Source organism: Mirounga angustirostris, unplaced genomic scaffold, assembly GCF_029215605.1.
Source record: "Mirounga angustirostris isolate CCGP_5_RB_7025 unplaced genomic scaffold, mMirAng1.0.hap1 SCAF_8, whole genome shotgun sequence".
Classification (NCBI taxonomy): Eukaryota; Metazoa; Chordata; class Mammalia; order Carnivora; family Phocidae; genus Mirounga; species Mirounga angustirostris.
Genome location: NW_026991716.1, coordinates 6,351,170 through 6,423,258, shown reverse-complemented (window position 1 = coordinate 6,423,258; position 72,089 = coordinate 6,351,170). Strand labels below are relative to the sequence as shown.

The 72,089-nt window shown below is 38.3% G+C and overlaps 1 protein-coding gene across 1 annotated transcript; it reads right to left on the bottom strand.

Moving 5' to 3' along the window:
- Positions 1-33,303: 33,303 nt before the first annotated feature.
- PRL (prolactin) lies at positions 33,304-40,788 on the bottom strand. The gene is made up of 5 exons (XM_045866299.3): positions 40,761-40,788; positions 40,226-40,407; positions 38,265-38,372; positions 35,873-36,052; positions 33,304-33,640 (listed from the first exon to the last, which is right to left on the bottom strand). Exons 1-5 carry the CDS (start codon positions 40,786-40,788, stop codon positions 33,449-33,451), a joined length of 690 nt encoding a protein of 229 aa, XP_045722255.1. The 3' UTR covers positions 33,304-33,448.
- Between the last annotated feature and the right edge of the window lie 31,301 nt (positions 40,789-72,089).

Below are 72,089 nucleotides of genomic sequence, written 5' to 3'. Positions count from 1 at the left end.
ACATCCCACCAACCTCTTCCCATTTGTATCCCGTAGGGTCATTCTCCACAGTCCTCCTGACAAGACACTGCATATCTCTTGCTGCACAGCACCCCCTCAGTGAGTGTGACCCCCAACATTTTGACTCCTTTTGTATAAGTGCTGCACGCCAACTGATTGCACCACTGGAGCTCCATTCTTGACTCCTTTATTTATTTAATATTTTTTTTATTATGTTAAATTAGCCAACATGTAATACATTCTGAATTTCTGATGTAGTGTTCAACGATTCATTAGTTGCATATAACACCCAGTGTTCATCACCACACGTGCCCTCCTTAATACCCATCATCCCATCCCCCCACCCCCCTCCCTTCTGTAACCCTCAGTTTGTTTCCCGGAGTCCAGAGTCTCTCATGGTTTGTCTCCATCTCTGATTTCTTCCCCTTCAGTTTTCCCTCCCTTCCCCTGTGGTCCTCCATGCTATTCCTTATGTTCCACATATGAGTGAAACCATATGATAATTGTCTTTCTCTGCTTGACTTATTTCACTTAGCATAATCCCCTCCAGCTCCATCCACGTCTATGCAAATGGTGGGTATTCATCCCTTCTGATGGCTGAGTAATATCCTGTTGTATATATGAACCACATCTTCTTTATCCATTCATCTGTTGAAGGGCATCTTGGCTCCTTCCACAGGTTGGCTGTTGTGGACATTGCTGCTATGAACATTGGGGTGTATGTGGCCCTTCTTTTCACTACATCTGTATCTTTGGGGTAAATACCTAGTAGTGCAATTGCTGGGTTGTAGGGTAGCTGCATTTTTAACGTCTTGAGAAACTTCCATACCATTTTTCAGAGTGGCTGTACCAGCTTGCATTCCCACCAACAGTGTAATAGGGTTCCCCTTTTCATTGTTGACTCCTTTTGTCCTCTCATTCACCAGCATTGTTTCACCTGCAACTGGGAGAGGTTGGTCATTCATTCATTCATTGATTCACTCATTCATTCCTACTGCTTAATACCCATGGACCATCTCTGGTTTAGGCAATCCAGCTAACTTCTCTGCCATGCTGTGTGTGGTAAGACCAACTTTTCCAATATGGTCTTTATTCAGCCTTGAGGAGGGCACCACTTCCAAGTTTGTTCCTTCTTAAATATTCTCCCTCAAACTTACATTTTAAAAAAAATTTTCCTTACAACTTTATCGTTGTCCTCATTAGTTAATTATTCTTTTTTCAGAGTTATGCCAACTTTATTTATGAAGGACTCTTAGATTAGTCATACCATGCTATGCATTCATATAGAATACAGGGACCCTGCAGGGCTACCAGGAAAAGAGCTCACAACACTCAATCATCAATTTTTCTTTCTATCAAAACTTCTCTGTTCAAGCGACTGTGTGTTTTCTGTACCGATTAGATGTGGATTGATACATTGCTTATAAAAACAAATTTGTGGGTACCTGGGTGGCTCAGTTGGTTAAGCATCTGCCTTTGGCTCAGATCATGATCCCAGAGATATGGGATCCAGCCCCTCATTGGGCTCCCTGCTCAGCGGGGAGTCTGCTTCTCCCTCTGCTCCTCCCCTCACTCATGCTTGCACGCTCTCTCTCTCTTTGAAATAAATAAATAAAATCTTTAAAAAAACCCAAATTTGTAACTGACATACAATAAAGTGAGTATATTTCAAGTATATAATTTAATACATTTTGACATATGCATATATATGCTCCTAATATACAATCAACATAATAAATATTAGCTCCAAACATTTCTTAATGTCAAATGATATTTTTAGGGATCACAGAAAGAGAAGCTGAGCCAGGGATATATTTAGTTTGGGTTCATTGGTATTTGTTTATGTGATTCATAGTTGCTTTCAAGTATCATCAAATCAGTGCTGGTCATCTTGCTTTAGGAATGACTTCTGGGATTACTTCTGCTGCCTACTGTTGTCACTTGCTTCTCCATGGGAAATCTCAAAGCCATGGGAACATATGCTATGGCATTGAGCATGGACCTGTGTGGCCATTGGAGGAAAAATACGGTTTACAATATATAAATCTATAGACCCAGGACGTTGTCTGCACAAAATTGTTCTAAATTCTATGCTCATGTGTACAAAGACCTGACAGAAGTTTTCCCAAGTTATCAACAAAACTTTAAGATACTGATAAAGCAAAAATAAAAAAAGTAAATTACCGATAATGCATCAAAAAGCAAAAAGAGTCATTTCTAAAATATTAATAAGAAGAAAATAAAATGGGGGCACCTGGGTGGCTCAGTCGTAAAGCATCTACCTTCAGCTCAGGTCATGATCCCAGGGTCCTGGGATCAAGCCCCACATCGGACTCCCTGCTCCACGGGAAGCCTGCTTCTCCCTCTCCCACTACGCCCTGCCTATGTTCCCTCCCTCGCTGTCTCTCTCTCTCTGTCAAATAAATAAAAATTAAAAAAAAAAAAGTTATAAACCATGTTCAAGTAGAGACTAACTTAGCTCTCTAGCATCTTTACAAAAGAGAGAATCAAAGAAGTTGAGGCCAGAAAATGTAGGCAAATCTTATCGCAGTGTTGGTCTGACAGGTTATTTGTAAAAATGTGTTTTCCTAGAGTTTGTAATGTTTGTGGTATTTGTCAGCTTTTACATTCTGAAATCTGTGGCAGTTGATTTTTTTCATTCCAAATATTTATGTTTATGCCTAATTTTGTATCCACAATCTTGTATTTTTCTCTTAAAGTGGGACCCCCTAGAATGTATAAGCTTTGAGTCCCACACGAACTGGATCTGTCCCTGCCTCGAACATTGTTTTACTTGAACATGTCCTAGCAAGTGAATTACCCAGTGTATGATAATTGTTTATGATATTAGGGACTACGTAGGGATTTTGAATATAAATACTGACGATGATGATGGTCCCAGGGTTGGCCATGGTGAATATGATAGTGGTGACAGTAATGAGTGGCTGTTTCTTTCATTCACAGATCAAGCTAAATCCATTACCACCCTTTGTAGATTTTTCTGACATATCAAAGATTGCTTCTTGTTTGCTCAAAATTGCACCTACTGCAATTTAAACTTACTTCACTTTGATCTATCTTCATTGCACAATGAGAACCTCTGGTCAGCATTTACTGTATATTTCTTGATGTGGTTGAGGTCTATGATAACTATATTTTATCAACCCAAAATCAGAGCACGGAGCTTTTCCCTGGTTTATACATTTAGGGCATTATACCATGTGGTATTTCATGAAAGTGTCTGGTTAACTTATATTTGCTTATATGCTTCAAAAATTGCCCTTATTATAGAAAGTGTGTGAGAATTGAGTATATATTTTGAGTACATACTTCACACACATATAAAAGTACATGAAAATTGTAGTGGAAAATTGGGGACAATGTTATTTAGAGTAGTATTTGTCTAGTCTTCAGTAATTATGTTTTCAGGTGTGTTTTTTTGTTTAAGGGTTAGCATTGAAGTACATAGCTTCAGACATATTTTAGGCTCAAGACAAAGATTAGAAATTCTCTTGTATATTATGCCTTGAGAATTATTCAGCACAGCTAAGTCAATTCCTAACTGTGCTTTCATCATATTTTATTTATGGCAATGTATTGTTTTTAGATGTCTATAATTTGCTTTTATTCTTCCCGTGTATCTTCCTAGTTTGAATAGATTCCTTCTTTTCTCTCCTTTGTCAGTTTTTTCAATCAGATTGCTCAATGCCAAGACAAAGAGCTCTTTGATCATGGGCTAGAAAAAAGGGTTAAAGGATGGTTTAGAACCAATTCAAGAAAGAATGATCCTGTTCCCACTTGGAGGAGGACAGAGGAGCTGAAACCGATGGGGCTGTGGAGCTTGGAGAGGAAATTGTGAGTACTTGCTCTTGATTGAGTATCATTATCCTCCTGTTGTCTAGGAAGATGATTGTTATAATTAGCGACAAATGTCATGGGCAACTATAATATACGTTTCCCTGTAACAACTGATAGTTTACCTTTCTCAGTGCCTCCTTCTACCTAGCCACCATGTCACTCTCCTTTTCCCACCCCCTATAACAATAAAATATAGAATAAAATATATTTGTCTTATGGCATTATATATCGATGTACACTTATTATAGCAATAATGTGACTGAATTTTTTAGAAGTCACTGAGTGGCCACTCACCCAAATTTTAGGCTCTTGTATAGTTAAAATTCCTACAAGGAGAAATGAGAAGCCATTAGTTTACATAATAGGCACACAGGAGGGGTTGGTAGAGATATCTGGGGACTATTTCTCATTAATTTTCTTTCTTTTTTTTTTTTAGAGATTTTATTTATTTATTTGAGAGAGAGAGACAGTGAAGGGGATAGGGGGAGGCAGAGGCAGAGGGAGAAGCAGACTCCCTGCTGAGCAGAAAGCCCTCTGCGACCTCGATCCCAGGACCCTGGGATCATGACCTAAGCTGAAGGCAGACGCTCAACTGACTGAACCACCCAGGCGCCCCTCATTAATTTTATTTCTGAGTGCAGGAGAAAGGGATGTAATTTATGGTGTTGCACAGTGCCTTTTAAATAGAATTTTAATATCCTTTGGGTTTTATTTGTAGTGTATTTTTTTCAATTTCATTTTGAATTTATTATGGTAATCCAGTAGAATAGTATGTAACTCTTGAGCGAAATTTAAAAAACAGAGTGCAAAGCATAATAGTTTAAAAAGTATCATATAATTGTGAAGAATATTGAACTAGCATGTACCTGTGCTATGTATTTACTATTTGAGAGTCATAGTCATTGAATTGCCTTTAAATAAAAGTAGCTCAAGGGCTCTTTCAAAATGTGTCACTATCGGTACTTCATACTATATCTAGGTGAATAAGTCCCAGTGCATATTTTTAAATAAAACAGATTGTTATATTTAGAATAGTCATGAAATGAAAAGTCAGGGAATAAATAAATAGCTGATAAATCTAGGGCAAAGATAAAGGCGCCCCAAACTGAGGAGGGATGTGAATCGTGTCTTACGATGGTCTGTTTTCATCTGAGTGTAGCTTCTGCCCCAGCATTTTGCACTAGTCCCCCATTACCTGCAGATTTGCTTTCTGCAATTTAAGTTACTGGTGGTCAACCATGATCTGGAAGCAGATGAGCCTCCCCCTGACTTACTATCAGAAGGTCAATAGCACCATATTCTAGGTCATGGTGCCTACGCCATTCACCTAACTTCATCTCCTCATGTAGGCATTTTATCATCTCACATCATCCCAAGGAAAGAGTGCAGTACAATATGATACTTTGAGAGAGAGAGAGAGAGATCACATTCACTTAACTTTTATTACAGCATATTATCACTGTTCTATTTTATTAGTTACCACTGTTACTTGCCCTAATTTATAAATGAAACTTGATCATAGGTATGTATGTAGAGGAGAAAGAGTGTCTGTAGGGTTGGGTACTCTCTGCAGTTTCAGGCATCCACTGGGGGTCTTGGAACATATGGGGGAATGGGGACTACCGTACTTGCTTTACTACCACAGTTCTAGGATGAATAGTCAACATCTTACATCTACGTGTCTCCTTCATATCCTTATGACCTAAATTCATTCTGTATATTTTCACTGAGACTGTTCTAGAATATTATTAATATATTGTTTTAACCGTATACAGTGGCCTTTGCTCAGTGTCCATTCTCCATAGCATCTCTGTAGATTTCAACATTTTTGACCATTCCCTGCTTCTCAAAACAGTCGGCTCTTGTGACATTGATTCTGGGTTGTCTTCTCTCCCCTGGACTGCCTTGTCTCGCTACTCTTTTTCCCACTTTTCTAAATGTGCATGTTCTGTTACTCCTATTTCCAGAACATCTGCTCTTTTCCTCCTTCCTTGGGGAGTATCTATCTTCTAGGCCTCAACTATCCTTTCTCTGTGGACAAAGCTAAGACAACAAACATCTTTTCCATCTCTGTAGTTGTTTTCTTGAATCTCCTGGAGTCCAGGGAAATGAGAGAGAACTAAAAAGATTAAGGATGTTTTTGTGAGTTTGGAAGACTATCTAGTTGTAGATTTGGAACTACAGAAATAATTGGAACAATGGAGATTCAGTTGGTAGAAACCAAACCAAAGCTGGAGTTTTTCATTTTTACTCTCATTTGAAAGAAGATTCTTTTCAATATACATTTTTATCTTTCATTCTTAATTTTGGAGTTGGTTCTGAGATTGCTGCATAGCTTTTCACTAAAGGTCAATAAAACATGTACTATATCCAACTATTTTGAAGTAACTAGTTCAGGTACTAGGCAGAGGTACATAGTTTTTCAGGTGACAGAAAAATTCATTTACTATTTATACTGAAATTTATATTAGGGGCACTGGAACAAATCCTTTATTTCCTCACCTTACTGATTTTGCTCATTTTGATTACAGTAAAATATAATAATACTTTTCATTTATAAAGTGCTTTTAAGCTGTATACTGAGAGTGCCTGGATCTCAGGTCACGCTCAAGGTGTATCTTTATATGTCAGTTGCTAAGTTTGCTTTCTGAGGCCTGACGAATGTATTTGTATAGGTTCATTTTCCTGATTATTGGAACCACAAAGACCAAATACAGTCTATATGTTCCAATTATATAGGGTTGCCCAATAAAGTCTTGATTTTTTTTTTTTTTTACCATATTGTTCTTGTACCAGGGTAGGATTTATTTATTTAATTATTTTTAAAGATTTTATTTTTAAGTAGTCTCTACACCCAAGGTGGGGCTCGAACTCATAACCCTGAGACCAAGACTCACACACTCTACTGACTGAGCCAGCAGGTGCCCCAAGGATTTAGAACAAAGAAACAAACAACAGGAAAAACAAAACTTTAGTGTGAGCATTGGAAACTAGGCCCCAGTTTGGGTTTTCATGTCCTGAGTGAAATGTGACTGTAAGACAATGAAACTGTTCTTTACATGTGATTGCGGAATTAGTCTCATAATCTTAAACTCCCACCCTGACTATTCTTGTCACCATAAAAAATGCAAAAGAATACTCTTGGCTGCTTAAAGCTTGGTTTTACTAATGAAGAAAATATTTCTGTGCCACCTCTTCACCATTGGAAGGCATCATGTACAAAAGCTCTGCAGTTGCTTCTTAGAAGTTACAGCATATTTGTTTTAACAGGTTAATCTTCTCCCTCAATTTCATTTTGTTCACATTTGCTTCCTTTTGCTCCCCTATTTCCATCTTTTCCATGTTGTTTGGGTAATGATTGTCCAGCAATATGTCTGGACTCTGGATAATTCAATAGGTTCAAACAAAATGGCGTTGATTTTTTTTTTTTAAAGATTTTATTTATTTATTTGACAGAGAGAGACACAGCGAGAGAGGGAACACAAGCAGGGGGAGTGGGAGAGGGAGACGCAGGCTTCCCGGCGAGCAGGGAGCCCGATGCGGGGCTCGATCCCAGGACCCTGGGATCATGACCTGAGCCGAAAGCAGATGCTCAACGACTGAGCCACCCAGGTGCCCCTAATATAGCATTCATTAAGGAAAACTGTTGAATCCACATGTGCCTGCCACTCTGTCTCTTAGGTTTGTGAGCCTTTGGTTGTTTATTTTGCCCTTTTATTTTTTTTAAAGACTTTGTTTATTTGAGAGAAAGAGAGAGAGTGAGTGAATGGGGGAGGGGCTGAGGGAGAGGGACAGAGAGAATCTTAAGCAGACTCCACACTGAGTGTGGAGCCCCATGTGAGGCTCAATCTCACGACCCTGAGATCATGACCTGAACTGAAATCAAGAGTTGGATGCTTAACTGACTGAGCCTCCTGGGCACCCCTATTTTGCTTTTTGAATTTGGAGAACAGTTCCACAAAAAAGATTTTCTTCTTTCTTTTGTTAAGAAGATTTTATTTATTTATTTGACAGAGAGAGACACAGCAAGAGAGGGAACACAAGCAGGGGGAGTGGGAGAGGGAGAAGCAGGCTTCCCGCCGAGCAGGGAGCCCGATGCGGGGCTCGATCCCAGGACCCTGGGATCATGACCCGAGCTGAAGGCAGACGCTTAATGACTGAGCCACCCAGGTGCCCCGATTTTCTTAAGTCATTTTCTGAAGTGGAAATATCTACATATGGCCTTCAACATGTATGGAAACTGTATTTGATAGTGAAGAAAAACTTTGGATGGAAGTTAAAAATATCTTAAAGTGATGTTGAAGGTACTATCTAACTAGACAAAATCATTAATGTTATCAACTATTTGCTATAAAAGCATTAAAAATACAAAATTGATGTTATAGTAAACACTTTGGAAAAATTGCTATACTGGAAATTTTGAGATGGAAGTTTAAGGAAGTTATTTGAATATTTTTATTTGACCTGTTCCTATTAAATACTTATAGTCCAAGTGTGAATAAATTAGAGAACTGAGTTACCAAATATTGGAAGACTTAAAAAATATCACCATATTCATATCCCTGTTAAATTCATTCTGTGTTCTAATGGCTGCCAAAACATACAGTAATATTATGATAAATCTATTGAGGGTAATTTTGGGATATAGTAGTTGGAGAAAATGATTTCTGTATGACAGACAAAAAAATTAAGAAATTAAGAGTAAATAAAATGATTAGAATGCTTAGTTATGTTCTATGTGTACGAAAATTTAGACTTTCTCTGATAGAGTTTTAGGTAAAACAACAATAAACAATCCATACACGTACCAAAAAAGCCAACACATTAAGGGAAATCAATTTAATTTTATTTTTAAAATTTATGGGTATTTGGGAGTTATGCTGTCTTCAGTTCTATTTCAAAGTAATATAAATGTAAATCCACAATGTATTTATTTTCTTGCCCTCCAGATCTTCCACTGATTAGATTATTAGTTATCTGATTAAAAAAGTACACCAGATTTTGTGGGGTTTTTTTTAAGTTTTATTAAGTAATCTCTATACCCAATATGGGGCTTGAACTCTTGACCCCGAGATCAAGAGTGGCATGCTTCTCCAGCTGAGCCAGCCAGGCGCCCCTTGTTGTTGTTGTTGTTGTTGTTTAAATAAAGCAGACTACTTAATCCCATATTGTATATAGAGAAAACAGGCAAGCGAAGTCTATTCCACTATTGTAGATTTAAAGCAGACTTAAAACACACCAAGAAAATATAGCAAAACATCACTCAAAGTAAATTAAATTAAAAACAATTTAAACTTTAAATGATAAACAATGACAAAAATATTATATGCATATTATAAAAACCTACACACTTGCTATAAATAGACCAAAAAGTTGGCAGTAAACTTTTTAACAATTAACTGAAAAATTGTAACCTGGACAATTCCATAGTTCACCAAGTTTATGTTTAAAAATAGACCAGTTGTTCAAGAGGTACAATTGTTTTGTGTACTAATCCCAGAAAGGAATTTTTTTGCCAGGTTCCTCATTAAGAGAATAATATAAAGAACTGTGTCCTCTGTGAGATTCCTACAGAAGAGTTTAGGGGGTCTGTTTTGAAAAATTATATATTAAATATTTAAGAATTACTATAATATATTTACATTAATATATTGTATGTGGATTTATATATGAGTACAGAAATTGAACATTAATATTAAATATTAAACTGCATATTATGTTTTCAAAGAGTATTACAACAAAGCAGAGAATAGAGAGGTACCTTATTTTCTTCGGAAGTTCACGGTGTAAGTACTGTGAGCCGACAATGCCTTGAATACACATCTGGCCACATCATTTTTTTTTTTTTTAAAGATTTTATTTACTTATTTGAGAGAGAAAATGCACAAGCATGAGCAGGGGAGAGACAGAGGGAGAAGCAGACTCCCCGCTGAACGGGGAGTCCGATGGCGGGCTCATGACCTGAGCTGAAGGAAGATGCTTAACTGACTGAGCCACCTGGGCGCCCCTGGCCACATCATTTCTTGCCAAGCAGAGGGGCTCAGGTGTACCCACTCTAAAACAAAAGTCATCATTTTTTGAAAACTATCCATGTCATACAACTGGCTTATAACTTTAAAAATAGTTTATTTTTAAGTAATCTCTACACCCAACATGGGGCTCAAATTCAAAACCCCGAGATCAAGAGTTGCATGCTCTACTGAGTGAGCCAGCCAGGCACCCCTTATAATTTTTGATCATATGCAGTACATGAACTTATTTAGTTCTCTAGGTATATATTTTGCAATCAATTCTCCTCTACTGTACAGAGAATGACCTGCTATTCAAGATGAACCATTTTGGAGGTGCTTTCCTGAGACTTAAAAGAAAAAAATGCCAAAAGACATGCATAATTGATTTGCCTGTGTGTATAATTTTCAGGTTCATTTGTTTCAACCATGTACCTCCTGCTGGTGAACTTTGGGGAGCTGTTGGTCTCTTCATCTGTATTTTCAAAATTGTATCCTGAGCAGCTTCTTGACTTTTCCCTTAGGGACTGAGAGGCTCTCTATTCACTGTATGTGCTGTTGGGCCGACACCTCAACTTTCCTACAAGAATGATAGTCCATCCCAATTTAGACCTATTGTTCCAAGCTGAGGCACAACGCAGGATACCAGCATTCCAGGTAACTCTCAGGGAATGCTACCTTAAGGTCCCTGCTGCTCCAGTTCTGTGGAAAGCTCACTTGAACAAAAAATATTTATTTATTTTATTTTATTATTATTTTTTAATTAACATATAATGTATTGTTTGTTTTAGGGGTACAAGTCTTTGATTCATCAGTCTTATACAATTCACAGCGCTCACCAGAGCACATACCCTCCCCAATTCCATCACCCAGCCACCCCATCCCTCCCACCCCCCCTCCCCTCCAGCAACCCTCAGTTTGTTTCCTGAGATTAAGAGTCTCTTATGGTTTGTCTCCCTCTCTGGTTTCATCTTGTTTCATTTTTCCCTCCCTTCCCCTATAATCCTCTGCCTTGTTTCTCAAATTCCTCATATCAGTGAGATTATATGATACTTGTCTTTCTCTGATTGACTTATTTCGCTTAGCGTAATACCCTCTAGTTCCATCCACGTCGTTGCAAATGGCAAGATTTCCATTTTTTGTTGGCTGCATAATATTCCATTGTATATATATACCAATCTTCTTTATCCATTTATCTGTTGATGGACATCTAGGTTTTTTCCACAGTTTGGCTATTGTGGACATTGCTGCTATAAACATTGGGGTGCATGTGCCCCTTCGGATCCCTACATTTGTATCTTTGGGTAAATACCCAGTAGTGCAATTGCTGGGTCATAGTGTAGCTCTATTTCAACTTTTTGAAGAACCTCCGTACTGTTTTCCAGAGTGACTGCATCAGCTTGCATTCCCATGAACAAAGGATATTTATAAACATGTGAGTGCCTGTACACATACACTCACATGTAGACACACCCCACTGGAAGCATATGTGGTCCAGCCAGAAGTGCGTTAATTGATCGCTTACTGCTGTTGGCCCCTCAAATCATTGTTTTGATTGAATTGCCTCTTTAGTACAATGCCCCAGCCTACAGTGAGTAATTTTATATGAAACAGTCTAAGGATGCTGTTGGATTTCTTTCATTGCTCAGTGTCCTCTTTATGAGGACCCACGGGGGGACATTCTCTTAGATTTGAAAGCAGTGCCTGCCCTGGGCCACACTGCCCATCCGTGCTATGAAGAATGCACCTGATATAGCTACATGTGAATCCCAGACTTCCTGGCTCTGTCCCCCAAGGCCCTCCTAGCACCGGATGCTGGAAAAGGTATGGTCAATATGTGATCTAGCAAGGGTCCAGGGGGTCCTGCTCTGAAGGCAGCTTGTGTAGTCACTTCAGTCCTGGCCTCAGGGAATTTCTTCTGTTGTCATTTTCCCTTGGTGCCATTTTTTTTATCCTCTTTGTTTTTATCTTTTCTTAGTATTTCATATGGATTGTTAAAGCTACCTTAAAAAATTGATGGAAGTGAGCATGAGAATTTGAGGACAGTGAAAGCTTTGACCTTTCCCTATTGCATGCCCTTCCAGTCTAGGGCTCCCCATGTTCTTTTTTTAAAAGATGTTATTTATTTATTTGATAGAGAAAGAGAGAGAAAACATGAGCAGGGGGAGGGGCAGAGGGAGAAGCAGGCTCCCCACTGAGCAGGGAGCCTGATGCAGGACTCAATCCCAGGACCCTGGGACCATGACCTGAGCCCAAGGCAGACGCTTAACCGACTGAGCCACCCAGGTGCACTCTTACTGTGTTCTTTAAGCCACCCCCAAAAGCAGACCATGCTCAAGACTTGCTCACCTTCCCCTTTTTCTATACTGAGAAAATGATATTTTACCACCTTCCCCAGAGAGGACACGAAACCTGGTTGCTGTTGCTTCTGTCTCTGCACATCACTTGTGCTGTGCTCTTTATGCATAGAAATTTTAATATAAAATTTAAGGTTTCTTGGAAGTGTTAGATTCTGTGGGCTTAATGTTTTTGATGACTCATATTGTCACTCAGTTTCTTGGGCGATTTAGAAAAAGATCTGAACTCCTCTCTGAAATGAACACACTCACTTAATAAAAAAATGAGATGTTTACATAATTATTTTGATAGGAGTTGACAGTAAAGCAGGAATTCTGAGAAATGCGGGTACTAAATATCGTCAGTAAACTCAATTCTCCTTTGTCTGAAAATCTTACTTAAATAGCATAGCAGAGATTCATTGTATCCTGGGAGTAGCTTTAGCATTCATACTTTTGAGTAACTAGGATGAATATAGGAGAGTCATTTTTATTAGCTTATCATTCATTCCCTCATCCATTTTTTCCTGTAGTTAATTAGTATAACTACTTTGTTCTCACTATTATTCTAGGTACTGGAGATACAGTGATGACAAATCAAAATCCCTGTGCTTGTGGAACTTATATTCTACTTTCAGGAGGAGATACTCAATGAATGAATTAATAAGCAATGAGATAATTTTAGATGGTTGTAGATACGGGGAAGAAAAGAAATGGTTATGTGTCATGATGACTTTGGTTAGAGGGATCAGGGCAGGCCAATGAGCTTTGCTATAAGACCCAAATAGGAAAAGGAACCAGCCATGGAAAGAACCCTCCAAGCAACTCGTGCCAAGGATCTGAGACAGCAACAAATTTGTGTCCTTGGAGTCCGGAGAGAAGTCCAGGGGCTTGAGTGCAAAGATGTCAGAAGAGGTAGATTGGAGGATGATAGCAGGCAGAGGGCAGATCGCTTGATGTCTTTAGCTGTGCATATGTATCTGTTTGAACCTTGAGAAAGTGATCTAACATGTCTTGGCCTCAGTTTCTCTTTCTCTCAAATGAAGAGGACAGAAGCTAGCTTATAGGCTTGTTTGTGAGTATTTTGTGTGTCAGTTGCTGTTAAGTGCTTGGAAGAATGTCTGGCCCTCAGTAAAAACTATATGTATTCTCTGTTATTAGTATGTATATATGCACAGTACAGTTTTCCTCTAGCAAATCATTTCAATTTATTGCCCTTATAGGCTTTCAGAGCTAGCAAAGGTCTTGGCAATCACATCCAATCTTGACGTATTACAGACGAGGCTTTAGCTCAGAGAGGTCAAATGGCCTACACAAGTTCCCACAAGTAGTAAGTAAATGTTTAGACTAGAATTTTAGTTTCTTGAGTCTCAAGCCAAGAGCTTTCTACTGTTGGATGGTGTTGGCCTGTAGTTAACCTAATGGCTTGGAATTACTTTCCTTAATATTTACCTTCTAAGATTATATTTAGAATAGCATTATTGAACCTTAATGCTTTTGTAAAGATGGAGATAGTTACCATATTGGTAGTAAATTTACTGGCTAATGATTAAGTTGATAGTTGAAAGTAATTAGAATTGAGATTATCCTAACAGATTAACCACAGGTTCAAATATCCCCTTAGTAGCTTTAGCATTTATACTTTTTTAATAAGATGGATATAGGAAAATCATTTTATTGTATGATTCATTCATTCCCTCAACAACTCCTCCATGTCTTGTACTATTCTAAGTACTGGAGATATAGTGGTAAATCATCTGAAGGCCCTGCCCCTCATGGAATTTACACTCTTGTCAGGGGAAGCAGATAATAAACCCTTGAATAAATTGACAACTAAGTAAAAGAAGGTAATTTCAGGGCAATCCCAAAGATACTTTAAAATAGGGAACTCAGGTGGTCAGTGATTTGATTGTCATCATGATGGATAAGGAGGTTATTGCTAAAATTGGAAGAGCTAATCACACTTTAAATGATTTACTCACTTAAACAATTTATTTTTCAAACCTCAGTTCTCTGGCCTCACTACCTACTGATAAACAAAGGATCAGGTTTCATAAATTCAAATGCAGTCACACACATGGATGGTATTTATTTAATGATAGGGTTTAAGTTAATAGATGGCATAAAGACTTTGCTAATGCATCACTGTCTAGGACTAAGATTATTTTACCCAAGATGTATGATTTGGTGGCTTGGAGAAATTTTAAATTTTAACTTGTCTCTTTCTACAGACTTCATAGGTTTTCCTAGACCTATCAAAATTGGTTCCTGGGATAATCTTTTTGGTTTTTTTTCCTTTGCCTCTTTATAGGAAATCTCTTAATCTCTTACCTGGGAAAGTTTTGTTCCAAAAGTTCATTTGTAAGCCATTTTGAACTCCTTTGCCATAAAAGCAGTGTTTAACACGGTAGTTAAGTTCAAATGCTGGTTCAAAGAAGTTTCTTTCTTTGTTCTCAAAGCTGAAAGGTTGCACTTAATGGTGTTCCCCTGAATTTTGGCCAGTTTGGTTTAGAAGGAGTAAACAGAGCAGGTGCATTTTTCTTTTTCTCTGGGCTCAGAACCAGATCCAGTCCATCTTGGGAAACTGGTGAAATAGCCCTTTTGCACCCTTTTGTTTTCCTTTCTGTACCCTTACCCCCTCAAGACACTCTTCTTTTTAGGCCTTCATAGTTATTTCCCTCCAGTAAAAGTTGTATCCCTTATTTCCTGTTTTTCTATCTTATTGGAATAATACCAAAATTGATAATTGAGTATAGAGTATGGATGTTTGAGTTTTCAGGATGCCCAACAGTATTCCACACTGTCAGAAAGATTTCTTCTAACTTTCATTCAAATACCTGTATCTAGGGGCCCATCACGTATTTCCTCAGAGTTGCCTCCTTTTGCTCCCTAACAACACCCTCTGTTCAGTCAGAGCTGAAGCTGATGGGTCCCCGCGTGTTCATGGAATATTGTGGCTTCTCACTTGGGGATGGTCAATAGGATTTGAAAATCTATAGATTTCACTCAGAGCAAGCTTAGTCCTGTAAGAAAAAAATAAAGGCTGAAAAATTATAGCAATATTATCCGATTAGTTTGGTTTCACCCTGCTGTTGGCATCTGCTTTATTCTCTCTATTGTCTTTGTGCAATTTGCTGTCACGTTAGAGAAATATAGTACATGAAATCCTGGCCTAAGCAAAAGGCAAACAGAAACAGTGAGTATGTCCCCCACCACTGTGAAGACCATGGATAGGTTGCTGCCTGCCAGAAATAGATGTAGTTTATAGTTTGTTCAACTCCATTGCTCACATTTTTTCATTTCCTGTTCTCAGATGAATAAATGGGGGGAAAAGAGAAAAAAAGGACTACCATAAAAAGTACATTTTCCCCCTTTATGTTCAATTATGGAAGGACATTTATAAACACAGGCATAAAGCCCAAAGGAAAGGAGAGATTTCCTAAATGTTGTCTGACAGTCATGTTAGCTTCCAAACAAAAATTGTTTAAAAATACATTTAGGACATATAAGCAGAAATATTGACATATGGTATGTGATATTTGGCTGAGTTTGTGGATGACATATGAGCCTATCTGGAGGAGTTCTGATAATTGTATAAGCCACGAAGAGTCTGGTCGTCAGAAACACGGACATTTAGGTATCTATGGAAACTTAATGGTTGTGTAGAAGAATTTATTTGATAATTAATGCAAAGGAATGTAACCAACATGTTAATGAGATTTATTAGAAATAACTGAATTACTCAGTTTTTATTTTGGTAATTTCCAAAAAATGCTATTTGCTGGGCCCCTTGTAGCCATGACCTTTGTCAATATCTACAGGTGAATTCTTGTTTCCAGGCTGCTTAGGGTATGACATTTGTTCATCAAAATGTTACCTCTGAAGCATATCCCATATACACTTATAGTATGTATAAAGATAGAAGGACACATAGATTTAGGAGAAAAAGCTAGATTTGCAGCAGTATGTGCTCAAAACTGTGCTTCCTTGAAAAGTAGAGTTTTCAAGAGATAGCATGGTTTATGAGAAATTCGATTGGATTGAAATTAGAAAATTTAGTTTCTATTTCTACTTTTGTCATCTAATTTTATGAGTCTAGATAAATGACATAATCATTCTTGGATTTATTTATACAACTCTAAAATGGGAAGTTGTTGATTTTCAAGATTCCTTCATTTTCTAGATATCTGTTGAATCCCACTGGGTAATTATTGGGATATGAAACCCCTTTTTTATGTCAAGACTATTGGTTGAAATACCTACAAAATTATATAAAAAGTAAAGAAAAAGTATCTGAATAGTTTTTTTTTTTTTTTTTTTGGTTTTTATTTAAAGATTTGACTTAGCCACTTGCTCACCCCTCAAGTTCTGGTATTTTTTTTATTGGAAGTGAATTGAATTTACTTTTGGGGATCTGACACATTTTCAGTATTTAATCACCCCATCCATACATAATGCTATATACAATCATTTAGGAAGGACCTCTTTATGTCTTTTATTAAAAATTATATATATATTTAATTGAAGTATAATTAACATACAGTATTATATTAGTCTCAGGTATACAATATAATGATTCAACAATCCTGTACATTGCTCAGTGCCCATCATGATAAGTGTACTCTTAATCCCCTTTATCTATTTCACTCATCCCCCCCCAGCCACCTCCCTTCTGGTAACCACCAGTTCTCTATATTTAAGAGTCTGTGGTGTTTTGTTTGTACCTTTCTTTTTCTCTTTGTTTCTTAAATTCTACATATGAGTGAAGTCATATGGTTTTTATCTTTCTCTGACTTACTTCACTTAGCATTGTACTCACTGTATCCATCCATGTTATTGCAAATGGCAAGATCTCATTAATTTATATGGCTAAGTAATATTCTATTATACACACACACACATGCACACACACATACCTTAATCCTTTCATCTATTGATGGACACGTGGGTTGCTTCCATATCTTGGCTGTTGTAGAGAATGTTGCAATAAACAAAGGGGTGTATATATCTTTTCTAATTAGTGTTTTCATTTCCTTTGGATAAATATCCAATAGTAGAATTAGTAGATCATATGGTAATTCTATTTTTAAATTTTTGAAGAATTTCCACACTGTTTTCCACAGTGGCTGCACCAATTTGCATTCCCACCAACTGTACACAAGGTTGTTTTTTCTCCACATCCTTGACAACATTTTTGTCAATGACAAAATTCTTGTCATTTTGATTCTAGCCATTCTGACAGGTGTAAGGTGATGGCATTGTGGTTTTGATTTGCATTTCCCTGCTGATTAGTTGATTTTGAGCATGTGTTCATGTGTCTGTTGGCCATCTGTATGTCTTCTTTGGAAAAATGTCTTTTAGGGTCCTCTGCCCATTTTTTAATTGGATTGTTTGGGTTTTTTTGTTATTGTTGTTTTTGAGGTGTGTAAGTTCTTTATATATTTTGGATATTAACCACTTATTGGATACATCCTTTGCAAATATCTTATCCCATTCAGTAGGTTGCCTTTTTGTTTTGTTGTTGGTTTCCTTCACTGTGCAAAAGCTTTTTATTTTGGTGTGGTCCCACTGGTTTAATTTTGTTTTTGTTTCCCTTGCCTTAGGAAAAATATCTAGAAAAATGTTTCTGCAGCCAATGTCAAACAAATTACTGCCTATGTTTTTTTTTAGGATTTTTATGGTTTCAGTTCTCACATTTACATTTTTAATCCATTTTGAGTTTATTTTGTGTTTGGTATAAGAAAATAGTCCAGTTTAGCATGTAGCTGTCCAGTTTTCCCAGAATCATTTGTTGAAGAGACTGATTCTTCCCCATTGTATATTCTTGCCTACTTTGTCGTAGATTAATTGACCATATAAGTGTGGGTTCATTTCTCGGCTCTCTACTCTGTTCTATTGATCTATGTGTCTGTTTTTGTGCCAATACCATACTGTTTTGATTACTGCAGCTTTGGAGTATGGCTTGAAATCTGTGATTGTGATGCCTCCAGCTTTGTTCTTTCTCAAGATTGTTTTGATTACTTGGAATCTTTTGTGGTTCCATACAAATTTTAGGATTATTTGTTCTAGTTCTGTGAAAAATGGTGTTGGTATTTTGATAGGGATTGCATTAAATCTGTAGATTCCTTTGGGTAGTATGGACATTTTAACAATATTAATTCTTCCAATCTATGAGCATGCATTATCTCCCCATTTGTTTGTGTCATTTTCAATTTCTTTCATCAGTGTTTTATAGTTTTCAGAGTACAGGTCTTTTACCTCCTTGGTTAAGTTTCTTCCTAGGTATTTTATTCTTTTTGGTGTAATTGTAAATGGGAGATTTTTAAATTTCTCTTTCTACTACTTCATTATTAGTGTATAGCAGTGCAAAAGATTTCTGTATTAGTTTTTTTTTTTTTTTTACAATTATTTTTACCTGATCTTGTGGCACCTGTGGATGTTTCTGTATTTATGATCTTAGAGTCAGGAAAGAAAACATGTCACCCTCCTACCTTAGGCACTTTAGTGATAGATCACTGAAGGACTGTCTTAATCTAGCAGCTCTGTAGGCATCGGTATCATTTTCAGGAAATAAGCTGGTGCGTTCAAATGGGGACAGTAAGGGGAACTTAATGAGCTGGTTAGAGTTTAAGGAGCTAGTTGGAAGTTGCAGTCAGAGTTGAGGTTCACCTGAAAGCAATGACAAAAATCTTTAGGACAGGCAGAAACAAGGAAACATTGACACTTTTAGGGCTACAGGAACAAAGGGAGAGAGTGGACTTTGGAATCTGTAGAGTTTCCAGGTAGCCTTTGACTACAGCTCTGTGCTTCAGTGAAGAAATCTTTTTCTTCACTGAAAGAGATACTTCTCTCTTTCTCCACTGACTGACATCTTGCTAGTGTCTATCATTGGCCAACTCAAGAGCAGACAGAAGCCAAGGGAGCCAGAGAAATGCAGTCTGGCCAGGTCGGTCTCCAAAGGTTCACAACATGATAGAAAAGAATCAAGTGTGGTCTGGAGAGGCAAAGAGAGATTATCAAGTACATTCATTATTTGATGCTGTAGAAATATTGTCTTCATCCTATAATAAGTAGTTGTATGTATTTTTAATAGACATTTAGAATGACTATGGCAAGATTAACTTTAATGGAAAAGCCAATTTATGATTTGACACAGACTTGGATATTTGTCACCGTACTGCTGTAGTGATAATCTTACTAGGACCCAAACTGACTGTATCGCTGACTTATGCACACTCTTTCAAGAGATAGGGACTGCATGCAACCAGACCTCTGACGGGACCAGAAATAGTTCAAGATCTGTTTTTATACATTGTTAGGTCCATTTAGCTGATTTATGTGTGTGAGAGTGAGGAATTTTAAATCTAAATTTATGAATGATAATGACCTGTTGTTTCCTTTTACTTATTTGTTTATTTATTTGAGACAGAGATAGTGAAAGAGAGCATGAGCGGGGAGGAGGGGACAAGGAGAGGGAGAAGTAGGATCCCTCCCAGGATCATGACCTGGGCCAAAGACAGATGCTTAACCAACTGAGCCACCCAGGCGCTCCTGTTTCCTTTTGTTTGTTTCTTTTGTACTGTCTTTGTTTTTGGTATAGGGCAATTATTTGGTAAGATTTTTTCTTTTCTATTTTCTTAAAGAGGTGGTATAAAATTGATCTTCTTTGTTTGTTCCTTTAAAACCATCTGAGCTGGGATGCCTGGGTGGCTCAATGAGTTAAGCGTCTGCCATCAGCTCAGGTTATGATCCCCAGGGTCCTAGGATAGAGTCCCACATCTGGCTCCTTGCTCAGAAGGGGGCTGCTTCCCCCTCTGCCTGCTGCTCCCCCCTGCTTGTGTTTGTTCTCACTCTCTCTCTGACAAATAAATGAATAAAATCTTTTAAAAAACCCCATCTGAACTGAAGATTTCTTTCTCAGGGGCTTTTATATAACAATTTCAGTATCATTAAACATTATATGACTATTTAGATGATCTAATTCTTGGTTGAGTTGTGGTAATTTGTGAATTTTAAGAAACTGATCATTTCTTCTGTGTTGTCAACTCCATGATTATAAAATTATTTGTAGTATTCTCTTTTATAAGTAACTGTAGGATCTGTAGTGATACCTCTTCTGTTTTGTTCCAATATTGGTGATTTGTGACCTTTTTTTTCAATCTTGCTAGAAATTTATCTATTTTATTGATTTTTTTTCAAGGAACCACCTTTTTGTTTCATTGATTTTTTATCCTATTGTTTTACTGTTTTTGATTTCAATGTTTCTACTGTTATTTTTATTATTTCCTTCCTTTTGCTTGTGTGTTAGATTTACTTTACTCTTCTTTTCCTAGTTTAAGGCAGATATTTCCTTCTTTTTCCTTTCTTTAAAGATTTTTTATTTTTATTTTTAACTAATCTCTACACCCAATATATGGCTTGAACTCACAACCACAAAATCAAGAGTTGGATCTCTACCGACTGAGCCAGCCAGGCACCCTCCTTATTTCTAATGTAAACATTAGTGCTATAAATTTCCCTCTCATCACTGCTTTAGCTACATTTCACATATTTTGATATGTTGTGCTTTCATTTTTATTAAGTTCTATTTTTAAAATTTTATTAAAATTTCCTTTTTGACTTATGGATCATTTAGAAATGTGTTGTTTAATTCACACATGTTTAGAGATTTTCTTTTTGTCTTTATTTTTTTGGTTTTTGTTTTTTGGGTTTTTTTTTTTTGCATTTTAGTTAGGGAACACAATCTATTATTTCAATACTTTTAAATTTGTTGAGCTTTGCTTTATGACTCATGATATGGTCTATCTTTTTTTTTTTTTGTAGTTTTTAATTTTATTATGTTATGTTAGTCACCATACAATACATCATTAGTTTTTGATGTAGTGATCCACGATCCATTGTTTTCATATAACACCCAGTGCTCCATGCAGTACGTGCCCTCCTTAATACCCATCACCGGGCTAACCAATCCCGCCTCCCCCCGCCCCTCTAAAACCCTGTTTGTTTCTCAGGTCCATAGTCTCTCATGGTTCATCTCTCCCTCCAATTCCCCCTGCCCATTTTCCCCTTCCTTCTCCTGATGTCCTCCATGTTATTCCTTATGTTCCACAAATAAATGAAACCATATGATAATTGACTTTCTCTGCTTGACCTATTTCACTTAGCATAATCTGCTCCAGTCCCACCCATGTTGATGTAAAAGTTGGGTATTCATCGTTTCTGATGGCTGAGTAATATTCCATTGTATATATGGACCACATCTTCTTTATCCATTCATCTGTTGAAGGGCATCTCGGCTCTTTCCACAGTTTGGCTATTGTGGACATTGCTGCTATGAACATTGGGGTGCATATGGCCCTTCTTTTCACTACATCTGTGTCTTTGGGGTAAATACCCAGTAGTGCAATTGCTGGGTCATAGGGTAGCTCTATTTTTAAATTTTAGAGGAACCTCCACACTGTTTTCCAAAGTGGCTGTACCAACTTGCATTCCCACCAACAGTGTAAGAGGGTTCCCCTTTCTCCACAACCTCTCCAACATTTGTTGTTTCTTTCCCTGTCCATTTTTGCCATTCTAACTGGTGTAAGGTGGTATCTCAGTGTGGTTTTGATTTGGATTTCCCTGATGGCTAATGATGATGAACATTTTTTCACGTGTCTGTTAGCCATTTGTATGTCTTCTTCAGAGAAGTGTCTGTTCATCTCTTCTGCCCACTTTTTGACTTGATTATGTGTTTTTTGGGTGTTGAGTTTGAGAAGTTCTTTATAGATTTTGGATACCAGCCCTTTATCTGTAGTGTCATTTGCAAATATCTTCTCCCATTCTGTGGGTTGCCTCTTTGTTTTGTTGACTGTTTCCTTTGCTGTGCAGAAGCTTTTTATCTTGATGAAGTCCCAAAAGTTCATTTTTGCTTTTGTTTCACTAGCTTTTGGAGATGTATCTTGAAAGAAGTTGCTGTGGGCGATATCAAAGAGGTTACTGCCTATGTTCTCCTCTGGGATTTTGATGGATTCCTGTCTCACATTGAGGTCTTTCATCCACTTTGAGTTTATCTTTGTGAATGGTGTTAGAGAACGGTCGAGTTTCATTCTTCTGCATGTGGCTGTCCAATTTTCCCAGCACCATTTATTGAAGAGACTGTCTTTTTTCCATTGCATGTTTTTTCCTGCTTTGTCAAAGATTATTTGACCATAGAGTTGAGGGTCCATATCTGGGTTCTCTATTCTGTTCCATTGGTCTGTATGTCTGTTTTTGTGCCAGTACCATGCTGTCTTGGTGATCACTGCTTTGTAAAATAGCTTGAAATCGGGCAACGTGATGCCCCCATCTTTGTTTTTCTTTTTCAACATCTCCTTGGCGATTCGGGGTCTTTTCTGATTCCATACAAATTTTAGGATTGTTTGTTCCAGCACTTTGAAAAATGTCATTGGAATTTTGATCGGGATGGCATTGAAGGTATAGATTGCTCTGGGTAGCATAGACATTTTAACAATGTTTATTCTTCCAATCTGTGAGCATGGAATATTTTTCCATCTTTTTGTGTCTTCTTCAATTTCTTTCATGAGTGTTTTGTAGTTCCTAGAGTATAGATCCTTTACCTCTTTGGTTAGGTTTATTCTGAGGTATCTTATGGTTTTTGGTGCTATTGTAAATGGAATCGTTTCTTTAATTTCTCTTTCTACAGTTGCAAGATATGGTTTATCTTAATGTTCCATGGGCACTTGGAAAAAACATTTATTTTGTTATTGTTGAGTGTCCCAAATGTGTCATTTAGGTCCTGTTTGATTGTGTTGTTCATATCTTCTATAGCCTTACTGATTTTCTGTCTCAGTTCTATCAGTTTCTGAGAAGGAGGTGTTGGAGTCTGAAACGATAATTGTGGATATATTCATTTCTCCTTTCTGTTTTATCAGTTTCTGCTTCATGTATTTTTTAGACTTTGTTATTTGGTGTGTACATATTTTGGATTATTATGTTTTGCTGCTGGATTGGTCCTTTTCCCTTATGTAGGGTCCTTATGTTTTTCTTTGTCCCTAGGAATTTTCTTTGAAGTCTATTTTATCAGATATTTATATAGTCAGTCCTTCCTTTTTAAATTAATGTTTGCATGGTATATTATTTTTTATCCTTTTATTTTCAACATATTGTGGCATTACATTTGAAGTGACTTTCTTTGAATCAACATAATAGTGTCTCATTTTTTTAATTCACTCTGCCAGTCTTTGTCTTTAGATTGGTCTATTTAGGCCATGTATATTTCAGGTAATTAATGATATGTCAATGCTTAAGTCTGCCATTTTCTTATTTGCTTTCTCTTAGTTCTTCTGGTTCTTGTTTATCTTTCCCTTTTCTTGAACTTTCTGTGTTACTTGGGCATTTTTTAAGATTACATATTAATTTATTTCTAGTGCTTTTGAGTGTCTCTGTTTTCTGGGTCAGTCTGTCTTTCTATCTATCTATGAATGAATGACTTATCACAGCCTATTAGTATTATCCTAGTGAAGTGTAGAAACCTTATTTCCATTTATGGCCTTCCCCACTTTTAAATACCATTCTCATGAATATCAAATGGTATTATCATTTTTGTTTCAATCAACAAATATGATATATAGAACTCATGAAATCAAGGTTGGTCTCTTGTACATACTCAGTTCTTTTCATCTTTCTTTCTTTTATCCTGATGCTCAAAGATTCTTTTATTACTTCTTCTCTACTTGTAGAATTTCTTTAGCCAATCTTTAAGAGTAGATCTGCTAGTGACATATTCTTTTAGTTTTCTTCTTCATCTATGAATGCTTTTATTTTCTCTTCATTCCTGAAGGATAGTTTAACCAAATATAGAATTTGTGATAGACAGTTCTTTCTATGTGTATGGCTTATTTCCTCATATCCTTCATAGTTTTATTAGAGAAATCCACTAACATATGGCTTGGTGTTTCCCTATAGGTATGCATCATTTCTCCTTGGTTACTTTCTAGATTTCTTTTTTGTCCTTCTTTTCCTGAAATTTAATTATGATGTGTGTTGGTATGGATTTTTCTGGGTTTATCCTTTTTTGAGATGCTGAGCATTATGAATCTGCAGGTTTGTGTCGCTTTCCACATTTAGGAAGCTTTCGGCCATTATTTCGTTGATTAGTCTTTCAGCTCCATTCTTTTCTACCTTTTTTCTGAATATGTTGAGATGAATGTTAGATTTCTTGTTGCAGGTCCCTAGGGCTCTGTTCATTTCTTTTTCAATTAATTTTCTCTCTGTTGTCCAGATTGCATGAATTCCATTGAGTTGTCCTTAAGTTCACTGATTCTTATCTTCTGTCGTTCCTACTCTGTAACTTTTTTTCCCCATTTTGTATCTTTCATTTACACAATTTCCATTTGGTTATTTTTGTAACTTCTACTTCTTTGATAAGTTTTTTTTTTATATGTTCCTGAGAATTTGTAATTTATCTTGAAGTCTTTTTATGATGGCTGATTTAAAACCTCTGTGAGTTAATCATATCTGATTAATTCCAGTGTTGGCATTGTTTGGTTGTCTTTACTCATGCAAGGTCTTATTGTCTTGGTTCTTGGCATGACAAGTCATTCTCATTTGTTGCTTGGACATTTTTATCTTTTTTAAATTTTTTAAATTTTTTAATTTTAATTTTTATTTATTTTTATTATTTTTTTTATTCTTATGTTAATCCCCATACATTACATCATTAGTTTTAGATGTAGTGTTCCATGATTCATTCTTTGTGCATAACACCTGGTGCTCCATGCAGAATGTGCCCTCCTCAATACCCACCACCAAGCTAACCCATCCTCCCACCCCCTCCCCTCTAGAACCCTCAGTTTGTTTTTCAGAGTCCATCGTCTCTCATGGTTCGTCTACCCCTCTGATTTCCCCCGCTTCATTCTTCCCCTCCTGCTACCTTCTTCTTCTTCTTCTTTTTTTTTCTTAACATATATTGCATTGTTTCAGAGGTACAGATCTGTGATTCAACAGTCTTGCACAATTCAAAGTGCTCACCATAGCACATACCCTCCCCAGTGTCTATCACCCAGTCACCCCATCCCTCCCACCCCACCCCCAACTCCAGCAACCCTCAGTTTGTTTCCTGCAATTAAGAATTCCTCATATCAGTGAGGTCATATGATACATGCCTTTCTCTGTTTGACTTACTTCGCTCAACATAATACCCTCCAGTTCCATCCACGTCGTTGCAAATGGCAAGATCTCATTCCTTTTGATGGCTGCATAATATTCCATTGTATACATTTTTATCTTATGTTAGAGGACTTTAAGATCTTTTTACAATCATTTATTTTAGCAGAAAGTGAACCTGTTTATATTTAGCATGCAGTTCCAGGTCTACTTTGTGGTCTGTGTTTCCACTGAATTTAAATTTCGAAGCCTTTATCATATTATTTTAGTCTGTTTGACTTATCTGATGCTTCTTGGGCTCCCACTGGCCCCAAATGGTGCTGTCTGAGGAAGCAAAATGGGTTCCCCCAGTCTGGACCATTGGTTGTCTTGAAGTAAGACAAGAAAAACCCCACAGGGCATCTGGGAATAAAAAGGCTTCCTGAGTCAGAACTTACTATGGCATGATCCACATAAAGGGCCTCCCAGATGCTCCAATGTCTCTGGACAGAGGATGGACATTTTAGACTTTTAGAGACAAAGACCCTGCTGCCTGTGTGCTTAGGTCTCTTCTGGTGGTCCTCCCCACCTACTCTGGTGTCCCCAGTGTGGAGAGGAGTTTCAGGCTTGCAGAGGCTACTCTGGCCAGGTGCTTGTCTGACAGGATCTTTTCCTCTGACAGGGACAGAGAGTGTTCCCAGGCTGGGCTGCTTCTTGTGGTGGAATTCCTATACAGGTGCCCTCTGGAGGAGAGTTGCAAGACCATGGGGACAAAGAGACTTCCACAATCAGACTGCTTGTGTGGTGTCTCTTGCTTGTGCTGTGTGGTAGCCTCAGAGTCTCTGCCAGAAGGAGAGTGTTTCTTCCAATCTATCCCCCTTGCTGCTCTGGCATAGCTCACCTGGTATTCATTTGGGTTCCATCTGGGGGAGGAATGGCCCTCCCCCAGCTGTCTTCTGATGCTGGTTGGGGGTCAGAAAATGCTGAGCATGGGTCACCTTCTTCATTTGGTGCTGGTATGTTGCTCCTCCAGTATTCAGGTCCCAAACCAGTTCCCTGTCTTCTTACCAACTATTTGAAATCTCCTTTAGTGACCTCTTGTTATTTCCAGGACAAAGAGTGGGCACAAATGGATCTATGCTATCTTGTCTTGTTCAGAAATCCAGGTTGTGTTTTATAGTTTTATGTCTTAGGGGAGACTTTTTAATGAAGGCAGTTATGGAGGAGAATGGAAAACTTCATAGCAGGCAGAAGGAAATGGAAGTGGAGCCCTCTTTCTTTGGAAGCTGTAGGAAGTTGAGTAAATATTCTAGATGAATTGCACAACCATCTCTGAGTGAGTACGCTTTCTGTTTCATCCAATTTTAAGTCTTGTATTTCTTCATTACTTCTCTATACAGGTAGATATGTGTAATAATAAACATACTATGTTTTGTTTTTTTTGTAGGCCATTGCTCTGCTTTTGGCATCCCTTGAGATTTAGATCCTTATAGAAAAGAATTGTATTGTAAAATTTGGATTATTATTTAGCACTGGATGAATTGATGGAATAATAAAAGGGGCTAATGGTGATTACTTAATTGAGCTTACAAAATTTTATATATGCATATGAAGAGAGATATTCACATGTAATGTTATTCTCAGCCCCTTGTGGCACTCTGAGTGCTTTGATTTAAATTGCATGTAAAAGAATTATTTTATTATGATGGTTAAACTGTAGTATAATTACATGTGTGCACACAGACTCTATTAGTCCTGTGGTCTTAAAAGTGAGTGTCCTCATCGCTTTGGGAAGAAAATATCAGCATTTCTATTTATTTTTATCTCATTGTCCTTTAATTTATATTTTATGCCTATTTTTAAATGCCATAATATATTAGAATAGAATAGATGCAGAAAATTTTAAAATTATATAATTTGGGGCCCTGATAGGGTGTTGACTGTATAGTGAAAATGGTTTGGAGGTTAGTGATTCAGGAAACAGAAAATTTTTTAAATTGGCTGCATGAAAATATACTCAATCTGGGGGAGTTTACCCTCAAATCTTTCAGTTTGAATAAAGAAAGGCAGAATGTGTAAAATACTCATGTTTGCATGAGTTTGAAGATTACACATCAGGCTTAGAGCCTCAGGGAAAGAAACATTTTTGAAGTCATGCAGGAGAGAAGGAAATCTGACCACCCAGGATAGAACTTGGATCTGGGGTGTGAGAGAACATTTTGTTTGCATGATTTCACAGGAAAGTCAGCTTTTGCTCTTCCTAGTGGTTCTCACCTGTCTTTAAAAATCGCTTCTCTTTCTTCACCTGTACTTCCTAAGTTCCTTACCCTGCTTTGCTATTTCTTTGTCCATAGCATAGGTCACCTGCTAACATACTATAATGCACTCATATTCATGTCTATTGTGTCTTCCCTCAGATAGAATGTCAGTTCCATGAGGGAAAGTGTCTGCCTGCTTTGCTCAGTGATATGAACCAGACACCTACCACAGTGCCTGAGTAATGTGGGAATTCATCAAATGTTCGTTAAATGACCAATAGCAAAGTATGGGACTGACTTACAACTTTTAGGAATTAGTGGTTTTTATTAGCTATTGTAGCTAAACTGTTCTGCAGTTAATGTTGCAAGGTGAGGACACTTTTCTTTTTCTCTGCGTAAACATAAACTACATTTGGAGATTGAGGTTTGAGATCCAATATGCTAGTTAGAATACAACATTTAAAAAAGAAAACAATTTCTTTATTCAAAATATGTCTATTCCTTTAAAAACTTTATTTTTTATGGAGGTATAATTGACATGTAACAATTATATTAGCTTCAGGTGTACAGCATAATGATTCAATATCTGTATGTATTATGAAGTGATCACCATAATAGGTCTAGTTAGTAGCCTTCATCATACATAGTTACAGAAATTTTTGTGTGTGTGAACTCTTATGATTTACTCTCTTAGCAACTCTCAAATATGCAATAAGCATATTCCCTTTTCGTGAGTGCAATTAAGTGGGACGAGTGGCTCTGAGTGTTAGAATCAAGGAATCGTGATTGAACAGTTGAGTTGAGTAAGACTTCTTGTAGCTAATTCATATAGAGCCATCACTGAGGCTTGCCTGGCTCCTGTCATGTTGGTATGGCATGCAAGTGTGGACCTGTTTTAAAACCTATGTTATCTTTTCCATTTATTCATGCATTGATTTCTAAATGCTGTTCATTGCTCCATTTTTCTTTCCTATCTTCTCTGTCCAAATAGATTATAGTAATTGCAGAAGCTTTCTGGGTGGCAGAGTCATGTCTGGATGCCTCCTGGGCATTTTGGAAAGATGCTGGGGAGCAGTCAACTCACTATTAGAGTTATATTTTCAGGGGATTATAGGCTTTTTGGTTTTAAGAGTCTTTAAATACGAATATTATCTTAGGAGTGGGCACTTTTTAATTATTTGATTCATGATTAACTGACCATCTGCTGGGAGTAAGACAATGAAGGGATAGAAAACAGGAGTGGATTCAAAAGAAAAGAATGAAAAACTCTTGGAGAGAGTGGACAAATTTTGGGGAGGTGGTCATGACATTTGTTTAGGTTTTGTGTAGGGCTGGCTCTGTAAAGAAATGGATTGTTTTCATTATATTCTTACTTATCCACTGTGCTTTACAATGTATGTCTTATGTTAGTGTTGAGAGAGAACAGTGACTTAGCACTCATTATTACTGGGTGGTATAAATACTTTGGTTCTGGTATTTGATGTAGTCTAGCCATGGCTCTTGAGTGTACTCATTTCTGTGATTTGCTAAAGTAACCTACAATTTTTGATGGTTTCTGGTACAAAGTCGATGAAATACAGGAAAATTAAGTTCAGATGCGTTTGGACAAAACCTTAATTGATCTCCTCTCTTCTCTCTGACTTTCCCATCCTTTATTTACTCATCCAGTCTCATGTGCTCAGATGCCTTTTTGACTCTTAACGTCTCCCTAATTTCTTCAGTATAGTCAAACCCTATTTCTGTACCTACACCTCTCATGTGTTTTGCTTCTTTTCGCTTGGCAGAGCCCTCTTTGATTTTCTTTTAGAGTGTCATAATACTATTCCAACTTGTTTCTGGACCTGCTTCTTTGTTCTGCCAGTCCCATACTCCCACAACCCTCCAAACCAGGTAAGTGTTTCTATTTTCCCATTCTGGACATACTGCTCTCTGGAACTAAAATTTCCTGGTTTCCTGTTGCCTTGTAGAATAAGTACAAACTTTCCAAATTGACGTATATGATCCTCCACAGTGCATAAGTGATCCCTGAATGCTTTCCCCTTGATACCCTGCAGTAATGTGTATAGCATATCATGTGAGCATAATAATGAGAACTATTAAAAAGTGTCTGTTAAAAAAGTGAACATTTCTTGTGATCAAACTTGATTATTTACTGAGACCTTATAATGCTTTACAAATTAAAAGCTCAGTTCCTTTTGTATTAACAGCTCAGAATGCAGGAGACAATGACATCATGAAATGATTTTAAATGAATTGACAGATATGCCATCTTCCTATTTGTGCCTATCAGTGTCCCATCAAACCTTCAGAACTCCATGATGAAACCATCAGTCCGGAAAACTCTCTTGTTCTTTCATCCAGACGTCTTCCCACTTTCCTTTAATTCACTGCAGTACTTTGGTTAACATCACTTGCTGTACTGACTTCTCTACCATATAGTATAGTAATTTGCATGTTGATGTCACTCTCTCCACAACTTGAGAGCAAACTTCTGGGTGATAGAGATTTTTTAAACCTCTTTTAGTCCTTATAGTGCTCAGGACATGTGATTGACTCATCTCTCAGATAAGTACATTTCAAGGATTTTTGTTTGTTTGTTCCTGTTTTGTAACCACTGGTATTGTTCTTCCTATAGCAAGGCCTATTTCCTCAAATGTAATCTTACATGCAAATCTGTAAAAGAGGAAAAAAAATAGACTCACTCTAGTTGGCAGGAGGGTGATTGTTATATTCTTCCCAAATATTCCCTTTCCATCTGCCCCTTGCTGACTCTACAGAACACCCATGGCTCTGCTCAATCTTGTCTGAAAACTACAGTATTCAGTTTATATGTCATGGTCAAGCTGAGAGAAGCCTTTTAATATCACCACCTCAGTTATTTATCTGAAATCTTGAATTTGTACTGGGAATAAACTTTATAAGAGAAGAATACATGAAGAAATCTGTGGGCTAGTGGTGAACTTATGTTTCTTACAATTGCATTGTCCATTTATTGCCAAATTTCACGACTTCTAAATACCATCCTCTCTGTTGGAAATACCGAGAAACTGAAGAAAAGGAAGTTAAGCGGGTAGCACAATAGAATTAGATGTTTTCAGCAAAAAAAAAAAATGAGAAAGGAAGTACATACAGGTTTTTCTCATAGTCCCCTGCCTTTTAAAAGAAAACTAAAATATGAGAAAGCTGACATTTTATATGCATACAGGAGAAAAGAGAGGTTCAATATTGGTTTGGGGTAGGCTATTCTGTTGTGTCCTGAAAGGTTTGTGTCATCACAGCTAGAGACAGAAGCAGGACTCAAACAAAGAAAATATTGGCCTTGGAAGAGATTGGTTTCATTAGACATGCTCCTGTTGGGAAAGGCTTCTTCACACAGCGGAGGGAAATTGACTTGAGTTCTGATCGGAAGATGTACCAAGTTCTGCTCATCTCTAGAGCCATTGCAAGTTAATCAGTAAGGGCAGAGAATACTCTAATACAAAGGAAAATTTCAGAAAAGAGAGAAGAAGAAAGTGGAGTATAAGGAGAATACGAGATAATATTTGCTCTTAGGGTATAAAATTGAAGCAATAGATTTATGTCTTCACCAAATACAGCACTAATATCATCTCATCCTTCACAACTCAAGCCTTTTACTCACATTTCCCCTTCTTCCCCTCACCCTTCGCTCTTCATCTTCCTCCTGCTCCAACTTTTTATTTCCTCTCTTTCAGGATGTTGGATGGAGTATTTCCTATTGTCTGTTGTCTAGGAATTCCTGCCAAAGCCCTAAAGCTGCTGTAGAAACAGCCTGGCAATCCCACCGCCTTCTAAGGAGAGCTAGCAGAGATGGGCCCTAATCCTGGGTTATTTAGCAGCAGTTGGACAAGCTGAGCTACCCTAATCCAGTTACCTTTCTCCAGCAGGAGACTAAGTATATGAGGAGGGTGTTATGATTCAGTGGCCCAGCAGGGAGTGTTTGCAAGGTCAACTCTCTAAGACAATTACTGACAGAGATAATTATTCACTGGTTCTAAAAGAAGGGGGAAACCACATGTCATCCCTCAGATTCATGTGTGTTTATGAATCCAACCTTCTGATCCACTCTGTGTCTATGTGAATAGGAAGAGAAGAGGATTGTCAGGAGACCCCAGTATGGGATAAAAAGCAAAACAATATAATGGCTCCTCGGTTGTTTGGAGTGGTTATGATGCTTGAGTTTACTGTGGGTTACCTAGTAGACAGATGACCCCGAGCCAATTTTCTCCAGTAGGGTGCAGGCAGGGTGAGGGGAGCAGCAGCTGGGGAGAACACTGCAGGTGGCACAGCTGTGGGGTAGATAAAGAATCAGGGCGCCTGGGTGGCTCAGTTGGTTAAGCGACTGCCTTCGGCTCAGGTCATGATTCTGCAGTCCCTGGATCGAGTCCCGCATCACGCTCCCTGCTCGGCAGGGAGTCTGCTTCTCCCTCTGACCCTCCCCCCTCTCATGTGCTCTCTCTCATTCTCTCTCTCTCAAATAAATAAATAAAATCTTTAAAAAAAAAAAAAAGAATCAAGCCAGAGTATTTCCCCTGCTAAAGAAACTAGACAGTGGGGGTGTCCCCACTTGTGAATGTCCTGGAAAATCACAAGGGTGCCCCACAAGAGAGACACCTGCCACTCGAGGGAATTCAAGGTTAGCTTCTGTTAATGATGAGAAGGCCATGGCAGTACCACATAAGTCAGTGATGTCAGAACTTGCCCATCTCTTCTCATCCTGTCTCCCGTTCTAACTTAGCAAAGAGAGATGGAGATCCAGAAGCGGGAGGGGAAGAAACCTTGCAGAAATTGACCACCTCTCCTTCCCCTGGTAGGTCCCATGAGCCACAAAAAGGCAGAGGAAAACATTAAATAGGCTGAATATGAAATGGAGTTGAGACTTGAATGGACTTATGAGACCCAGAGTGACTAGAACCTATGGGATGCATCCATGATGATGCCAACAAGATGAGTTCAGGGGTACATGGTTGAAAACAGTCACTGCAGAAGGATAACACCATTTCATATTTGAATCTGCCCTGGTCATAATTTCATACATTGAAAACCTAAACACTGGAAGGCAATAGTATTAATAGGGGGGCCTTTGGCAGGTGATTAAGTTATGAGGGTAGAGCCCTCATGATGGGGTTAGTACTCTAATAAAAGAGACCCCCCCCCCCCCAGAGCTCCCTGGCTCCTTCCAACACTCAGGGACACAGCAGGAAGTCTGTGACCTGGAAGAGGGGGTCCCTCACCTGGCTATGCTGTGGAATGAAATTTCTGTTGTTTCTAAGTCTGTGGTGGTTTGTTATAGCAGCCCGAATGGACCGAGACAGTAGCCTATGGAGTTGCAGATGGCTCAGTAAACCTCATGCTACGTGGGTGCATCACAGCCTCAGAGTGCTTACATTGTCCATTGGAATATGGTGAGAGTTAGCTGATAGTGTGTGGCTGACTCTCATCAAGAATCCTGAGAGTTCACTCTTCTTGGTAGCATGACCGGCATGATGCATAGTTACCTGATTCTTGGATTCTAATACCGTGACCCATAATAATTTACAGTGATTCTAAAGGAAGCTGTTAATGGTCTTATTTGTAATGCTAGTTTCTGCTATTTGTGACAAATTTTAATAGGAACTTCTCAATGGTAGTGATGGATTCTCTTTTGATTTTCTATGAAATGAAGAAGAGAAACGTTGACAAATTGCCCTTTTTGATTTTGACATCTCCAAGGAGTCAGTTTTTATTTTTTAAGATGAGACCCATTACACCCAAGCATGCATTAAAAAGCTATAAAGCTAAGAGGAGCTTGCTATGGGACGGATCATTAAGAACCTTCCCAGAAATAGATGGCACGGATGCACGCTTAGCAGTTGCTGTCGTAGACGATTCGGCACTTCAGGAGCTTGAGATAATTGTCAATCTTATGTGAATCCCTGCGTAGGCAGTGGAGCAGGTTATAAAAAGCAAAAAGGCGAGTGTCTTCATCAGCCATCTGCAGGGACGGAAGTCCTGACCATACGGAGTAGACCTCATTCTCTTTGACTCCAGGATGAACCTAATCACCAAAAAGACAGTGACTTAGTATTGTCAGTATTTGCTTATCTTTGTTCCTTCTAATTGTCAAATTAGGATTTGGGCAAGAGGCATGAATGTAAAGCTCTCTAGGTAGAGGCATGGATTATTGAGCCAGTACATCAGAAATCTGTTAATGGTCTAAAAAGTAGAAGCAGGATTCAGGTGTAAGCGTTCTAACACGTAGGTGATCACAGATGAAGTATGTGTGCATCGGACTAAATAGAGAACCACAAGGTTGCTAGAGATTGAGAGAGAGTCAGTTGCAATACAGTTGTGCCAAGTGTATATATATTTACGGGCCATATGCGTATATATATGTGAATGTGACCAAGGGACAATGGAGGAGCTAGTCTTAGTTCTCATACTAGAGGAATCTATTTCATGTCCTGAATCTTGTCTCTGATGTGTTCTTTGTACCGAATTTCTTCTGATAGCTCAGAACAATTACATTTATCTGTTTCCTGCTTCAAACTGATTCTCTTCTCCATGTAGTGTATGTATAAAAGACCTCAGAAATGATGATTGCACCTGATGGTCTAAGATGCAGGTCATCTAGTGACATCTACCACAAAGATCTGCTGAAAGAGTCAGGAGACTTTCATAATCTACCCAGGACCATTAACCCCCAAATGTCTACGAGCAATAGGGGCTTTGTTTTGAAATCTCTGGGGTGGGAGATGCCGAGGATCATGCATATGAGAAAGGGGGGGTACTAGCCGTGACCCCTCAGTGGTGAGGGGTGGGTGGTAGGCTGGGAAGCATGACAGTGAAAACAAAAGGGCACTGAGGAATGCGAGGGAGGGGTACCCTGACCTCTGCCCCCCCATCTCCCCCCTGCTTTGCAAGCTGGGAATCTCCAGAGAGCTGAGAGACGGAGTAGGCAGCTTGGGAAGTAGGCACATCAGCTGCTTTGAGAGCTGCTGGGTACAAATGTGGGATAATTGTAGACCCTGATCTGTTGAACTGTCTCCTACAGAGTAAGAATATTTTTTTAAACTTGGGATTTCCTATTGGAATTTAAAGTGTGCGTGTTCGTAGTGTGCGTATTTGTTGCCTTGCTTTATGTTTAATTTTGGTGCTTGGGCCCTAAGATGAAATTTACTGTACAAGGGACAATGATAATAAGAATAAATAAGTGGTAAAAAAAAAAAAAAAGAACTAAATGAAGTATTCTAGAACAAATTAGCGACCTCAGAAAGTAAGCTGACAGAAATGAAGAAAATAACTTGAAAGTCTAGGTGTTTATTTTATGTCTCAAGTGGAAATGTGCTTTGTATCTGTGTTGGATATATTCTTCTCCCGGAAAGTGACAAAAAGGACACATGATAACATGTACTTTGGACAGAGTAGGGGAAGTATAAAATCCTATTACTATTATAATTCTATCTTTTTCTTTAGATGACACATTATTTCTGAGAACTTCATGCGGCTGTTTGGATGTTACTTCACTCGTGCTGAAATTATCCCATCTGATTGGAGATCTATGTTGTAAATATTAACTCAATCTAAATATGACATTATTTGGGGAGATTAGATGTAATGTTATGAATGTTGACTTTGGAAGCCTTCCCCCAAAAGAAAACATAAAATTTAGGATGAGACCACTTTCTGCAAATGACAAAAGAAAGAATTTCAGAAAAGATACACTCCCTTCTTTTGTGACCCGCTGAAATCTGACCTCATCTTTTCAGTCTCTGACAATCTCTTCTCTCTCTGACAAATGTGTCCAGCAGAGGTGGGGCTGCGGTAGTGGCAAGAAATACCATCTCATCTGATTTTGATTTTCTCTTTTCTCCCTTCCCACTGTCATCCTTTGGTGTGGGGAGAAAAGAGAAAAAACATGAGCAGAATTTCAGTAGCAGGTGTCCTGGGATACTTCGAGAAAAATGTTTATCTTGCAGATTCCACTCTCCAGTTTTCTTTTCCTTGAAAATATTATAAACCCCAGTCCCCAGGAAGGGGCAAGCCTTTGGTGGATTTGTGTGCTCTGTAGGGAAGGCTGCACCTGTCATCTATCACATCCTAAGATTCACTTGCAATAGGATCTACCAGTATGAATTACTAGAATCTTGCTTTATTTAACAGCAACCAAGGATAAGAAATGCCTAAATTTTGTTCTCGCAAAGGGAGGGATTTCGGAACTTGCTTCTCACCATGGAGGTTACCTCTTTCATCAATGAAGAAAGCAAAGAAGTGTCAGGAGGATGCTCACCTGGCCAACTATCTTCTCCATACCCTCTAGAAGTCTTCTGTTTTGTTCCTCAATCTCTATGGCTCTGGACAGAATCGAATCTGGGGCTTCTTGCATACCCCGCACTTCCGTGACTAGATGATACAGGGGGTCATTCCAGGAGCGCAGCACTCTGAGTATCAGGTTCAGAAGGTCTTCGTGCTAAGTGACCATATAAAATAATTGCATTAAAAAAAAGCATAACAAAGGGGGCACCTGGGTGGCTCAGTGGGTTAAGCGTCTGCCTTCCGCTCAGGTCATGATCTTAGGGTTCTGGGATTATACCCCACATCAGGCTCCCTGCTCAGCGGGGAGTCTGCTTCTCCCTCTCCCTCTGCTCCTCCCCCCAGTTTGTGCTCTCTCTCAAATAAATAAAAAAAAATTTAAAGAAAGCATAACACAGTGGGTTTAGTTTACTTGTGAGTTTTTGTGCCGAGAGGCTGACCCAAATGATCTTTTGTTATTCCTATATGTATGTACAATTTTTTGTAGGTGGTTAAAGTTGTAAAAATAAAAAAGTTTAAGCTATTGGCCTAAACTTTGCTAAAATAAAAAAATAATCTGGTTTATTTGAATAACTACTTCATCTAATGAGAATTCTAGTTTATAGCATGAGAAATTTTGTTCTCCTCGGAAGTTCTACCATTCGCCCACTCAGTGAGCTTTTTTTTTTTTTTTTTTTTTTTGGCAGCTTTGCTTGTCCAAAAAGAATTTTGTTGGCACTCAGTATGTGCCTCCAGTACATGACCCAGGAAAGACAGATTCCATGAGTGCCAATGACAAAGGGCCCACATCATGTTCATCCAAGGACACATTCATATTAATGAGTCAAATCCTTCTTTAATGGATTCGCTTACGATTTGTAGTTTTTATTTTATGAAATTAGAACAAAGAGCCAGTGAAGAAGGCATGGCACTCATGAATATGCTCTCCTCAGTCTATCCTAGCCCCCGTCCCTGTGCTGCAACCAGAGAAGTCTCTTCTGTTGAGCTGTTCAGGTGAATAAAAGGGCACCATGACAGTGGTAGGAACAGCATCAGAGGAATTTACAAGGGAGGTTTGCCCCCTATATTCTCACTGTCAGGATCGCACATGAAACTCTTAGGAGCTGCTCGTCTCTGATTTAAAAGGCTTGCTTTCCTGAGGTCTGTGAACTAGTCTAGGGTAAAGGAAGTGAAGAGTGGAGAAGAATCCAACAGATGTGGCGATGGAAACATGTCCTGCGATATGAAGTGAAGGAGATATAAGCTGCGGATGGCCGTCTAGTTGGGCTAGTTGGAGCATGAGGGCTTGGAATTGGATGAAGCCCAGACCCACGGCTTCCCACCCCATCATGACTCCAGATTCCACAGCCTCTGCAAGCTTCAGCTTCCTCATCTCAGCAAGTGTAATAGCAGTGCCTAGTGTCCTAGGACTTTTTTGTGAGGATTAACTACAGTAATACGCGTACATTGCTTGGTGAAGTGTCTGGCCAGGGAGTGGCTCTTAATACATTTTAACTCTTCCTCTTCCTTCTTCACCCTTTCCCTTCATTTTATCATCATCATTATCAGTACTATTAATGAGCTGAGCAGACAGAAAGAATGCCGGTACCCATTAACAAAGTTGTGAAGAGAAAGATTGCATTTATGGGGGGATATATGTGAAGATGCTTATTTTAAGTCATGTTAAGACAGTGCTTGTGGCAGGGAATCAGAAAGGAGAGATTATTATGATAAAGAAAAGGGATAAATGATTGGGACTTCCCATGCAGACCTTGTGGTCATCAGAACAGAAGCAATCACGTAGCCATGAGAAACAAAACATAATATTTTACACGACCTTATTTGGGGAGAGACTTATAATTCAGAAGTGGCAGGTGATGGAGGAGTCAGGGAAGAATGAAGAGAGGGGCAGGTGTCAGAGAAGGAGAAGTAGCATCAGAAGGAGAGCCTTCAAAGTCTGGAAGAGATGGCTCACCAGGCACAGTGCTCAGTAATGTTGAATGCGGCCAGTGGAGGAGCCAAGGGTATCACGTGATAAATACAAAGTTGCATGCATGTCTTACCTATCCATGAATTTTGCAAACCTTCTATTTTATCCATGGAAGTCTAATTCAGTTCAGGCTTTCACATGGTATAATATATGCAAATCTGGGTCCAAGGCATTGATTAAAATAATGTTGTTTGCATGAACAACTTAGAGATTTATTTTGCTGCTACAATCTTTAGTCCTCATTTAGTTTTCCTGATGCTTCATCAGTTACATGCGGTCATTTCTCTCTGATTACTTGTTCTTCCTCCATATTTCTTTGTGCGTGCAACTAGCATTACCTAACAGTACTTCATGGTGGCACCTCAGTGGTGTTGGTGAGAAACCTGGACAGAAGACTCACGTGGATTTGCTGGGCTTGCTCCTTGTCTTCAGGGGTAGAGAGGGAGGAAGTGTGACAGCTGTTGATGGCCTTGGTAATGAAACCCCGGCCCTGGGCGTACCTTTTATCCTGAAAGCGAGCAAGCAAATTTAATTAGTTATAGTTGTTTGCGCATTGGTTAAATGAGCCCATTACCAGAATATTAACACACTTGATAGATGTGTAATCTGTTTTTTTAAAATGAGAATTACATGAAAAACTGAAACTAAAGAATTGAGAAAGGCACCTTTTCCCTGCCTTTTATTTTGATTTTCTCTATCAATGCATTCTTTTTTAAAATCTTACTTTTCCAAATCCCAACCTCTTCCCTTTTTTGTGATTCCCTTGTTTAATTTTACCCTTTCCACAAGTTACTACTTGGAAAGCAAACACATTTAATACCCCCAAAAAAGAAACATTAAATATTTTGTTAACTATCCTCTTTCTTTAGTATTTGAACCAATATCCTATACCTATATTTTGCCATTTAATATTTTCTTTACTGGGAGTCCAAGCCTATATGCTCCCCTAATAGACATTATAAAATTATAACTTTTCTTTGACTAACATCTGAATCCACACACCTGTACTTTACCATGTTCATCATAGATGCATAATACAATTTTGTTGATTGTTACAAAATGGTAAGTCAAAAAAACAGGGTATAAAATTTTAGGAAATATTAATCAGTGGACTCAGAATTAAAATACACACGCACACACACAACAACTAGCTAAGGCATTGACATAAAGCTAATCTCTACCAAAAGCTGTGGAAATCTAAGGAGATTACCGGGAAGATGTGAAAGACACAAGAATGGCAGTCAAAAGAGGAGGATGGAAGAAAAACCAATGAGTACAGAGAACTATGGAATATGTGTTTATTACAAACATTGAGCCACATTCCTTATGGTGACCCTTTGATTTATTGAACCTCTCATACACTGGTTGACCTAAAAAAGTTAAGGTACAACTTTCAAAGTACCATAATCAGAAGGAGAATATTGTTTCCAATTCTAAACCAACCCTTCAATTCTAGTTCTAAATCTATACACTGGACATCTTAGAACAATAATTTATGGCATTTTTGGGTTTCAGAAGAGCTATTATTGTTTGTTTTCCTGACATGGATTCAGCTTAGTTTAACTTTCTTTGATTAACTCCATTCCAGGCAGTGTGATTCTCATTTATTAGATATCTGGGATGCCAGGTGACGAATGCCTCAGGAGACATGTACTCCACACACAAGGACAAGAACTCAGCATGCTTCCAGTTACTCAAGCTCCACCCAAAAGTGCTTTGTGCCAGGTGTTGTTATGGAGTGATTGGTTGTGTTTTCCCAAAATGCCTATGTTGAAGTCCTAACCCCCAGTGCATTATATTTGAAGATAGGGCCTTTATGGAGGTAAGTAAGGTTAAATGAGGTCAGAAGAGTGGAGCCCTGATCCAATAGGATTAGTGTCCTTACAGGAAGAGACACCAGAGAATCCCCCCACCCCCACCCTCTACCACCGTGAGGACAGGGAAAAGGCAAGATGGGCAGATGGGTGCCCTTATCAGAGCCTGACCACGCTGGCGCCCTGATCTCAGACTTCCAGCCTCCAGATCTGTCCAAAAACACATTTCGGTTGAAGTCACCCAACCTATGGAATTCTGTTACGGCAGCCCCAGCTGGCTAATGGCTAATTTTTGCTGGAAAAATTTTTTTTTAAAGAAAACGAATTAAAGGAAAAATTTAAAGACTCATTATACTCTTTGAGAATCTTTGAGGTTTCATGACACTGTCCCTTTCTTCTTGCCCCCCCCCCATTTTATGAGCCAATGGCTTTTTTTTTTTTTTTTTTTACCTAAAAAGTGTGTTATTTGAGATTTGGCTCCGGCATCTTTCTTGGCTCAAGTGTGGGAAGCTTCCTTCTGGGAAGAAGCAAGAAGGGCGGTACTTACAAATTCGTTGAACATCTCCGAGGAGAGGTTGTGGATGTAGTGAGACAGGATGACCGCGCGGTCAAACAGGTCTCGGAGGGACACCTGGCAGTTGACAGCCCCGGTGGGACAGATGGGCAGGGAGGCCACGCTCTGGCCCAGGAGGAGTTCCGACACCAGCAGCAGCAGGGGCAGGAGCGACCCTGCTCAAATAGAAACACCAGCCACTCTGATCTGTTCAGCGGAGGTTATGAAAAGTAATTCTGCCAGGGGAGCCTTCTCTTCCCCCCACCCCCACCCCACCCTTCGCAGGATTTGGTACCATGATAGCCAGGGTGGGAAAGAACCAACACCTCCCGCCATTGTCAATTTAGATATGTAATTCTATTTGCACAGATACATAGTTGGAGAAGCGGGTTACTCCCTGCATGTTAGCTCTTCTAAACTCTGGAAACCTGAAACCTCTTGCTCAGAGATTATTAGCTGAAGTTTCAAATTAGTGCCACCCCCTCAAGAATGTTGACAATTTGACAAATCCGTGAGTTGTTGCACGTACCTTTCAGTGACCACCCTTTGTTGTCCATGGTGGTGATGCTTTCGAGAAACACACGTCGCCAGAGAAGGTCTGGTAGCCCAACAGCTTTCTCTCCCAGATATTGGCTTTATAAGCCTTTGACATCTTCATGAATATATTTAATCAGGCAGTCCCTTCCCTTTTCCCAGTCATCTATCTCCGTCATTGAGATTACCCCCATAATTTCAAACATCAAATGGTCTTTTATTTCTTATTCATATTCAGGAAGACATACTGGCCAGAAATGAACATTCTAGGAAGGATTTTGATTAATTAGACCAAAAGGAAATGAGAGAAATGATGAAGGTGAGATCTGGAGACTATTTTGGGTGAAAGGACCCGTAGCACTACAGAAGTCATTTGCTTTAAAATTTGCCTTTGTTTCTCTGCAGGGTCTTGAATATAGCATTATATTTCACTTAGGTGTCTCATATATTAGCGACGGGTATTCTTTTTTTTTCCCCAGTTCAGAATTGCCAGGTGAAGTCAAGGTTTCAAAACCGACACAGGAAATTATCAGGAAATATAGAATAAGGAGAAAGTAGGACATTCGATCCCCTGTCATGCTCTCGTTATGTTTGCTCTCATCTTTTTCTTGCTTCTACACATTCTGTTTTGCCATTTTTAAATGACCTGTATGTATGGTACTTTGTTTTAAAATGGGTATTTTCATCTGTTCATTTCTTTTGACTTCAACATTTATGTAAATTTAGATTAGCATCCCCAGTTTACAGATTAAAGAACAGAGGCCTGGAGAGCTTCAGTGTCAAGAATATTGAAGTAATTAGTCAAATTAGATGCTGGCAGGAATTTTGCTTCACAAGGAATCAGGAGGGATATAAAGAAGACTTGGAAATGAATCATTTAACAAACACAGTTGGGCATGAACAAGAAATCACCCCTGACCTTAGGGATTTTATTCTGGGCAAGCAACATAGTGGTTTTCAAGGACGAACACACACACACACACACACCCCTTGGGATATGATGTAGTAAAACAAAATTCTAGGCAATAATTTGCACTTTCCTCAAGGATGAGTGGACAGACTTCACTAATTTATGATCATTTTTTTTCTCTGACCCAGCACCTCTCCAGGGCCAAGGTGACAAAAATTAATCTTTCATGGGCTCAAAAGTTCCATCCGCCTCTTAGAGATTTCCTAAATGAAATGATTTTAATGAATAAGAACTGGGTTGTTGACGACTTTCTCTAATTTTTGAGTCCATGCATCTAAAGCAGCCCGTGACCTTTAGCTTCAATGTCGCCATATGCCTCTCCTGGTAAATCAACAGGTGAGGTGATTTTTAAAATAATTCTTTTCCATGGCATTTGCTTTTTCCATAGCTGATGCTGCCACAATTGTGCCTCAGTGATTTTCCAAATGCTCTTATGGAGACCTAGAAATCTTAACGAAGAGTGACTTCCCTTAAAAACCATCTTCCTAGGGTGCCTGGGTGGCTCAGTTGGTTAAGCGACTGCCTTCGGCTCAGGTCATGATCCTGGAGTCCCGGGATCGAGTCCCGCATCGGCTCCCTGCTCGGCGGGGAGCCTGCTTCTTCCTCTGACCCTCTTCCCTCTCGTGCTCTCTGTCTCTCATTCTCTCTCAGATAAATAAATAAAAATCTTAAAAAAAAAAAAAGAAAAAGAAAACAGTCTCTTTTTATACCCTCTCTTGTAGAATGCAATGGCTAGGAAAAAGAAAATTCAAAATGGGTTATATGAGGGCGCCTGGGTGGCTCAGTCGGTTAAGCGACTGCCTTCGGCTCAGGTCATGATCCTGGAGTCCCTGGATCAAGTCCCGCATCGGGCTCCCTGCTCAGCGGGGAGTCTGCTTCTCCCTCTGACCCTCCCCCTCTCATGCTCTCTGTCTCTATCTCATTCTCTCTCTCTCAAATAAATAAATAAATAAAATCTTCAAAACAAAACAAGCAAACAAAAAAAACCGTCTTCCCAATTGCCTTAGCGTGTGCAGGACAAGATTTTGCATCCTATGCATCAGGTGTGGTGAGGTATAGGCTCTTTCAGTCTGAAGCTGGGTCAGGATTTCACTGACCCTATAAAGTATCCATTTTTTCCCCTCGGACAGTGAAAGTCTGAATTATTATTATTATTTTTATAAAGATTTTATTTATTTATTAGAGAGGGAATGAGAGAGAGAGAGAGAGAGCACATGAGAGGGGGGAGGGTCAGAGGGAGAAGCAGACTCCCTGCCGAGCAGGGAGCCCAATGCGGGACTCGATCCCAGGACTCCAGGATCATGACCTGAGCCGAAGGCAGTCGCCTAACCAACTGAGCCACCCAGGCGCCCCGAAAGTCTGAATTATTAAGAGAGCAGTGCCCCATGGCTGAGAAATTAATGCTGCCCTCCATTCCCCTCTTCTTCTAGAAACTTAAGAGTAGGGAAATCGGCCGTAAGAACTGACAACATAATGTTAAAATTTAAAGGCGTTGTGACTTTTGTAGATAGCCAGGAAAAAAGCGATGTAAGAACACCTGAGTTGTGTTTATTCTGGGAGGCCAGTTGATTTATTTGACTCCAAAGAGGGGCATGTTTCTCTGCAAACTCTCATTTGCTTCCTTGCTGCCCTACCGCACCCCCGCCCTGTTTCCTGTTAATGGGACGTTGCAATACCTAAATAAGGCAAAAGGCATATTTTATGCAAAAAGTCATGGTTGTCCTATTTTTTTTTCAGCTATTTACGTCACCTAGCTTTCACCTTAATTTTTGTACGTGGCTCTTTTAAAGATCTCTTTACCAAACCCTGCCCTTAATTTAGAGCAATAAAGACATTCACTGAGAATAGACGTGTCTGTCTTTATTACAAAACTTCATTTGTTTGCCATTTGGGGGCTTAGGATAAACTGGGAGCTGATGACTGATTTCTGTCAAGTAGCTGAATAAATAGCTGAAATGATGTTCAAGTTGCCATGAAATTTTTAGTACCTGAAACTAATGAACAATTTTGTCATCTCTTCTAAATGATTCTAATTTTTAACATTAAGTAACATCAGGTTTCTTTTCTTACTAATTAGGAATGGAGCTTGCAGTTTCCTTGAATTTTCTTTTGTTTTTAAATTTGGAATAATACTATGTTTTCTTTTCTCATTTATGATGCAAAAATATGAAAAATATTTCACAAAGCTTGAAAGGTGTCTACTGCAAGATATGGGGAATATTAAAAAGTAAAAGAAATTAAGAAGTTTAAAAATCATCAGATAAGAGGATCACAGAGATATTTCAATTTATATTAGTCATGAATTGCCTTGAATAAAGTGAAAGTTGCAAATGATGAAAGGTATATTGTTAATGGATTTAAGAATTCCCAACCAGCCATCTTCCAAAACCTGGACTAAAAGATCAGAGAGGTTATATGTTGTTTTCGATATAAAATAACAGAAAACACTGGAAAAAGAATCAGTCACAATGGTCCTTTCTTGAACTGCATTGTTTTCAGGATAAACAAAAGTAATGATTTCGTTACATCCTCTGTATATGTCAACTTCATGCATATTACGATGTATATTTTCCCCTAAGTGTCTGTCTTTAATGCTTATCTCTGCCAGGGCTTTGCAGGTCATCAGCTTCCTTAAGTAACTCCAGAACCCAAGTTCTTAATCTGTTAGCGGTGTCTTGGGAGCATTTGCTCCTTAAATAAGAAAGCCATATGGAAGCATTTGGAAATTTGTCCTGTAATTTCTTTTCACTGATACAATATTCATGTCCTCTGCTCTAATTCTCTGAATTCTCGGTGTTAGCTTATCCTGAGTTTCTTGTCACACGTTTGTTCCGAACAACATGATATAGGACAATGCCAGATCTAAGGATGATGTGTCTGGAAACTTCGCAGATTCACTCTTTAAGATGATATTTTTTCAAGTAAAAGCATCAAATATTGACTGTGGGCTAATGTGAAGTGGGGCAGACGATAACTTTTCTTATAAAAGAGTCTTCATACTCCAATATTATGTACGTGCGTGTGTGTGTGTGTGTGTGTGTGTCTTGTCAAACGGAAAGTGGATTTGAAGCATGCCCGCTTTCGGGAGATATATATCTATATATAGATACGGACACACTCATGAAGTCATCGTCTAATAGGAAGTGGGACTCTGAGCCATTGCTTTTTCCAGGGATAATTTTAAATTTTATAATTAGCACGGGCACCACCAAACAGAACAGAACGCCAAAGCAACAGACCAGGGTCCCTGAGGGTGTCTGTACTCCCGGACAGGCATTAAGTCTTTAATTGTTCAATTGCGGTGAGACTGGCAGGGTCCCTGGGGAGGGACTGGGGCAGTCGGGAGGAGTCAGGGCACATGGGATCAGGGCAGCCAATCGGTACCAATCCGAAGAGAATCTTTCGATAGTGTCACAGCTCATGGGGCCATACATATCCTGAAAGCTGTCATCTCTGCCTTCCTCCGTGGTTCATCCTTTTCAGCATATTGAAAGGATTCAGGCTTAGAAGTAGGGCAAGTTTTTCACAAGAAATAATATACTTCAGTTCTAGTCTATACACCCATCATCCTACAATACATTTTTCTACTGGAATTTGCCTAAAATAGCTTCCCTGGGACATGTCCCTCTTTTTCTTTAATTTATTCATGAATGCAGACTGTATTACCAGCATAATATATGCTTTGATACTCAGGGAGTAACTAAAGTGACATTTATTTAACAAAACTCTTTATCATTCGGTGTTGAAATATAAATAATAATTGATGGAATGTTCTATCGACCAAATGCTCTAAATGCACACACACACATACACATATTTTATACTCTCTTTATATATGTTTATATTCTCTATATAGGTAGATATTAGTGTGTGTACATATATATGTATGTATATGTATATATAGAAGTATGTATATATGCACTTTTAAATTACAGGGGGAAAGTAAAGGTACACAGTGATTATGAGGACTTCTGAGATAAGGCTATCCCTAATTCTAATAAAATGAGCAAGAAGTAACTTAAAAAAACTAGCAAAATTACACCTGCTATCCGAGGCAGGAGGACAGATGAGCATGTTATTTTATTCATGGCTCGGATTGGGGAATCAATAGATAAAATCAAGCTAGTGTTCTAAAAAAGGAAGGGAATCAACAGATGATGCAAAGTTGTTATAACCACTAAAAATACGGAAAACAGATTATAAGCCTTCTAACTCAGAAAAAGGAAATATCCCACGTAAGCAGGCACACACAAACGTACACAAAATAAAAGACATTCCATTTAACAAAAGATAGGAAGCATAGGGAATGTGAGCAGACAGACATACACACACACACAATTAAAGGTCAGAATAAGATCAAACATCAAAAATATGATGGGACAAGTTATTTATTAAAAGAAAGAAAATGACTTAGTTTCTTTAAAGGTGGCAAATGCCAATTAGATGCTGGATACAAGTGATATACCTAAAAGAGTTATTTTCGAAGGTGAGGAGCTGTGAGCTGGCACAGAATTGCTATGTCTGGAGACAGTTTTGATCGTCAGAACTGAAGGTGGGGGCGATCCTGGCGCTGACTGGGTGGAGTCCAACAACACTCAGCACAGCCATCAAAACCAAATGCTGTGCCATCTAAGACGTCAGTAGCTCCAATGTTGAGAAACCCTGACCTAAACCGAAGTGGCTAAGAGAAGGTAAGGGGGGAAGTACAGAGAAAGCACATCAGGTAAAGCACTTAAAATTGCTGGGGTGACAAGATTACTACTAGGCAGGTATAAAGTTAAGGCAAAAATGTTAAAAGGCCATCCTTTGTGATACTGTATACGGTCTGCAATGGAGATGAGGCTATGAACAGTCTTCATGCATTTAATATAGGATCCCAAACATAAAGCATATGGTAAGAAAATGTGAGGGGAAATTGAACAATACACAAAAGTAGGAGATCACATGTGCGTGTGTATTTTAAACAACTATGAAGCCTCTCCAGTAAATGACGTTATACTTGGCCATAATGAAAATGTAACAATTTTCTAAAAAAAATAGAATACATGGGAAGAAGAATATATAAGGAATTCGATTTGTTTTGTTCTGTTTTCTCTTAATAGTCTCCAATGACTATTTCATTGTTGAATCAAAATAACTCCCCGAGTCCTTAGCTATGTCATTTCTGGGGCATTCAGCCTGTCATTTCCCACTGACTGTCCCATTCCGTGTCATGACTACCTGTCATGTCCATGAAGATGATCCCAACTCCATCGTCCTCCCCGCCTTCTCCTCTGAGATGCCATTTACCTGCTATGCATTTCAACCTATATGTCTTCAACCAACATACACTGAATGATTTTTTAAAAAATCCATAACTATTCAGCTTTTCCCTTAAACTGTCTTCTCCATCACCCACATTTAACCTCCCAGAGTTGTGTTTATTTGCTTTTCTTTTGTCTCCTTTGACTCATACTCCCTCCATTCCTAGGTTGCGATTATTCTGCCTCCTTAACTTCCAAAAATTTTTCTTTTCTCCTCTTCCCAGGTTATCTTGACCTGGATACTTTTACTAGCTTCTCCATTTTCTCCTGCCTGTGTCCATTTCAGTTTCAATCTGTTTATCCATCAGGAAGATTAATCGTCCCGAAGAGCACCTTCTGAACAATCTCTAATCTGTCGAAACCATAGTTTTTGAGATCAGAGGCACTAGAGAGTACATCTAACCCAACTGCTCATTGCACATTTAATTATTGACAGAGCTGACACTGGAGCTCCAGGTCTCCTGCTTGCCATGCTGGTCAGTTTTCTTCTTGCTTTCCACATTCATACTTGTACCCACCGAACTTATTGTGTGGCTGATGGTAATAAGTTTTGCTGAGGAGATGCAGATGTGACCTACCTTGAAGACACATTGAGAAACACATTACTTCAAGGAAAAATGCCAAGGTAATTGAGTTCCCAAAGAGAGAAGAGAGAGAAACTGAATGTTTTAACTACTTTGAATCCTTGAAGGAAACACTGACACTGTCAGATAGAATTTGAGTGTGATTCTTAATCACATTAAAAAAAAACAACAACAACAGTGCATTTGTTAAAATATTTCTTAATGAGTTATGTAGATAAGGAATGAAGAGCCATTAATTTTATTTCTATTATTTCTACTTCAAATTGGTCTTTGGTTTATCTGCCATTTTGGTCTCGAAGAATTCTTTTACTAATAGGAGTCTTGCATGAGTCATAAAATCTTCATTTAACTTTTTCACTTGTCACTTCTACATCATTAGTAGAATGAAAGTCAAAGAATTCTTGTAGATTAAAAAAAAATAAAAGGTTATCTGTCGACCACTTGAGAGAAGCAATATTATTATTACCATTCTAGGTGATGTGGCATTTAAGGGTCCCCTTTCCTACAGGCCATTTGTACTCCTACCTTATATGATGAACTTAATAGATGAGACATAAGGTGTTTCTTCCAGAAAGGGACATTAATTTCATAGAGAGAGTGAATATAAGCTGTAAGTTTCTGTTAATAACTGCAGAATAAGAGAGAGACTTTACTTTCAGCTGTGCCTGAAAATAATGTCCACTTATATAAATGAAAATCATGGATGTGTATATGGGAACAGCTATGGAATTGTGAGAATATTTTCATGTTTGGTTTATAGAAAGCTTTCCCATTAAGGTCCCATCAAGTACATAGAAACACATATTTTATCATTTGGGAATATGTTTTGAAGATAAGTCTGTGAAATAACTCTATCTTCCAAACTCTTGTTTATATAAATGAAGCATTAAAAATGAAGCAATATCGATAGAATTCAGTTTAAAGAGAACTTTAATTTCAGATGTCAAGACACAAAGTTTTTTTTTTTCCCGTTAGTGTTTCAAGCAATCTCAACAAGTATTCTTTGCATTTGTTTGTGTAGATCTGTACTTTACTTTCGGTGAGAACTTAAAAAAATTTTGATTACATGTGAGCAAATTAGTTAAAAACAGTCAATCAAATTGTGTGCTAAGCTTTGTAGATGAAGCAACTGTTAGTGAGATCATTAATAATTTTTACTTTTCAAACAATGATGATTAGAAGAATGTAACCATTTTTTAGTGTTGGGATCAGAATCCTATAACATGGACAGTGATGGGTAGATTTTATTAATGTTACTAGAATATTTTAACCTTAAAAATTTTATAAGTCACTTTTACTCAGTTTTTGTTGGGGAGGGGGGGCAGTAGACATGTAAATGTGTCTGTTCTAAATTGCTGAGATAATTGTCACAGTGTCACTGTATATATTATATATATATAAATACATATAAGATATATTTACGTGTAAAATATGTTTTAATTTCTCATCCGTGTCTTAATGTTTTTAGAAAATGTTTTTTAAAATTACATGTTATTTCTACTATATGTTATTTCTAGTAATATGACATAAATTAAGAATCCCATAAAAATGATGCCATTGGGGCTTTCAGTGACTGCAGGAAGGTCAAAGATATGAAAGTGGAAAGAAGTCAGCTTTTGATGCATTTAAAATTTTTTTATAATGTATATAAAATAAGAGGTGAAAACTTAGGTCTGATAGCATTTTATCACACCGGCCCATTTACACTGATAACAAATGCTTCCTTCAAAGGTTAATTAAATTATGAACGCACACCTGCAGAATATTTGTGTGTTTAAAAAATTCATTAAAAGTGGAATATACCTTCCTGTTTGGCCAATTCCTTAATGAATATATTTGCATTTAATAATAGCAGCCCACCTTTAGAGCTTTCCTGCTCATTTTCTCTGCCTTTATCCTAAGCAGACAGATTTCCAAGGTTAAGACCAAAGGCTTTGTGAAAATGTCACGGGTTTGTCCTTGTCGGGAAAAAAATCTCAAAAGTCTTTTCTTGTAGTTTACTTCAAGGTCATTCCAAGCAAAGGAAACTTTATCGTCCCAAACATAAAACCAAAAATGTTGTTTTATAGTATTATGAAAGACTTTATTATATATATTCTCCCTCCCGACTGATACATTTTAGCCACAGTTCATAAAAGATGACATTAAAGCTGTCTGCTTTCATTGCAGCCCCGAATTTCAAGTTTCTATCTTAAGCCTTCTCTTTTCAGGAAGGGTTATGTGGGAGTAAACTCCAGGATTTTGGATGAAGACATATGCTTATTTCTTGGAACAAATTGTATGTTATTGTTTATTAGAAAGTCACATAGACTCATGCATAAATCATAGAGTAAGAAAAAGGGGTTTCAAATTATTATTGAGTCCATTTCTGGCTTGCTGGGGCTGTCCTACATGACTGTGACAGATAACCAAATTTGATGAATATGATCTATCACGGTCTGGGAAATTCCTGGTTCTGCTCATAAAGCTCTATAAGTCAGCAATGGCCAGACTTCGGTTAAGGTATCATGCTAAGGTATCATGAGATCACATCAGATAACTCATGTGGGTCAGTGACCTCTCTGTACGGTACTTAATTTAATGATAAGTTAAATAATGTTAAGAATAATCTTTGAATCTTCAGTAAAAGAGACTATAACTAGTTGTTCTGATTATTTATTGCTGCAAAAAAATTACCGCAAATTTTAGTGGCTTTAATAATCAATTTATTAGTATCTCTCAGGATTCTTCCTCTGGGTCTTTCATGCAGGTCGCATCCAAGTGGTAACTAGGGGCAAAGGCATCTCAAAGTCTTCCTCAGTCAGATGTCTGGTAATTAGCTGATGTAGTTGATGTGGTTGATGTTGATTCATCTGGGGTTGTCCAGCTGAATCCCTACTCACGGCCTCTACGTGTGGTCTGGGCTTCCTCACAACCTGGAGGCTGGGTTCCAAGATCAACTACCCTGGGGCGCCTGGGTGGCTCAGTTGGTTAAGCGACTGCCTTCGGCTCAGGTCATGATCCCGGAGTCCCGGGATCGAGTCCCGCATCGGGCTCCCTGCTCAGCAGGGAGTCTGCTTCTCCCTCTGACCCTCCTCCCTCTCATGCTCTCTGTCTCTCATTCTCTCTCTCGCAAATAAATAAAATCTTAAAACAAACAAACAAACAAACAAACAAAAAACAAGATCAACTACCCCAAACCTTGGAAGTTACATAGGATCATTTCCTTCATGGTCACTGGCATGCTCAAATGAAGGTGACAGAATAGATGCATCCATCAACGGGACAGACATCAACATACCATCGTAAGCAAAGCATGTAGAATGGAAGATTCTGTCATGTACATCTTGGAAAACATAAGCTGCAATAACCACTGTACTCTAGTGCAGTTATTATGGTCATTCCTCACATTAGTCTGCAAATGGACTTTGATGTCTACCATTTAATCTTTTTTTACTCAACCAGGAACACATTTCCCCATATTCTAGTTCAGGGCTTGTCAATCAGTGGCAGATTCCTCCTTTGGCCCAAAAAACTGTTTCTAAAACGATTTCTTCTAGGCTGGGACACAAGTCTTACAAAGGAGAGAATGTTAGAAATAATATTTTTTTTCTAGACTCTAAGTTAGAGGTCAGGAAACTTTTTCTTGGAGCCAGAGAGTAAATGTTTCAGGCTTGGCCAAGAGGCAAAATGAAGGCTATGACATAGGTACTTATATAACCATTTTAAGACATAAATAACATTAGAAGCTCATCAGATGTTCAAAAACAGCTTGTTTGGCTACATTTGGTCTGCAAGCTATAGTCTGTTAACTTCTGGCCTAGATCATTAAGACAAAGGTACAAGAAAAAATGGGTAAGTGTTGAAACCTGACTCTGCTCAGGTCACTGCAACCATGCTACTTAATGCTCTCAATTCTGACTGCAAAGAGTTACCACAGCAAATTTGGATGGACCTTTCATAAAACCTGTCATCGATTTAAGTTCTAAAACTAGTGTGGGGGTGAATCTTAAATATCCAGAGCTGGAAAGCAAAGAAGAAGGAAAAAGAACAAAAAGCAATGTTCAGAAAATTCAGTTCCTTTTTTTTCCCGGATTTTTTTTTTTTTTTTTGAATGGGCCTTAGGTAAAGGGTAGAGTAATTTATTTCAGGGGACATTATCACTATTGTTCGATGCATAGCTACTCCCATTATTTTTTTATTTATCTTCTATCTATATCATCTATCTCTTCTTATCCCCTTCTACACTCTCTTTCCTTTCCTTTCCCCACAATCGATCATCCTAATATGTTCATAGGAATTACTTTGTATGAGTTCCTGTAAGATGTGTATTGTTGTTGAGTGAGAATACATTTCTAATTTATCTCAAAGATACGGTCTTAGAGATTTCATTCTAATCTTTGTCTTGTTCATTGTTTTCATTGTTGTATTTATAGGATGCATTCAGGTTTCTATGTGTACATGTAGTCTGTCATTTCTAACTCTTTTTTTTTTTTAAAGATTTTATTTATTTATTCATGAGAGACAGAGAGAGAGAGAAGCAGAGGGAGAAGCAGGCTCCCAAGGAGCAGGGAGCTCAATGCAGGACTCGATCCCAGGTCCCTGGGATCGTGACCTGAGCCGAAGGCAGACGCTTAACCATCTGAGCCACTCAGGCGCCCATTTCTAACTCTTTTTGATTCTTCATTGAATGTATTCACATTTTACTTGTCCACTCTTCCAAATAACATCTATTCCCCGCCCACTATAAACAATTGTGTGATAAATATTTGCATACATGCCTTTATGGGAAATATTGATAGAAAATTCTCTTAGTAATCAAAATGAAATTAGGAATTTTGTTACCGTTGTGACTAAATCAGTGCTTTACAGATCCGCTTGAACTATTATAATTTCTGCATACAATTATGAAAAACACTAAATATGTTGAAAAGAAACAACATAAAATGTATTTTACTTACAGTGTAAAGCCAGTGATTATTTTATTGGGCCTAAATGTATTTACATCCTCAGATTTGATTGAAGTAACAGTTACTGTCTTGAAAATGAATTATTATGGCATTCAGATTCTAATAAATTTTTTTCTAGTTGCTCTAGCAATTACAGTGTTCATTTGTAACTTTTCACAGGCTTGTTAGCATCAGGGTTTCATTCCACATAAAATATAGAAACCTTACAATTATATAGGTCCAATTACTCCCCTCCCCATTCTTTATGCTATTGTTGTCCTATGTGTTATATATCCATACATGATACAACTCACAAAACAATGTTACATTTTTTGCATTAAACATATTACGTAGAAATTAAGAGAGGAAATAGTATTATCATCTATTAATCCAGAAATATGCCATTTCTGGTGTTTTCCATTGCTTCCTAGAAATACAGATTTACGTCTTGTATCATTTCTTGTTAGACTAAAGATTTTTTAACACTTCTTATAGTACAAGTTTACTTATGAAAATTCTCTCATTTTTAAATTCTAAAATGTCCTTTTTTTGCCTTTACTTTTGAGTAATAACTTTGTCCAATATGAAATTTTAGTCATATTTTTTGATCTTTTAAATATGGCATTCCGATGTCTTCTAGCGTCTATAATTTTAGATGAGAAGTCACATGTTAACTAATCATTGTTCTCCTGTGTTTAATATGTTGTTTCTTCTTGTTGCTTTCAGGGATTTTTCTATTTTTGGTTTCAAATAGTTTGACTATGATATGCTTAGACATGATAATCTTTGGATTTGCACTGCTTGGGTGTCACTGAAATTCTTATATCTGTACATTTATTATTTTCACCAACTTAAAAACTTTTTGGCTATTATTCAAATATTTTTGCCTCATATTCTCTTCTCCCTCTGGGATACCAATTAAATATAAATTGGACTTCTTAAAATTGTCCCATAGGTCCTTTAGGCTCTGTTTATTTTTCTTTTTTTCCCCTTGTTCTTCACATTAGATAATTTTTATTATTCTACCTTCAAGTTTACTGACTGTCAAAAAAGATATTGTAATTTTCTGGGATGTTTCATTTGTTTCTTTTTAATTCTGTTTCTCTGTTGAGATTCTTTTCTTTTCATTCATTTTGGTCATATTTAGCTTCATATTATTGATTTTAGATATAATAATTGTTCTAAAATTCTTGTTTGCTCAAACACCTCAGTCATCTCAAGATTGAACTCTGCTAATTGACTTTTCTTTTGAAAATAAGTGACATTGTTCTTTTTCTTCATTTGCTCCTGTCAATTTTTTATTACACTCATTGTAAATCATATATTGTGTTTGGATTTCAATATAATGGATTGGCAAGTATTGCATTTTGCTTGTTTGCTTGTTTAGCTAGCAGTTAATTTAACAAGAATCAAACTTCAATCTGCATTTCTTGGATGGCTGTTTAAACCTTAGTTCAGTTCTTTAATTCTTACCTGTGCTGCTTGAAGTTTGCTAGAGGTCAGCCAGAAATTTGTACAGGCTTTATACACAGAATTTGGGTCTCCTCTTCACTGGGTCTTTCCTTTCTGAAATTATCTACTCACTTTCAAGTGGCGTCAATTGCCCAGAATAGTTGTAAGATTTCCAACAGAGTTTTAGCCACCCAAAGAAACTTTATTACAGTCTTCCCTCAAGTTAAAAGCCATATAATACTGGAAAATCACTTTTGTCCTTCCCTTCTTCTGAATATTGCCTGTCCTCTAGAAATGTCCTGCATTTGGTGTTCTTTAGTATGTTCAAGTATGTTTTTGCTTCCTTCCCTTTGTTCCCTCCCTCCTTCCCTCCTCCCTTCCTTCCTTCTTTTTTTCCTTCCTTCCTTCCTTCCTTCCTTCCTTCCTTCCTTCCTTCCTTCCTTCCTCCTCTTTCTCCCTTTCTGGCTCTTCTTCCTTTCTCTCTCTCCTGCTCACTTGCTTATGTTCTGTCTGTCCGTCTGTCTGTCTCCCCTGCTCTCTGTCTCTCCTTTCTTTCCTCCCTCCCTCCTTTCCTCCCCCCTCATCTCTCCTTCTCTCTTTCCCTCTCTCTTCTTTCTTTCTATTAACTTGCCCCAGAGTTTATAGTCACCAGCAGAAGGAGAAAGTACAGTAGGAGATTTAGGTACATGCAAATTTGAGGATATTAAATCTTCCTCTGAAATCCAACAAAACACAGCTCTTTTGATATCCCACACTGAAAAATATAAACATTCCCATAGTTATAAGATAAACCGTGATCTATTTTATATAAAGTAATGTTGCCGCACTTGGATAAAAAATAATTTCAATTGAATTTTTAAAAAAATGTTTATTTTCCTTTTTATAAAAAAGGATATCAGAGGATAGGCAAATGTCCTTTTTATCTAAAGTATTTTAATATTCTTCTTTGTTTTAAATATCTTCATTTTTAATATTTCATCATAAAAATTGTTTCTGAGAAGGGAATTAAAAAATATGCCTGCAAAATCTGCTCCAGTCAGGTCTGCTCTAACTTTCATGTTGTCATCACGTTTTAATAAACTTTGATATCCTTTTTGCCCCTGGAACTGGAAAAAGTATATTGAGAAGCTGATTTAAGGGTAGAAGAATAATGAGCTAGTGACCTTTGTCAATAAGTAGAATTCAAGACTGAAGACTCAAGTGAGAAAGAATTTAGCCTGGGCAAAGACCAATGAATGAGAGAGATTTTATCATCCTGAATGAGATCTGAACATGATTTTTTTCCAATTTATCAGAAGAGTGGTAATTAAATTAAGGATAAGATATCAGCACTTATTAGGTTTTCCCTGCTCTTAGTCAATTGAAATGGCCATGGTCTCTAAGAACAAAATTGTTATTTATAATAAGGTGATTAAAACAAAAGAAATGGCCCTCAAAAAGAAGGAACGAGTCAGAGAAATATATGACTGTATCTCTCAACATACTAGGAGCTTATTGTGGCAAACAGAGAATAGTAGCTCATATATTACAGATATATTTGTGTACATGTATTTCTGTGTATATTTACATGTGTTGTACATAAATATAAATACACATTTAGTTGCTATATAGCAATTTGGGGCTTATCTAAAGTAGATTTTATGTGTGGCGGTAAGTGCAGCAGAATATCCTAAGTCCTTGTGTGATCGATCATTCATTGGTAGATGAACAAATGCATGATTTTGTTCTGTTAAGATGTTCTTTTATGACCAGAAAACCTATCTAAGTATGTAAAAATCACTAAAGAACTTCTCAATAGGTCATCCAGACTCTGACCTGAAGACCTCAATAATCATTGGATAAATACACATTATCTTTACAGTTTAATGAGAAGAATAAACTGACAAACACTATTATCTTCAACTCAGTGTCATAGCAAGATTTAATCTCTACCTACATTCACTTTTAGGTGTTAGAGTGTCCAAGCATTACAATTGGGCTAGTTCCCAGAAGTGCACAGATGTGAACCTTGCCTCAGAGTCTTTGCTTTTGGTGCTGGAGTCTCTTCCGTTTTCTGATCCACCAAATCCCCATGCCTAAGCATCTTCTGGTTCCAGCCATTTGCACAAGCTTTTGATTTTTGGCTCCCCAAATTGTGTCTCCTGTTCTTTTGGTGGACACCTGAGTGCCATGATGATTTATTTTTCATGCTCTTTTGTGTTTTGGCTTTCCTGCTGCTGATTTGTGTATTTGATCTCAGACCTACCTCCACTCCTAAATTTTCATATCTATGTACACACTACTCAGCTTCTCTTATTGGTTTTAAGTTTGGCCTTTTGCTTCATCATGTCTTTATGAAATTAAATTTTCTTCTGGTATACAACTTAAGCTGGTCTCCTCCCTTCAGGATTGTTCTCAGCTTCTCGAGCAACTTTGAGAACTTTGCTTTGTCTCTAGGCAAGCAATCCTTCATTTGGATCCGACTGCTGACTTTCTGAAATTCCACTTCCTGCCTCATATATTCTGTCTTTGTCTTTCTGTATGCACTATGATTTCATTACCATGTGCCTCTATGTTGGTATTAATCTTCATAGTATATCATTAACCTGATGTACCAGAGAATTAAAAAAGATAAAAATACAACAGTAATAATAAATCTCTCCCAAACTATATAATTCATTAAGGCTGCCATTTTTTTTCATCATTTTCTAACCATATATTATTGAGGTCCCCTAGCTCATTTTTCCTACTACGTCATTCAATTTTGAAATAGAATTTAGAGAACAATGGGTTGCTAAACTGTAAGCATTATCTTGCTTTTCATATTCTTCATTAATAAATACGTGAGTATTAGCTGTTACCCACTGGGGCTATTCTGGGGCCCATGTTACAGCTCACTTTGGGGTGATTACTCCTGAGTGCAGGATGTACACTGTGGACTGCAATCACAGAACAGATGGGTGGAACTGAAAAAAAGTAATGCCCAGGAGACATGGAAGGCCTTTGTTACTCTGGTAGGAAAAGCTTGCCATGCCTATCATCTGGAGTCTAATCTGGAGATTTGTCAAAACTCTTACTCTTTCTTTGCCCATTTGAAAAAAAAAAATTTTTTTTTGCTATTAAGTTATATGAGTTCCTTATATATTTTAGATATTAACCCCTTATTATATATGTGGCTTACAAATATTTTCTCTCATTTCATAGGTTGCCTCTTCATTTTGTTGATGATTTCCTTTGGTTTCCTTTGTTTTGCATTTTTAGTTTGATTTGCTCCCACTTGTTTATTTTGGTTTTTGTTGCTTTTGCTTTTGGTGTCAAATCCAAAAAAATCTGGCAGGACCATTGTCAAGGAGGCCACCGTCTCCAAGACCAAAGTCAAGAAAATTACCTCTTATGTTTTTTTCTAGAAGTGTTATGGTTTCAGATCTTAAATTGATAGGGGTTCAGTTTCATTCTTTTTCATGTGGCTATCCAGTTTTCCCAACACCATTTATTGTAGAGATAGTCCTTTCCCCATTGGATAGTCTTGGCTCTTTTGTCAGAAATTAATTGCCCATAAATATTTTGTGTTTATTTCTGGGTTCTCTATTCTATTCCATTGATCTCTGTGTCTTTTTTAATGCCACCATACTGTTTTGATTACTATATTTTTGAAGTACAGTTTGAAATCAGGAAGTATTATGCCTCCAGCTTTGTTTTTCCTTCTCAAGATTACTTTGGCAGAAACACCAAAGATGGTTAAGTGTCTGCCTTCGGCTCAGGTCATGATCCCAGGGTCCTGGAATCAAGTTCCACATCAGGCTCCTTGCTCAGTGAGGAGCCTGCTTCTCCCTCTGCCTGTTGCTTCCCTGCTTGTGTGCACTGTCTTTCTCGCATGCTCTCTCTCTGGCAAATAAATAAATAAAATCTTTAAGAAAAAAAAAGATTACTTTGGCCATTTGGTGTCTTTGTGGGTCTATATGAATTTCACTTTTTTTTTTTAATGTGTGCAAAATGCCATTGGAATTTTGATAGGGATTGCATTGAATCTGTAGCTCACTTTGGGTAGTATGGACATTTTAACATTATTCTTCCAATTCATGAGCATGGAATATCTTTCCTCTCATTTGTGTTTTTTTTTTTTTTTCAATTTCTTACACAATGTCTTATAATTTTCAGTGTAGAGATCTTTCACCTTCTTTATTAAACTTATTCATATTTTATTCATTTGGAAGGTATTGAAAATGGGATAGTTTTCTTTATTTCTCTTTCTGATAGCTTATTGTTGGTATATAGATAGACAACTGATTTTTGTGTATATATTTTATATACTGCAGTTTTCCCAAATAGACATTTTTTTTTCCCAAAGAAGACATACTAATGGCTAACAGTTATATAAAAAACAGTTATATAAAAATATCATTAATCATGAGGGAAATGCAAATCAAAACTACAATGAGGTATCACTTCACACCCTCTAAAATAGCTACTATCAAAAAGACAAGAAATAAAAAGTGTTGAGGAGGATGTGGATCAAAGGGAACTCTTGCCTACTGTTGGTGGGAATGTAAATTGGTGCAACTATTATGGAAAACTACTGTGGAGGTTTCTCTAGAAATTTAAAATAGAACTATTATATGATCAAGTAATCCCACTTCTGTGGATACATCTAAAGGAAACGAACCATTATCGCAAAGGGATAGCTGAACTTCCATGTTTATTGCAGCATTATTCACAATAGCCTAGGTATGGAAACAACCTAAGTGTCTGTGATTGGATGAATAGGTAGAGAAAATGTACACACACACACACACACACACATATTCTTTGTGTGATTGCCAAGGACTGGGGAGGGTGAGGTAAGGAATAGGAAGAGGTTGGTAAAAGGTTGCAAACTTTCCATTCTAGGATGAATAAGGTCTGACTATCTAATGTATAACATGGTGACTATAACTGCTTAGATTGTATTGTGTAATTGAAATCTAAGAGAACTGGACTTAAATGTCAACAACAAAAGGGCAAAGGTATGAGGTGTTGAATGTATTCATCAACTCGATGGAAAGGAGAATCAATCCATACGCTTTACACACTTTAAACATTTTACAATTTTATTTATTTTTTACTTTCTTTTTACATCTTACCATTTTATTTGTGGATTATGCCTCAATTAAAAAAAGAAAAACCTCTTACTCTTCTTACTATTCACTGCTTGTGACATTTGATCTATTGAGTTGGGGTCTGTGTAGGCGGAAACTTGTTCTTGGCAGCATCTTCTGGGAAGTGGACTTGAGAACTTACTGGGTAGTTTAAGTACTATTTAAACCAAAGGGTTAATACAGAAGGAGTAGAGGCTGGATGGGAAGTCCCTCCGCAGCCTGCTTCGGTTTGAAAAGGACCCTGTTTTTTGTGCTTCTAATATTTTTGTAGGTGCCATCTCTTTCAGGACCAATCAACAAGACAGCCTTCCTAAAAATGGTCGTTGGTGTAACCGGGTGTTTGCTCCCCAGACGTGCCAAAGTTCCCTATCATTTGAAACAGCTGGTGTGGAATAAAAGCCACCCCATCTCTCACTTGTGTTCTTGAGGAGATTAAGAGGAGCTGAGGTCATGCTAAGGGAGGGATTTTGTTCTCCCATCTGGACTCCTCCTGTCAGGACTAGATAGCCAGTGTGTGAAATTTTTCAGGCTGAGCAGCAGTGGAATTTGTATGCATGTGTATGTTTGACACACACACACACACACACACCCCATACAATAAAGCTATGGGCTTGGAACTGAAAGTTAGGATCCCATTTTCCACTACACCAAAGATCTAAAATGTAGATTTCTTTTTTATTATCGTAATTCTTTTTTCCTTTTTTTTGTGTAAAATTGAATAACCACGAGAGAAGTGAAAATACCATACCATAAAACCTTGAAGTCAGAAGAGAATTTTAGCTTTTCCCCTTCATTTCCTTAAAAAAAAGAATATAAAAAGATGAAATAAATAAAATATACGTATGTAAACATATACATAGGCGTATATGTAAAGTGTCACTGAGGGATCTTTTAACAAGGATTGCTGTTAACGTTTGTCTGGACGTACTGTGACCATGCTCCTGATGATCAGCCCCTGAAAGAATGGAAATTCTTGATTTGGTCAAAATATTTTCTGGGGGAGGGAGGCGCCTGGCTGGTTCAGTCAGAAGAGCATGCCACTCTTGATCTCAAGGTTGTAAGGTTGAGCCCCACTTTGGGTGTAGAGTTTACTTAAAAAAATCCTGAAAAAAATTGAAATTTTTTGGACAACTCAGGTTCTAGAGGCTTTGTGGTGATACAAATAAAAACAGAGAAACTTGCTCTTGTGTTGCTATTACCACATCTGTGATTTAATTTTGAACCCCTTGGAGTGTCTTGTAAGCAGAAGTGCCAACTAAAAGGGCTGTTGTAAAGTCTGCATTTGTTGTATGGTACATATTTTATCTTAAAAATATTTTTTATGATTTGTCAGCATCATGGAATTTTAAGCTGATTTTCAAATTAATAGATTTTATTTTTAAAATGTGTATATGTTATACTGAAGTTATAGGGACTTTGCATAAGGTATTTTTAAAAATATAATTCTTTGACCATTTTGGAGTTGGAAAATATGATTGGGATGACCTAATCTCTCTCATTCCTTTTGCTTGCTTACAAAGTATGAACCACATCAGATGGTGACCACTCTTCTTCTTACACAATTCCGGGGGAGTCAGACCACAGTCTCCTTTAATGATTCATCCACTCCAGGACTCAACAATCCAGATTGTTGGACTTTTTTATTACATATACCTTGACACTTGAACACACCCATTTTTTTCCTGGTTTTACACAAAGTTTGAAGACCTCCTTAACCTAATAATAATTCTTAATATACTTGAACATGGTTATTAAATGACCTTGGACCTAATTTTATTTTTTTTGAGAGAGAGAGAGAACGGGCATGAGTGGGGGGAGGGTCAGAGGGAGAGGGAGAGAGAGAATCTTAAGCAGGCTCCATGCCCAGCGTGGAGCCTGATATGGGGCTCAATCTCACAATCCTGAGATCATGACCTGAGCCGAAATCAAGAGTCAGAAGCATAACTCACTGGGCCACCCAGATGTCCTGGACCTAATTTTCTGTAAGTTAAGCAATCCTAAGCATTTAACATTCTTCATAAGTCTTACTTTTCACTCTATCTTTTGTATATTTTAGGGTATGAGTTACTCATAATTGAGATTATTATAAAGCTTTGTAGTTTATTATGCATTTCATATTCATGCTCTCTTTTATTTGGTCCTTCCACAAACATTGTGCTAAACCGGGAGATGAGGTGCACTGAACTAAGGAAGGAAGAAATCTGGGAGGAGGATGAAGATACACTTATATGAAATGAAATCTGGGAGGAGGATGAAGATACACTTATATGAAATGAAAGCCCAGACAGAATAGGAGATGGACACCCGAGCATAGCATAAAGTAATGAGAGTGGATTTCATTTGCTGAGCTGTATGAGATTGGTGCCTAGAACAGTTTCCCTTTTCTGGTTGACTAATTTCCATATCAAAATCAACACCACTAATTTTTGCAGACTCATATTGGTTGGTTAGATGGACCCTGAATCCCATTGTGATCAACTTGGTGCAGAAATGTACTTCCATGCATTGGGTGCACACCCCAACCTTTATAAATGAAAAGAGCTGGTTATCCACATCATGTACCATGCTCTTTGGTCTTCTCCTCTTTCCCTCCAATTCTCTGTACTTTTCTTGCCTGTTTCCCACTGGGTAGGGAGTGGAAAGAGGGGAGCTCAAACACATCTGGGTATTAAGAGTGTGGGGATAAAGTTGGCTCCCAAAAAGTTGAAGTTACCTCCACTCAGGAAGACCTTTGAGAAGTCATTTCTCCATTTTTTTTTTCCTGAGTGCTGCCAAATAGGATTTAAAAGCTGGAAATTTTGTGTTGCATTAAAAAAAATCAGAATTACTTGTCAAGTTTAAACTTACAGAACGTCCTCATGCCATGACGAGACAGTCAGGGTTGAGAAATCTAAGCTCAGGTCGGTCTTCTCTTCACAGGAAGTTGGCTAGCAGATGGCATCCCGCTCTGAGCTTCCTGCTTGTCGTCTCCAGCTTGTACAGCAAGAAAGCTTAAAAGGCTATTAGGGTTTTGTGGGTCAGATACCCAATGGCAAAAATTTCCCCCACTCGCCGATCCCACAAAGAAAACAGCCTCTTTTTGAAATTGGACACTTTAAAGCAAGATTTATGAACCTTCAGGGTTATGAAACCATCTGGTGCTTAGGAACTTGCAGACCGGTTGCTCTGACAGTTCAAAGTCTGGACTGGCCCCCCACTCCTCCTTCTGGAAGAGTTCAATGTAGTCTCTGCATTGATACCTAAGAGTCTCATCTTCTAAATCTGTTGAACGACTTGTGAAAATCAGTAGGATTGGAAGAATATACCTGTTCCTTTTTGAGGGCATTTGTACCATTTGCTACGTGCCGCCTTAAGAAGCCCAGTGACTGAGCTCTGCGTTTCCACTCTGCTCAGCTTCCTTGAGGAGCACTGTGTAATTCTGGTTTTGTTTTGACAGTTGGTGACCTTTGACCCCTCTGAGTAAAATGTTTAGGCTGCGGAGAACTGAAAAGAGCTTTCAGATGGGATATTTCCAACCTCTTTCAAGCTAGAGCAGTCTCCCCCACCCTCAGCACAGCAAACCCTTATATAGAAATAGTTTTCAGCCTCTAGACGGTGTTCTGGTGCAACACATCAGATCAAAGCTTTGCTTAATATGTTTGAAAAATGCACATCCGCACTGCAGAGCAAAAACATGCTATGGAAATCAATAATATCATATTCAGGCAGCCCTAACTTCAAAGCGACTCCTAATGTGCGTTCTCAATTTCAAAAGAAAATGGAGAAGATGAGAACAGGGTGCACAAGCTTTCTCTGCTTCATTCTATTTGTAACCGAGCTGAGATCTCAAATGTCTCTCTACTGCTTTTTGACGGGTCCCCAAGGACTCTGGGCGTAGGGCAATCTGCTTGCTAATTGCCTGCACCTGTGATAATCTTGTACACTTAGGTTACAGGAGTGGCAGACTTTCTTCCACCCCATGCTTTTGGAATGCAAAATTTCTACACTTCATTGGAGGAACAACATTTTAGGGGAGAATATAAAATGAGAAACACAGAGATAATGTGGATTAACCCTTAAGATTCTTTTACACCCGGCAAATTGGTTTGCGTTGGCTGTTTATCTTTCCATGGTTGTTACGGTATTTGTTGACCCTTTGTATGGCTCTCTGTCTCTCTCCTACGAACAGCATAATTATATTTTTAATTATATGATTATCTTTAATAATGTTTATGTCTTTATGTACTCTTCAGGGGATAGGACTGGTATTTTTACATGTTGAACTGGCTTGAGGATAACATTAGACATGTAGTCCTAGGGGTGTGGTTATAGTTGAGCATGGAAACTGTTTAATGCATTCTTTCATTACTTATTTGACACTCTGTCAGGCATACGTTATCTGATTTGCTAGAAAGTAAGTATTAACCATAGTGTGATGGAAGCATTGTATAAAATCAATTCTCCCACCAACTCTTCCTCTTCCCTCTGTATTCTTTCCTGAAATGGTGATGGTGAACTGTCACTGAACCATGTTGAGGATGTACAGCTCACAGCAGGAGACCCAGGGACCGAATCGTGAAACTGATCTGTTTCGTAACTTTGCCTGAGCCTGTTGGACATTGTATCGAGGGTCAGGCGAACCAGCAGTGTTCTTTCCGTAGCAAGAGCCCTTATTTTGCTTCTCGGTCTGTGATAAGTCTCCTTGTTAGCAACCTTTTCCAGCACAGTGTTAACATGTCAAAGTTCATGTGACAGCTTGCGATGAAAACTGTTTGAATTGTGGGCTTTAAGTGATGCTTCACAGTCATTTGTTTAGAAAATGGGGAGATTCCAAATTGGCCAGATGTTGGTACACTCAGAGATTTGTCTCCATCGATTCTGGACCTGACTCATTTGTGACCAAATCTTGGTTCCTAGTACTGCATTTCATTTTAACTTAAACTCCAAAAAAGGCATCAAAGACTTTTATCAGTTTCCTTTATATTTATTTTTAGATAATTCCTCAGTTGCAGCTTATAAACAAAAGTAGGACTTCCAACTCCTTACAGAATGAAATTGCATGCTTGGAAATTGTTCTTTCTTACACTGCTCAGTAACTGGGGTAAAAGGCAGTCTTGGGCTGCTTTCTTTCCATTCTGCGATGGATAGGAAAGAAAAGGGCTCCTGAGGCATTGTCGAGTGAATACACGATAGAAGCTCAGGATTTCAGCGTCAGTTTTCACTTGCTCCTCTTTTTTTTATCCTCATATCCTATATACCCCCCGTTCTCTGACTGTTCCTCCAGAGAGCAGGTATTTTCACTTGACTCTCATGTCAAGGGCTACAAAAATATTTTTGAGTTTTGACAGATGCTATCAACTTTGGTTTTTCTAACTAGCAGCTCCAGATAAATTCTGTCCTGGGGATTACTGACCTTGAGTCTGCCAATTGGCTTTGATCAATGGTTGCCGTCACTTTTCAGAAAGATACTTTCTAAAACATCACATGATGGGACTCTCAATTGTAGTTGGACCCCTCAATATCCATCTGCTGTCTTACTCAGAGATTTTGAAAAATCTCTGAAAGATACCTATATATGGTTTTGTATAAATGTATACAATTATATATAAACTTTTATATATATACATACATAGATATGTGTATAGATAATAACCTTTGCAATACCTTAATGTTTGTCAGTTTTCTTTTCTTCTTTCTTCTTTCTTTCTCTCTCTTTCTTTCTTTCTTTCTTTCTTTCTTTCTTTCTTTCTTTCTTTCTCTTTCTTTCTTTCTTTCTTTCTTTCTTTCTTTCTTTCTTTCTTCTCTTTCTCTTTCTCTTTCTCTTTCTCTTTCTCCTTCCTTCCCTCCCTCCCTTCCTTCCTTCTTTCTCTCTCTCTCTCTCTCCCCCACTTCCCTTCCTCCCTCGCTCCCTCCCTCCCTCTGTGTTTCTCTCGCTTTCTTCCTTCCTTCCTCCCTTCCTCTCATTCATTCATTCATTCCAGCAGAGTTAACATACCCTGTAATATTGGTTTCAGGGGCTCCTGGGTGGCTCAGTCAGTTAAGTGCCTGCCTTTGGCTCAAGTCATGATCCCAGGATCCTGGGATGGAGTCCTGACTCAGGCTCCCTGCTCAGCAGGAGTCTGCTTCTCCCCCTTCTTCCCACTCGTGCTCTCTCTCACTATCTCTGTCTCTCTCAAATAAATAAATAAATAAATATTTTTAAAAATAATAATATTAATTTCAGGTGTATGATATAGTGATTCAACACTTCCATACAATACCTAGTGCTCATCATAGCAAGTGCACTCCTTACCCCCTGTCACCTATTTCCCCCATCCCCCCACCCGCCTCCCCTCTGGTGACCATCAGTTTGTTCTCTATAGTTAAGAGTCTGTTTCTTGGTTTGCCTCTCTCTCTCTCTCTTTTTCCCTTGGCCTGCTTGTTTTGTTTCTTAAATGCCACATAGTGAAATCACAAGGTATTTGTCTTTGTATTTCCCTTAGCATTATACTCTCTAGCTCCATCCATGTCATTGTCATGTCATGTCATTGCAAATAGCAAGATTTCATTCTTTTTTATAGCTGGTAAATACTTTTTTTTTTTTATCAAGAAAGGGCAAAACAAGTTCTGTTCCATCTTTCATGTTAGAATATTTGGTCTTTCCTCTCAACCTTATGAATCAAGTTCTAATTGTCACTAAATTTGGTGAGATCCAGACAAAGTTTGTTACTATTTGCTGTTTTATTAAATGCTTCATCATGAGATCTTCATGTGTTTTCTGACCACTAAATTTCAGCAGAGCAAACCCACAATTTACTTCAAAACCATCACAAGAGTTTACTGGCCTTGACCTCTCGATCATTTGTTTGAGATTTTTATACTAACCACACATTTCTGGGTAAGTGAGCACACATATCCATGCATTTCTGCAATATTATGGTAAAAGTCTTGGTCAAGTTGTTTTCAAAGGGGGTGGGGAAGCTGTATTTTTAGTATTCGTGTGACCCCTGGGTCCTGGGTAAAATGCAGATTGCAGAAAAGAAGACATGACCAATCCTGGAACTTTGGCCTTTGGCCCAGAAATATATCTTGATGGGTCTCTGGACGAATTTCCACAGCAATTCTTAGCACAATAAAACTGACAACCATGAGCTTTTCTCAAATGTTTACACTGTAGTTTCTTAACCACATGTGAACACAATTGAAACATTTAAAAAAAATCTTTAGATTCTCAAAATTCACAAACATTCATCTGATCTTGAAGAATGCTATATAGGCAAGGAATCTGGAATTCCTAACCTGGAATAACTGAATTAAGCGAGAATCACGTGAAAATGCTCTGTAACTTGTAACTGTCATGTGGATGTCAATCGTTGATTTTTACAGTTTGATCATTTTCTTTTGTTTCCCTGAAATAAGGTTCGGGTTAGGTCAGCATTATTTGGTTGAAGTATGTGTGATAGTTAAATATAAACTGAATGGGTTTCAAAATATATGATTCTCTTCTTGCTCCTGTATACCAGAAATCTATCTGTTGGTTCTGCCTGTGCATTATTTCTTTTACTCCTACTTCTGGGAAAAGCTTCTTTCTTTCTTTCTTCCTTTCCTTCCTTTCCTTCCTTCCCTTCCTTCCCTTCCTTCCCTTCCTTCCTTCCCTTCCTTCCTTCCTGGAATCTATTCCTCACCTGAGTTCATGCTTTTTGAGTGGGGCCGACCCTAATATCCTATTCCAGCAATGGCTAGCTGCGTTCATTTGACCAACCATAATTCACTATGATTAGTCCCTGGGTGGGCATGGGCTAGCTTAGCTGCCATCACTCCCCTGCCATTAGGGGAATTTTGCTGGAACCACTGGGAGGAGTCATCTTACAGCTTCTAGTAGCTGTTTTCTCTCCTGTGGGGATGGCCTGCCTGAGAATGAAGTCAACATGGAGAAAAGCCAAGGTACAGAGTGCAGGGACACATTCCTGGTAACAGAGGTCAAGCTCCCGTGTCCACCCATGCTCAAGGTTTGTTCCGTGGAACTTCCAGCTCTGTGATCCAATGAACATCGCCACTTTTGCATTCCTTTAGTTAGTTTCAGAGAAGTTTCTGTTCCTGGAAACTGAGTGTTCTGGTGTATTCCCACTCTGTCATTCATTGACTGTCTAATTAATTGTATTACTTTGGGTCTGCCACCTAACTTCTCGGATTTAGGATTTTCATCTGTCAAAGTAAATTGTATTATTTAGAATTCAAGCAGAAAGCAGGTGGCACAAGGAGATCCGAATCTTTCAAGGAGTGCTGGTTTATAAAAGTATGGAAATTAGGTAGTATTAGATGGGTAGTATAGATCCAAAGAGATGAGAGTGGGGAGCATACCTGGAAACTGAACAGAGAGACTCTTGCAGAGAAGAAGCAGTGATTTGTATCTGGAGCAAACTTAACAGGGAGCGCCAGGGGGATGGATAAGCACGCCGGCCCCATTTTCCTACCTTTCATCTGTCTCCTGCCAGGGCTTCCCATTTACTGACCTCAACAGGAATGGACAGGGGCCTGCTGATGTGGTCCTTGGATGTGGAGAGCAGGGGGAGAGGGGTGGAGAGGGGATCTGGATGGGCAAATGAAGGATCTTCAGTTTGTCTTCTGGTTCTAAAATGAAATGAGTATCGATGAAAGAATACGACAATGTTGGGATTGGCTTGGATTTATGTACACATATGTGCGAGAAAAGAGGAAAACAAATCTCGTTTTTTTTCTTCTGCACATTTACCACTCCAGTTCATTAAGAACACAAATGGTCAGGGCCATTGCATTGTGTGTAAGGAGGTGGGGCAAGAAGGGTTAATGTACTAGTTAAAGTAGATAATGCCTTTGTTCACATTGTTCTTAAACGTTCCTTTCAGTCAGTAATTAGAGTGGGACTTGATCTGTCAGTTCGGAAAATGGATAAAAAAGTAACTTTCTTTTGTATGTAGTGGATTTATAGGGCATTATCATACTCAATTACATGTGCTTGACAACAACAACAACAACAACAACAAAACAGACAAAAAATAAATGTTTATAATATAGCCACTCCGGGCAGGCCTGGTGTTTCATCTGGTTTCTTAACTGAAGAAATAGCAATTTGTTTCAATGTTGAAACAAAAGCCGACCGGGGGAGGTTTATTGCAAGACAGTAAAGTATGTACTAAACCACATATATCGTTCTTTGTGGGTGATCTAAAGAATGTTCAGGAGTAACTTTCTCTGAGATTCTTTTCCCCACGGATTTAATTGCTGAGTAAGATACCGCTCCACTGTAAGGCCCAGTAGATGACTCAGGGAGAAAGCAGTAATTTTGCGTAATGGTATGCAGGTTCTATACGTTTTGAAAATGCCTGTTGTTGTGTGTTATAAGGACTGTGTCCTTATAAATATGAAGTATAAATGTATACAGGTCAACACTCAGTATAGAAAGTCCATGCTTCTCCTTGGTAATGACGGTCTGTGTCTGGTTCCAGAAGCGGGACAGGCTGCTCCCGTGTTGGGATCGGTCTGCTGTGCCCCCCCTTCCCCTCCCCGCCCCCCCCCGAGGTCAACGTGTGGTGAGTGGCAGGAGTGTCCATGCGATCCACAGGCACCTTGTGCATGACTCCAAGTACCGTTGTACCGCCCTCCAGAACTCTTGCCTTGGGGACTGTGGCATCCAAACTGTGCTGTGTCTCAAGAGTTTTTTCAATCCAAAGGGTTTCACCTTGAGGTTTTAACCCATAGCAGTAAAATAGACTTCCGGAAAAGGAATGCAAACTCAGGGCCTCGATCGCCCCCGGAATTTAAACTGGAAATCTTAACTTCTGGTTGAGGTCTGTTTTCACAGGGTAGCTTGGTTTTATTGGCTGTCCAAGGAGTACCTGCCAATGTGTACAGGTAGACAATTCATCATCCAGATGACTTGCTATAGGCTATTTCTGCAGGGAGGCAGAAGAGTGTGACTAACACCTGCCACACTCACTTTGATTGCATTGGTGGGCTGCAGTCTTTGCATGCAGCGGGGTGGGGTGGGGGGTGCTCAAAGATGCAGGATTTGGCCCGGAGTTGGGGGGTGGAAATCCAACTTGCATCAATTGTGAGAAGTGAATAAAATTTGGTTTCACCCTAAAAATTAGCATTTTCATGTTTTTGAGTTTCTGTTGTGAACAAGGCAGTGTGGGAGATGGGTGATGTACAGTATTGCATATCTGTTTTTTTTATCCACACAACAATGCACGGCAGGGATTAAAATCCTTAGTTTATAGATGGAGAATCTCTTTCTCTCTTGCTTTCCTTTCCAAATGTATAATTTGTTATACATTTTAACCGTTCTTTAGTCCTAAATCTCTTTTGGATTTACCCGTTTCTTTCCTGACCTCCTATCATAAACTGTTCCATTTCTCTCCTGGACAATCAATAGGCCCCTAATTAACATCCCTGTATCCACTTCTGCCGCTTTCAATATAGATTCTGCTATGTAGCTAGACCTCGCTTGAAAAATACAAAGCTAATTATGTCTCCACTCCTTCAACCCCCGGATGGCCTCCCTTTGTCCTTTAGAATAAGGTCCACGTTCCTGTGTCACTGCCCATGGGTCTCCCAGGGCTGGACCTTTCCCTGGCTTCACTCATGCCCCACCTCTCCCTTCTCTGTCCAGACTTCATCAGTTCCTTGAACTGATAGCTCTAGTTTTAAATATTGAAAGGTTCTAAGTTCTTGGCGATAACAGAATATTTGCTTTAAAATAGCATTTTTGAAAATGATAGATTATTATAGATGATGGTATTTTGGAAACTGTTTAGTGATATATCTGCATGTTTTGCAACAGTTTCATAATCTATAACCCTCCTGTGAAAATGATCATAAACGGCATTTTTTTTTATCGTCTCATAGTCTTTCCGAAGTAAAGTTTTCCCTGAAAGATTGCTTTTAAATCACAATATTGCTTGGGTATTTACTTTTGCCTATGCAATACCATGGAGAGACAGATGAGTTGCTGCTGTGTAAGCGTGTTTGTTTATGTTAATAAAAGAAAGAGGAGAAATTAATCTGTTGGCAAGCACTTGGCATGTGGAAGGTGAAGCTGGTTTATGTTTGTCAGTAGTTAGTTGATCTGTGAAATTTAATTCCTAGTCCAACCGGTGTTGAGTAATAGAAGTGCAAATGTTGGCCCTGGCTTTGGTTAGCTTCTTTCTACTGAAATTTATAAACACCTCTCGGTTATTAGCAATTTACAAAGATTACAGATTGCCTGAAACTAACGATTCAGGAGGATGTAGAAACCTCCCTTCCTTCTTCTTTCTGACCTTATTTTTTCAGGCATCTTTAAAGAGATGAGAATAACTGAAGATATGGAAACATGGCTATTGCTGGTTAGTGGTGGGGAGTAGGCATTTAAGTTGGTTTTAAATTTTAAGGAGTAATTGATATTTGGTATGCACTGCCTGACAGTTACCTTCTAACTGCTGCCAGTTCCTCTCTGAAAGGAGATCTGAGGGCAGAGAGGCTGTCTGGAGTCCAGTGAACCCTACTTTCTTATTGGTGAAAGTTTGAAAAACAGTAGCTGTGGAGACCTTCACTTTGCAATACAACTTGAATGTTTTTGGAATGTATTCTTTTCCATTTTGTAACTTTCCATGGACGTTTCCCTGATTCCTGAATTAATTAATTTTCCAAAGTAATTCACAGCTGTGTTGTAGCATTTTGGTGTCTGCTCTGTAATAGTAACAGTAGCAATCTTTGAGGTTGGTTTGTTGTTGGAGAGTTAGGAATAGTCAACCCAACCATGACGCTTCTCTTTGTGCGCTTATAAAACGGACCAGTCTGGTTGCATGAGCTTAGAGCTGTCTTCAATGTCTCCTTGACTCCCATGAAATAATTTCTTAGGTGGTGACTTCAGAAGTAGGCATTTGGAAATACAGCAATGTTTCAAACGACTCATGAATATAGAAGAAAATTTTCTGTTGTAGGTCAGCTGAAAGGTGAAGTTGGTTTTGAGTATTAGCAATGAAATACTGACCTTTTGAGATACTCTGTGAGATTCTCTAAGACAAAATAGCTTTGTAATATTTGTTTCTTTTACTAATTTATGTCCTTGCAATTTTAGTGCTAAAAGGAATATTCTTTAGGGGAAAAAACGCTGGAAGTGACATTTTCACTAAGCTCTCAAGAGTTTCTGTTTGTTTTCAAATAAATAAAAATGCTGTATGTGATGCTCTTTACAGAGACTCTTGGCATGTTTCACAAGTCAGTTCTCAAAAAATGAAGCTATTTTTTGGTGATGCAAGGTGAAAATTCTGTCGTGAATCCCAGTTGCCTGAAACAAACTCCCAACTGTGTATCTACCACCAGCAGATTCTTGACATTCTTAATTTGTTTGGTGGAAAAAATTATTTTACTCCTAGCAATATCAAAAATTATTTTACTCCTAGCAATATCAAAAAATTATTTTACTCCTAGCAATATCAAATTATTTTACTCCTGCAATTGACAACTTTGTTTTTGAACCAGATCTGGTACTTGTGGAAATGTGACAATGAGGAAGGGGCAGAAGGACAAGGTGGATGTGTGAGCTGACAGCAAAAGGGATCATTGGAGCAATAAAGTTCATTTCTCATCTTCTTTTATGACACTCACTATAGATGACTGCTCTCAATATACTCTTCCATGGATTTAGAAATGAGGAGCTTGGAGCACCTGGGTGGCTCATTCGGTTAAACATCTGCCTTCGGCTCAGGTCATGATCTCCGGGTCCTGGGATCTAGCCCCACATTGAGCTCCCTGCTCTGTGGGGAGTCTGCTTCTCCCTCTCCCCCTGCCTGCCACTCCCCCTGCTTGCACTCTCTCTCTCTGTGTCTCTCTGTCAAATAAATAAATAAAATCCTTAAAAAATATATTAAGAAATGAGGAGCTTACATGCTGCTATATCAGGGCAACTCCTTACTGCTTACTACCGACCACCATTAGAAACAGAAGGTCTGAAATGCTTGGGCTGGAGTGGCAAGAAAAGTCACCACTAGAT

Coding starts and splice junctions, on each gene's coding strand:
- PRL (XM_045866299.3), bottom strand. CDS start 40,788: ATGGACAACAAAGGGTGGTCACTGAAAG. Junction 40,408..40,760: donor CAAAGGGTGGTCACTGAAAG/GTACGTGCAACA, acceptor CTATTTGAGCAG/GGTCGCTCCTGCCCCTGCTG. Junction 36,053..38,264: donor AGCAAGCCCAGCAAATCCAC/GTGAGTCTTCTG, acceptor ATGGTCACTTAG/CACGAAGACCTTCTGAACCT.